The following is a 72,089-nucleotide window of genomic DNA, read 5'->3' as shown; positions in this document are numbered from 1 at the left end:
AATATTGATGATTTATCTGGGTGGGAGCCCCATAAAGTGTGCAGATTTTGTAGTCACAGCACTATTGGGTATTGGATCAACATCAATCTGATATTAAGAGTTTTTCCAAAGGATAGGCTATCAATATGTAAGGGGGCGTTCACACTAGCGTCAGTGTCTGACAGCTAGTGTCCGATGCTAATGTCCGCGCAAAATCCCTAGGGTTTTGCTGTCCACTTGAACGGACACTTAAGGACAGACACGGACTGTAAAAGAACGCACATTATCTCCCATTAAAAATGCAAAATGTACGGACACAGCTAGTGTCCGATGCTAATGTTCGCGCAAGATTTTGCGCGGACATTAGCATCGGACACTAGTTGTCGGACACCGACGCTAGTGTGAACGCTCCCTAAAGTCTTAAAAAAACCCTTTAAAATTATAGACCACATACCAGTTTAGGAAACAAGTGAAGTGGCCAATTGTACTTTAAGATGGATCACTTTCTTTTCTTATCTCTTAGCTTAGTTATTATGTCTGATGGAACTGCAGGCTCCTTTTGCTTTGTAAAACATAAAATATCAGGTAAATAATGCAATTTAAGAACATGCTTGGTCCACATTCAGTGGACTGGATACTGCACACTGCCAAGTCCCAAATTGCAAAGACTGTTCTTTTTAGGGGAGGTCCTGGCAAATATTTGTCTCACAAAATGGGGACAGTACATTTTTCTTTTTTTTTTAAATCTCCCATTATCTACTTGATTAGTTCAATAAGTAATGGCCAATTTTTCTGTTGTGTTCCTTCTCTGCACACCGTACTCTGCACCCTGAGAAGTTGGATCCACCATGGCCAGCCCCAGCAATCCCAATCTATCCACACAGGTAGCAGCCTTAAAAGGGTATTCCCATGTACATAATCAGATCTATATTTGTAGATAATTAAAAGTTAAACATTTTTGCAAATATAAGCAATTAAAAATTCTGCAGAGATTTAAAGATTTTCTCTAACTTTCTTAGTGGTGACAGTCTGTTATCTTGATTGGTTGCCAATGGTTATGACCACAAATGCAGAAACTTTCTATGGTCTGGGACACGTCAAGAACCCAGCTATGATTTTCTTATTGTAGCTGGGTTATCAGGCAGGGACACTACATGTATCAGAAGATATCCCGGCCACAATAAGGAAATCATGGCTGATTTTATGACCTTAGAAAGTTTCTGTATTGGTGGTCGTATCCACTGACAACCGATCAAGACAACAGACTGTGACCACTAAGAAAGTTAGAGAAACTCTTTAAAACTCTGTAGAATTTTTAATTACTTATATTTGCAAAAATGTTTAACTTTTAATTATCTACAAATATAGATCTGATTATGTACATGGGAATACCCCTTTAAGGCTGATACTTATGTAGATGACTGGCGCATGATAGAGCTGTACTCTATAAGGGCACAATTACTTAGTGGATGCAATATGGAAGCACTATTACTAGAGATGAGCGAACAGTGTTCTATCGAACTCATGTTCGATCGGATATTAGGCTGTTCGGCATGTTCGAATCGAATCGAACACCGCGTGGTAAAGTGCGCCATTACTCGATTCCCCTCCCACCTTCCCTGGCGCCTTTTTTGCTCCAATAACAGCGCAGGGTAGGTGGGACAGGAACTACGACACCGGTGACGTTGAAAAAAGTAGGCAAACCCATTGGCTGCCGAAAACATGTGACCTCTAATTTAAAAGAACAGCGCCGCCCAGCTTCGCGTCATTCTGAGCTTGCAATTCACCGGGGACGGAGGTTTCCGTCCAGTTAGCTAGGGGTTAGATTCTGGGTAGGCAGGGACAGGCTAGATAGGAAGGAGAAGACAACCAACAGCTCTTATAAGAGCTAAATTCCAGGGAGAAGCTTGTCAGTGTAACGTGGCACTAACGGGCTCAATCGCCGCAACCCAGCTTTCCCAGGATCCTGAATGGAATACACTGTCAGTGTATTCCCGTATACCCGATATATACCCCGATACCCATTCCAACGGTGTGCCCCCCCACCTTCACCCCAGAAATACCCTGCAAGTCCCCTAGCAATAGAATTGGGGCTATATACACCCACAATTTTTACTACTGGTATACAGTGCCATTGTCTGACTGGGAATTCAAAGAATATATTGGGAATACAAATACCCTCATTTCTTGCTACTGCCATATAGTGCCAGTTTCTGACTGGTAATTCAAAGAATATATTGGGGTTACGTGCACCCACAATTTTTACTACTGGTATACAGTGCCATTGTCTGACTGGGAATTCAAAGAATATATTGGGAATACAAATACCCTCATTTCTTGCTACTGCCATATAGTGCCAGTTTCTGACTGGTAATTCAAAGAATATATTGTGGTTACGTGCACCCACAATTTTTACTACTGGTATACAGTGCCATTGTCTGACTGGGAATTCAAAGAATATATTGGGAATACAAATACCCTCATTTCTTGCTACTGCCATATAGTGCCAGTGTCTGACTGGGAATTCAAAGAATATATTGGGGTTACGTGCACCCACAATTTTTACTACTGGTATACAGTGCCATTGTCTGACTGGGAATTCAAAGAATATATTGGGGTTATAAATACCCTCATTTCTTGCTACTGCCATATAGTGCCAGTTTCTGACTGGGAATTCAAAGAATATATTGGGGTTACGTGCACCCACAATTTTTACTACTGGTATACAGTGCCATTGTCTGACTGGGAATTCAAAGAATATATTGGGGTTATAAATACCCTCATTTCTTGCTACTGCCATATAGTGCCAGTTTCTGACTGGGAATTCAAAGAATATATTGGGGTTACGTGCACCCACAATTTTTACTACTGGTATACAGTGCCATTGTCTGACTGGGAATTCAAAGAATATATTGGGGTTATAAATACCCTCATTTCTTGCTACTGCCATATAGTGCCAGTTTCTGACTGGTAATTCAAAGAATATATTGTGGTTACGTGCACCCACAATTTTTACTACTGGTATACAGTGCCATTGTCTGACTGGGAATTCAAAGAATATATTGGGGTTATAAATACCCTCATTTCTTGCTACTGCCATATAGTGCCAGTTTCTGACTGGGAATTCAAAGAATATATTGGGGTTACGTGCACCCACAATTTTTACTACTGGTATACAGTGCCATTGTCTGACTGGGAATTCAAAGAATATATTGGGGTTATAAATACCCTCATTTCTTGCTACTGCCATATAGTGCCAGTTTCTGACTGGTAATTCAAAGAATATATTGTGGTTACGTGCACCCACAATTTTTACTACTGGTATACAGTGCCATTGTCTGACTGGGAATTCAAAGAATATATTGGGGTTATAAATACCCTCATTTCTTGCTACTGCCATATAGTGCCAGTTTCTGACTGGGAATTCAAAGAATATATTGGGGTTACGTGCACCCACAATTTTTACTACAGGTATACAGTGCCATTGTCTGACTGGGAATTCAAAGAATATATTGGGGTTATAAATACCCTCATTTCTTGCTACTGCCATATAGTGCCAGTTTCTGACTGGTAATTCAAAGAATATATTGTGGTTACGTGCACCCACAATTTTTACTACTGGTATACAGTGCCATTGTCTGACTGGGAATTCAAAGAATATATTGGGGTTATAAATACCCTCATTTCTTGCTACTGCCATATAGTGCCAGTTTCTGACTGGGAATTCAAAGAATATATTGGGGTTACGTGCACCCACAATTTTTACTACTGGTATACAGTGCCATTGTCTGACTGGGAATTCAAAGAATATATTGGGAATACAAATACCCTCATTTCTTGCTACTGCCATATAGTGCCAGTTTCTGACTGGTAATTCAAAGAATATATTGTGGTTACGTGCACCCACAATTTTTACTACTGGTATACAGTGCCATTGTCTGACTGGGAATTCAAAGAATATATTGGGAATACAAATACCCTCATTTCTTGCTACTGCCATATAGTGCCAGTGTCTGACTGGGAATTCAAAGAATATATTGGGGTTACGTGCACCCACAATTTTTACTACTGGTATACAGTGCCATTGTCTGACTGGGAATTCAAAGAATATATTGGGGTTATAAATACCCTCATTTCTTGCTACTGCCATATAGTGCCAGTTTCTGACTGGTAATTCAAAGAATATATTGTGGTTACGTGCACCCACAATTTTTACTACTGGTATACAGTGCCATTGTCTGACTGGGAATTCAAAGAATATATTGGGGTTATAAATACCCTCATTTCTTGCTACTGCCATATAGTGCCAGTTTCTGACTGGGAATTCAAAGAATATATTGGGGTTACGTGCACCCACAATTTTTACTACTGGTATACAGTGCCATTGTCTGACTGGGAATTCAAAGAATATATTGGGGTTATAAATACCCTCATTTCTTGCTACTGCCATATAGTGCCAGTTTCTGACTGGTAATTCAAAGAATATATTGTGGTTACGTGCACCCACAATTTTTACTACTGGTATACAGTGCCATTGTCTGACTGGGAATTCAAAGAATATATTGGGGTTATAAATACCCTCATTTCTTGCTACTGCCATATAGTGCCAGTTTCTGACTGGGAATTCAAAGAATATATTGGGGTTACGTGCACCCACAATTTTTACTACTGGTATACAGTGCCATTGTCTGACTGGGAATTCAAAGAATATATTGGGAATACAAATACCCTCATTTCTTGCTACTGCCATATAGTGCCAGTTTCTGACTGGTAATTCAAAGAATATATTGTGGTTACGTGCACCCACAATTTTTACTACTGGTATACAGTGCCATTGTCTGACTGGGAATTCAAAGAATATATTGGGAATACAAATACCCTCATTTCTTGCTACTGCCATATAGTGCCAGTGTCTGACTGGGAATTCAAAGAATATATTGGGGTTACGTGCACCCACAATTTTTACTACTGGTATACAGTGCCATTGTCTGACTGGGAATTCAAAGAATATATTGGGGTTATAAATACCCTCATTTCTTGCTACTGCCATATAGTGCCAGTTTCTGACTGGTAATTCAAAGAATATATTGTGGTTACGTGCACCCACAATTTTTACTACTGGTATACAGTGCCATTGTCTGACTGGGAATTCAAAGAATATATTGGGAATACAAATACCCTCATTTCTTGCTACTGCCATATAGTGCCAGTGTCTGACTGGGAATTCAAAGAATATATTGGGGTTACGTGCACCCACAATTTTTACTACTGGTATACAGTGCCATTGTCTGACTGGGAATTCAAAGAATATATTGGGGTTATAAATACCCTCATTTCTTGCTACTGCCATATAGTGCCAGTTTCTGACTGGTAATTCAAAGAATATATTGTGGTTACGTGCACCCACAATTTTTACTACTGGTATACAGTGCCATTGTCTGACTGGGAATTCAAAGAATATATTGGGGTTATAAATACCCTCATTTCTTGCTACTGCCATATAGTGCCAGTTTCTGACTGGTAATTCAAAGAATATATTGTGGTTACGTGCACCCACAATTTTTACTACTGGTATACAGTGCCATTGTCTGACTGGGAATTCAAAGAATATATTGGGGTTATAAATACCCTCATTTCTTGCTACTGCCATATAGTGCCAGTTTCTGACTGGTAATTCAAAGAATATATTGTGGTTACGTGCACCCACAATTTTTACTACTGGTATACAGTGCCATTGTCTGACTGGGAATTCAAAGAATATATTGGGGTTATAAATACCCTCATTTCTTGCTACTGCCATATAGTGCCAGTTTCTGACTGGGAATTCAAAGAATATATTGGGGTTACGTGCACCCACAATTTTTACTACTGGTATACAGTGCCATTGTCTGACTGGGAATTCAAAGAATATATTGGGGTTATAAATACCCTCATTTCTTGCTACTGCCATATAGTGCCAGTTTCTGACTGGTAATTCAAAGAATATATTGTGGTTACGTGCACCCACAATTTTTACTACTGGTATACAGTGCCATTGTCTGACTGGGAATTCAAAGAATATATTGGGGTTATAAATACCCTCATTTCTTGCTACTGCCATATAGTGCCAGTTTCTGACTGGGAATTCAAAGAATATATTGGGGTTACGTGCACCCACAATTTTTACTACTGGTATACAGTGCCATTGTCTGACTGGGAATTCAAAGAATATATTGGGGTTATAAATACCCTCATTTCTTGCTACTGCCATATAGTGCCAGTTTCTGACTGGTAATTCAAAGAATATATTGTGGTTACGTGCACCCACAATTTTTACTACTGGTATACAGTGCCATTGTCTGACTGGGAATTCAAAGAATATATTGGGGTTATAAATACCCTCATTTCTTGCTACTGCCATATAGTGCCAGTTTCTGACTGGGAATTCAAAGAATATATTGGGGTTACGTGCACCCACAATTTTTACTACTGGTATACAGTGCCATTGTCTGACTGGGAATTCAAAGAATATATTGGGGTTATAAATACCCTCATTTCTTGCTACTGCCATATAGTGCCAGTTTCTGACTGGTAATTCAAAGAATATATTGTGGTTACGTGCACCCACAATTTTTACTACTGGTATACAGTGCCATTGTCTGACTGGGAATTCAAAGAATATATTGGGGTTATAAATACCCTCATTTCTTGCTACTGCCATATAGTGCCAGTTTCTGACTGGGAATTCAAAGAATATATTGGGGTTACGTGCACCCACAATTTTTACTACTGGTATACAGTGCCATTGTCTGACTGGGAATTCAAAGAATATATTGGGGTTATAAATACCCTCATTTCTTGCTACTGCCATATAGTGCCAGTGTCTGACTGGGAATTCAAAGAATATATTGGGGTTACGTGCACCCACAATTTTTACTACTGGTATACAGTGCCAATTTCTAACTAGGAATTCAAAATGCGCAAGGCTCCCGGAAAGGGACGTGGACGAGGCCGTGGGCGAGGTCGGGGGAATGGTTCTGGGGAGCAAGGTAGCAGTGAAGCCACAGGGCGTCCCGTGCCTACTCCTGTGGGGCAGCAAGCATTGCGCCACTCCACAGTGCCAGGGTTGCTTGCCACATTAACTAAACTGCAGGGTACAAACCTTAGTAGGCCCGAGAACCAGGAACAGGTCTTGCAATGGCTGTCAGAGAACGCTTACAGCACATTGTCCAGCAGCCAGTCAGACTCTGCCTCCTCTCCTCCTATTACCCAACAGTCTTGTCTTCCTTCCTCCCAAAATTCCGAAGCTTTACAGAACAATAACCCAAACTGTCCCTGCTCCCCAGAGCTGTTCTCCGCTCCTTTCATTGTCCCTCAACCTGCCTCTCCACGTCACGATTCCACGAACCTAACAGAGGAGCATCTGTGTCCAGATGCTCAAACACTAGAGTCTCCTCCATCTCCGTTCGATTTGGTGGTGGATGACCAGCAACCCACCCTCATCGACGATGATGTGACGCAGTTGCCGTCAGGGCATCCAGTTGACCGGCGCATTGTGCGGGAGGAGGAGATGAGACAGGAGTTGGAAGAGGAAGTGGTGGATGATGAGGACACTGACCCGACCTGGACAGGGGGGATGTCAAGCGGGGAAAGTAGTGTGGATGTTGAGGCAGGTGCAGCACCAAAAAGGGTAGGTAGAGGCAGAGGCAGAGGTCAGCAGCTTAGGCGAAGCCAGGCCACACCCGGAATCTCCCAAGATGTTCCAGTTCGTACCCAGCCCTGAAAAACTCCCACCTCGAGGGCACGTTTCTCGAAGGTGTGGAGTTTTTTCAAGGAATGCGCCGAGGACAGATATAGTGTTGTCTGCACAATTTGCCTCTCGAAATTGATTAGGGGCTCTGAGAAGAGCAACCTGTCCACCACTTCAATGCGCCGTCATTTGGAATCCAAGCACTGGAATCAGTGACAGGCAGCAACGGCAGGACAAAGGCCGCCTGCCGTTCACGCCACTGCCACTGCCTCTGCCACTGCCTCTGCCTCTGCCACTGCCACTGCTGACTGTGCTGGCGATGCACTCCAGAGGACGAGCCAGGACACCACTTCATCTGCCTCCGCCACTTTGTTGACTTCTACCTCATCCTCCCCTGGTCCTGTCTTATCTCCTTCTCCTGCACCATCAAAGGCACCATCAGGCGTTTCTTTACAACAACCCACCATCTCTCAGACATTGGAGCGGCGGCAGAAATACACTGCTAACCACCCACACGCGCAAGCCTTGAACGCCAACATCGCTAAACTGCTGGCCCAGGAGATGTTGGCGTTCCGGCTTGTTGAAACTCCCGCCTTCCTGGACCTGATGGCAACTGCGGCACCTCGCTATGCCGTCCCTAGCCGTCACTACTTCTCCCGGTGTGCCGTCCCCGCCTTGCACCAGCACGTGTCACTCAACATCAGGCGGGCCCTTAGTTCCGCGCTTTGCACAAAGGTCCACTTGATCACCGACGCGTGGACAAGTGCATGCGGACAGGGACGCTACATTTCACTGACGGCACACTGGGTGAATGTAGTTGAGGCTGGGACTGCTTCCCAAACTGGCCCGGTGTACCTCGTCTCCCCGCCTAACATTCCTGGCAGGGACACGAGAAGAACACCCCCCTCCTCCTCCTCCTCTACCGCCTCCTCCTCCGCCACCGCCTCCTCCTCCGCCACCGCCTCCTCCTCCGCTGTTAGATTGACCCCAGCTACGAGTTGGAAACGTTGCAGCACTGGCGTTGGTAGACGTCAGCAGGCTGTGCTGAAGCTGATCAGCTTGGGGGACAGACAGCACACTGCCTCCGAGGTGAGGGATGCCCTCCTCGATGAGACGGCAATATGGTTTGAGCCGCTGCACCTGGGCCCAGGCATGGTCGTTTGTGATAACGGCCAGAACCTGGTAGCAGCTCTGGAGCTTGCCGGACTCCAACATGTTCCATGCCTGGCCCACGTCTTCAACCTAGTGGTGCAACGTTTCCTAAAGAGCTACCCCAATGTTCCAGAGCTACTGGTGAAAGTGCGGCGCATGTGCGCCCACTTTCGCAAGTCGACAGTAGCCGCTGCTAGCTTAAAATCTCTCCAGCAACGCCTGCATGTGCCACAACACCGGCTTTTGTGCGACGTCCCCACACGCTGGAACTCAACGTTTCAGATGTTGAATAGAGTGGTTGAGCAGCAGAGACCTTTGATGGAATACCAGCTACAAAACCCTAGGGTGCCACAAAGTCAGCTGCCTCAGTTTCACATCCATGAGTGGCCATGGATGAGAGACCTTTGTGACATCCTACGGGTCTTTGAGGAGTCCACAAGGAGGGTGAGCTCTGAGGATGCGATGGTGAGCCTTACAATCCCGCTCTTGTGTGTTCTGAGAGAATCCCTGATTGACATCAGGGATAACTCAGATCACACAGAGGAGTTAGGGATAGCATCCGATCCGTCACAGCTGGAGAGTAGGTCCACACATCTGTCCGCTTCACTGCGTTTAATGGAGGAGGAGGAGGAGGAGGAAGAAGAGTTGTCCGATGATGTGATGGTGATACAGGAGGCTTCCGGGCAACTTCGAATCGTCCCATTGTTGCAGCGCGGATGGGTAGACATGGAGGATGAGGAGGAAATGGAGATTGAACTTTCCGGTGGGGCCAGAGGAGTCATGCCAACTAACACTGTGGCAGACATGGCTGAGTTCATGTTGGGGTGCTTTACAACCGACAAGCGTATTGTCAAAATCATGGAGGACAACCAGTACTGGATCTTTGCTATCCTTGACCCCCGGTATAAAAACAACATCTCGTCTTTTATTCCGGTAGAGGGGAGGGCCAATCGCATCAATGCTTGCCACAGGCAATTGGTGCAGAATATGATGGAGATGTTTCCAGCATGTGACGTTGGCGGCAGGGAGGGCAGTTCCTCCAGTAGGCAACCAAGTTCTCACCGGTCCACACAAACGAGGGGCACACTGTCTAAGGTCTGGGACACCTTGATGGCACCCCCTCGCCAAAGTGCCGCCACGGAGGGTCCTAGTGTCACCAGGCGTGAGAAGTATAGGCGCATGTTGCGGGAATACCTTTCCGACCACAGCCCTGTCCTCTCCGACCCCTCTGCGCCCTACACGTATTGGGTGTCGAAGTTGGACCTGTGGCTTGAACTTGCCCTATATGCCTTGGAGGTGCTGTCCTGTCCTGCCGCCAGCGTCCTATCTGAGAGGGTGTTCAGTGCAGCCGGTGGCATCATCACTGACAAGCGCACCCGTCTGTCAGCTGAGAGTGCCGACCGGCTCACTTTGATAAAAATGAACCACCACTGGGTAGAGCCGTCATTTTTGTGCCCACCTGTGTAAAGCACCCCAACATGAAACTCCATGTCTGTACTCAACCTCTCCAATTCCTCCGCATCCTCATACTCATCCACCATAAGCGTTGCACAATTCTGCTAATACTAGGCTCCCTCCACCCTGATTTCCACCAACTCTGCTGGTTAGAGGCTCCCTCCACCATGAATTTGCCCAAACTGGGCTGTTTAGAGGCTCCCTCCACCATGAATTGGTCCAAACTGGGGTTTTTAGAGGCTCCCTCCACCATGAATTGGTCCAAACTGGGCTGTTTAGCGGCTCCCTCCACCATTAATTGGTCCAAACTGGGCTGGTTAGAGGCTCCCTCCACCATGAATTGGTCCAAACTGGGTTTTTTAGAGGCTCCCTCCACCATGAATTTGCCCAAACTGGGCTGTTTAGAGGCTCCCTCCACCATGAATTGGTCCAAACTGGGGTTTTTAGAGGCTCCCTCCACCATGAATTGGTCCAAACTTGGCTGTTTAGAGGCTCCCTCCACCATTAATTGGTCCAAACTGGGCTGGTTAGAGGCTCCCTCCACCATGAATTGGTCCAAACTGGGTTTTTTAGAGGCTCCCTCCACCATGAATTGGTCCAAACTGGGGTTTTTAGAGGCTCCCTCCACCATGAATTGGTCCAAACTGGGCTGTTTAGCGGCTCCCTCCACCATTAATTGGTCCAAACTGGGCTGGTTAGAGGCTCCCTCCACCATGAATGTGCCCAAACTGGGCTGTTTAGAGGCTCCCTCCACCATGAATTTGCCCAAACTGGGCTGGTTAGAGGCTCCCTCCACCATGAATTGGTCCAAACTGGGGTTTTTAGAGGCTCCCTCCACCATGAATTGGTCCAAACTTGGCTGTTTAGAGGCTCCCTCCACCATTAATTGGTCCAAACTGGGCTGGTTAGAGGCTCCCTCCACCATGAATTGGTCCAAACTTGGCTGCTTAGAGGCTCCCTCCACCATTAATTGGTCCAAACTGGGCTGGTTAGAGGCTCCCTCCACCATGAATTTGCCCAAACTGGGCTGTTTAGAGGCTCCCTCCACCATGAATTGGTCCAAACTGGGTTTTTTAGAGGCTCCCTCCACCATGAATTTGCCCACACTGGGCTGGTTAGAGGCTCCCTCCACCATGAATTGGTCCAAACTGGGGTTTTTAGAGGCTCCCTCCACCATGAATTTGCCCAAACTGGGGTGTTTAGAGGCTCCCTCCACCATGAATTTGCCCAAACTCTGCTGGTTAGAGGCTCAATCCACCCTGATTTTCAAAACAAATGTTGGTGCCAACCTCAACTTACTACAAGGGCCAAATTCACTGCTGGTGACAAGCTCTCCTCACTGCAAGTGCCAAATACACATGTTTCAAGGTGTTTTCCTACTGTCAGAGAGGTGGTATTGAGTGTGTAAAGTGTGTAGTTGTTAGGCAGTGATGTTGGGGTAATAGAGGGTCTTTGGTGTGTTAGATGCCCCCAGACATGCTTCCCCTGCTGTCCCAGTGTCATTCCAGAGGTGTTGGCATCATTTCCTGGGGTGTCATAGTGGACTTGGTGACCCTCCAGACACGGATTTGGGTTTCCCCCTTAACGAGTATCTGTTCCCCATAGACTATAATGGGGTTCGAAACCCGTTCGAACACACGAACATTGAGCGGCTGTTCGTATCGAATTTCGAACCTCGAACATTTTAGTGTTCGCTCATCTCTAACTATTACTGAGTGAATGCTTTAAGGGTCAGTTCACACGTGAACTGCCCGCGCGGGTTTTAACATGGAGAGAGACGCGGTGTGCCGCGTCTCTCTCTTGTCAAAACCCGCCTGCCGCGACCATCGCGGTCGCTGCTTTCCCCTCCGCTGTCGGCTCAAATGAATGAGCCGACATAGGAGGGAGCTGCCGCGGGCGGAAGCCGCGCGGCTGATCCCGCGCGGCTTCCGCCTGAAGAAAGGGCATGTCCTTTCTTTTCTCCGCTAGCGGCACCCCGCCGCTAGCGGAAAAAAAAGCCCGGTGGTCTACATAGACCACCATTGTAAAGGGGCGGATTTTGAAGCAAAATCCGCTGTCAAAATCTGCCCCTTTGTTCACGTGTGAACTAGCCCTAAGAGGGTATTATAATTTGTGCAGCACTGCTATGTAAAAAAGAAGGGTTGCAGCATAGGGAATCAGGGATACTCTACTATATTGTATAGATTATCTCATATGTAAAAAGGGGTGATGGCATGAAAATAGTGCTTGTAATCTGATTTATTTTTTTCTTTGTGCTAAGCACGCATTTGGACCTTTTTTTCCCCCCAGGACATTAAATATTCTGGGAAACTAGACCCACCCTCCATAAAAACAATTTTCAAATGTTGGCAAATATGCATTAAAGGGGTTGTCCCATCATAAGGATCCTATCTATACTGCTTGTTAATGTGAATGTAAGACTTTTCCTAAATACACTGCTTCAGCAAAACTGCTTTGTTTGTCCACTATCTTACTTTATTCAATTCATTGTTGACACATCCCTTGACTTATCTGCTCAAAAGTCAAGTGATGTATCTGCTGCTCTCAGGGGGGAGGGAGGAGGGGCCAGCCTGTGTATCTAGCTACTCCTGTGTCTACACCACGTGACCTAGGTCCTGTACTCAGATAGAGGAGAGGAGCTGCTTTCATTTCTTCTGTTCTCCCAGTTATCAGGCTAGCTAATTCAATTGTGTTCATTATGGCAGAGACAGGTAGCCTCTGTATGTAACACAGAATGGAGTTGCTGCTGCCTGTACTTCATAGTCCAATATGGGTGGGCGGAGCTACACACTAATTAGGGGGTCGGAGCTAAACGGCAGGTTGCATGTGAAACCCCACCCACCAAATGATGCAAGAAACCAAGAAGAAAGAAAATTTTACAGCAGTGAAGACTGGTGAGTATGCGACGTGGTAATACCCCTTTAATGCTACTGCATAGACACAGTGTTCATTGTGTATAGTGCTCTTTTCCTGTCCATAACACTGCCCATAAACATTAGAGTAACATCTGTAGATTCTGCTAATGTAATGAATTCTGCTCCTCCCAATATAATCTCAAAAGCAAATTTTGTTAAAGGAGAGAATCAGGAATAATGAAGTCAAAAGCAGAGCCGCTGTTCGGGGAGGAGGATAATCAGACTGAGAAATTTCCCAGGGTCCCCACATCCATAGGGGGCATATACTTTCTCTACTATGAGGAATAATGATCAGGAGTAGAAGAAACTATCGGCAGATGCAGGACCTGCTAATGGCTGCTTGTAAAGTTTCCCAGCACTTAGGGTCCAGTCACACGGAGTAACGCGAGGCGTTTTTTGTGCTTATTTTGGGCCGTAAAATACAATAATAGTAAAATACAGGCGTTTTTATGGCTGTATTTTCACGTCCGTTATTTTACGTTCGTAAATGGAGGATAAAAAGTAGCCGATATTTTAATTGAGGTTACAATCTATCTATGTGCCGAATTTCATTCAAATCCGTTCAGCCATTTTTGCGTGATTAAGTAACAAACATCCAAACACACAAACTTTTACATTTATATTAGTAGGATAGGATATAAGTGTGCATGTATAACTATATATAGTATATGAATATGTATGTGAGTATATATGGTATATAAATGTATGTGTCAGTATATATGGTATATGAATGTATAAGTGTTACTGTATACAATATATGTATCCCTGAGTATGTATGGTATATGAATTTGTGAGTATATAGTGTATAGTATAAGAATGTGTACGTGTATGAATGGTTATCTATCTGAGTTTTCTTATGTATTATGCATACTACTATTGTATTTTATAGTGTAATGCACAGTATTTTGAGATGTTAAAGGGGCTATCCAAGAATTACAGTTTTCTGCAAGGAGGCCGGGGAAGGTGAAAAATAAGAAAAAGAAAACCTATACTCACCTGTCCCTGATGCTCTGGGGGTTTCTTCTGGCAGAAGTCCTCGTCACACGTGACCGCTGAGGCCAATCAGCTGCCTAAGGAAAGGAATTGAGGCATCACAGGTGATGTATATGAGTGACATCCTAGTTCTTTTACTAAGAGTGCATTCACACAGAAGAAAATGGCGCTGAATTTGGTGTGGATTTTCAGCCCTGAAAAAAAAGCCTACAATTGACTTCAATGGGTTTCTTTTTCTGCTAGCAGTGAATGCACCCTCATAGGCCTCAGCGGTTACACATGGCAAGGCTTCTGCTAGAACAAGCCTGGGGTGCCACTAGACTGGACAAGAGTGGGAGGCACTGGGGGCAAGTGATTATCGATTTTATTTTTATTCCTGGACCGAAACATTATATAACCATACATTATAATGTTCCCCTCCAACTGCCCCACAGTATGAAGCCCCGCTCCTTTTGCGCCAGTTTAAACTAGGGACAACTAGACACAGACATGTCCCTCTCCAGCTACCCCCACAATTTAATGTCCTCCTCCAGTTGCCTTCAGTTTAATGTCACTCTCCATCTGTCCCCAATTTAATATCCCCCTTCATCTGCCACCAGTTTAATTGCCCCATCATCTGCCACCAGTTTAAAATCCCCTCTTCATCGCCCCCAGTTTAATGTCCCCCTTAATATGCACCAGCTTAATGTCCTGCTTCATCTGCCACCAATTTAATGTCCCCTCTTCATCTACCCTAGTTTAATTGCCCCCTACATCTACCAATTTAATGTCCCCGTTCATGTGTCACCAGCTTAATGCCCCCCTTCATCTGCTTCCAGTTTAATTGCCCCCCTTTAATTGTCTACAGTTAAAGTCCCCATCATCTGCCACCAGTTTAATGTCCCCCTCTATCTCTCCCCAGACTGTCACCCCAAAGTTTAACATAATAAAATCACTGGTACTCACCTCTCCTCACTCCCCTGCTGCTCTGCCTCTTCTCCTGGACTATTCCGGGAGCTGCAGGCGTGATGTGAGTAATTTCAGCACATCGCGCCTTCAGTTCCTGGGGCCTGAGCTGTCTGCTCCTGCTTCACCGTTGTATTCAACCCATCTGTGTCCTCTCTGGATATAGATTAGTTGAATCCTTGACATGCCACCAGGACCATGGGACATAACCCAGAATCCAGGACTTTCCTACATAATCTGGGACAGTTGGGAGGTATGGTCAATGGAGCCATGTGGGTCTGTGAATAGGAAAGCTAGGAAGAATAGGTATTGGCTGGACAAGATATTGAAAGTGTAAGGGCACCTTAGCTTTTGCTTGATGTTACATCTGGCACATATACTATGTGAGTCCTGGGCCATTGTTTGTAGGTTGCAATGTTACTTACACCCACTGACTAGTGTTTCCAGTTTCCAGTGTTGGGGGAACACCCCAGGGAGTACTTGCTGTAGGTTCCAAATTAAAACAAAATGGCTGCCGAGCTCGGGGAACACAAAGACACACATACTCAGATGCTGTATATCAAAGTGTTCTAAAATGTATTACATGTTAGTAGCTTATATAGAGGAATAATGGCTGTATGCTAATTCAGGCATAACAAAATACAGCACATAGAAATATGAATTATCATTGGTCCGAGTATAGAATGGGCGTTTACAAATGATAAATATGTGCATACATAATCCATGAGTTAACACATGATTGTCCGTGTCCACCATTTTAGCCTTTAATCAAACTAGCACAGTCTTCCAAAATGGATGCCATGACCTTCAAGGTTTCATGCTAGCGGATGCTACACAAAACAAGAGATTAGAACTAGTTCCATATCTTGTGAACATGGCAGCATAAGTCCCAATATGCATAATTAAAAAATATAAACCCAATACCCATAAATAAAATTTACTTAAAATATGTCTAATATTGAAATAAAAACACAAGACAACTGAAATTTCATTTGTGGATGTTATTTGGCCACGGTGTTTATTTAAGGTTAACAAATAACAATAAATAATTCAATCAATAAATAATTAAATAAATAAATAACTAAATAATTAATAAATAAATAATTTTAAAATAACCAAATCCATAAATTCAACTTCTCAATAAAGACAATAAAACAAAGTCCAACCAGCAAAAGGTGATCGACTAACCGCCTTCAACAAACACCATGACATTTATCTTGAAAAAAAAACTCATTCCTTGGGAGGGAGGGCGGGGGCTTGATTGCAGATTTTCTTCACGAATGACCAGAACAGCTGATATAGCAGGTATTTATATTTAAATTTCCCGCCAGAAAAACGTCAAAATCCAATCAGCTGACGAGACCAGAATCAGCTGATCCACAGCCACGCCCATTTCGAAGCTTCTATAAGGTCTCGTCAGCTGATCAGAGTTCACCTTTACCCTACTTTCTTACTTGAGGTGAATTCAAAATTAGGCGGGAATATTAACCCTTTCTTTCAATACTGTAAAACTTTAACTCACTTCCCTGAGGAGAAATATAAGATTTTATTATAAAAGCATTACACCCAGTGGCGTAACTACCACCATAGCAGCCGTAGCAGCTGCCACAGGGCCCGGGACATTAGGGGCCCGGTGACAGCTGCTACCGCTGCTATCATTATTCTCGGAGGTCTTTTCGGACCCCCGAGTATAATGATAGCATACTTTCCACCAACAGGGGGCCCCGAAGCTGCAGCAACGGCTGAGACACAGGAGCTGCAGCTCTGGCTCCTGTCAGCGCTTCAGGACGCTCCCCCTCTCTCCCCCCTCCCTTTCTCTGCTGTCCTCTGTCCACCAATGAGAGGAGGAGGCGGGGCTTATCCCTGCCGAGCTCCTGCCGTCTGCACTGGAGGAAGAAAGGAAGAAGGAAAGTGAAACTAAAGCTACACAGGTACATACTGGGGTTACTTATTAATGTCAGGCATATGGGGTGATTACTTGTGTTTTAGTAACTCCATGTGCCTCATATTAATAGCAGTTAACCCCATCATCTCCCTCACATTAACCCCTGTGTGCCTCACCATAAGAGTTACTGATATGTGAGACATATGGGGGTAATAATAATGAAGATACTTTATTATTACCTCCATGTCTCTCACATATCAGTAACTCTTATGTGAGGTACACAAGGCTTAATGTGAGGGACATGATAGGGTTAACTGCTATTAATATGAGGCACATGGAGTTACTAAATTGTAATGCACAGGACCAGATTTTTTATCCACAATTTGTCCTGGTATAGCGGTCAGCGGGTGACGTGACAGTATTTAGTCCTGTAGGGGCCACTATTGGGTATAATACTGTGTGCAGGGGCCACTATTGGGTATAATACTGTGTGCAGGGGCCGCTATTGGGTATAATACTGTGTGCAGGGGCCACTATGGAACATAATAGAGCGCGCAGGAATGCGTAGGAGGGACTCGGTCGAGATCTTCGGTGTCGGGGGGGCCCCATGTCAAAAGTTCGCCACGGGGCCCCGCCATTCCTAGTTACGCCACTGATTACACCTTATGCTGGAACCATACTACCATGAGTCCCCCAGAGCTATTCAGCTCCGTGGGGGCCCCCCCATTCTGGGACATGATATACTTATGAACATTCCAACCTTTTCTTCTAAATAAGACAAGAGAGCATAACTGCAAATCTTGAGGTTTAAGCAAGCTACATTAGACACAACTTGTTATATAATGGAGAATATGAGAACAAAATGGAACATGCAGACCAAGATGGAAGAAAACTAATCTGTCTCTCTTTACACAGATATTTTTCCCCTCACACCAGATAAATCTGGAATTTAGAAGTCGGTCTCTTGGACATCACGGTGCCTCTAGGGAACTCCTGCCTTCCCTTTGAGTAACATTTTAAACTTTTCTTTTTCATCCTCTAAATAGGTTCACATTCTGTACTGATTCATTTCTTCTATCTTCCTAGGTTCCTAGTTTCATGTTTCCAGTACAGAGCACCTTATCCCCACATAGACCTAGATTTAAAATATATCATGTTGGTTACTAGAGATGAGCGAACACTGTTCGGAACAGCCGTTCTGAACAGCACGTTCACAGCACGCTCCCATAGAATTGAATGGAAGCTGCCGGCACGCGGGGGGTTAAGAGGCCGGCCGCCGGCAAAGTCTGTGTGCCAGGTGCTTCCATTCATTTCTATGGGAGCGTGCTGTTCGGATCGGCTGATCCGAACAGTGTTCGCTCATCTCTACGGTGGTTACCTCTAGTGGACGCAAAGGGGGAGGGGGGGGGGCTTAGTAGCTTGCTGTATACTGTTACGCAATGAACTAATTGATAAGATAAGATCCAGTAGGTCCCATCCTATGGTCTCTCTAGTGGTGCCAACGCTTTCCAACATGTTCTTTTTGTCATTCTCTGACCTGTGCAGAGGAAAAATCAGAAAACCAATCAAATCCATTAAGAAATGACTCAGCAGATCATTCTGGACATTCTGGTGATAAAATGTGGAGATTCCCTTTAATTATTGGCTTTTTGTCTAGTGTAACCTGTTACGGTAATTTATCTACACAGGCACTGTAGATTCATTCAAGGATCTATTTTCTTATTTCTGTGGCCAATGTAAGTGTAGTCAATAATCTAAATCATCCCGTGTATTAAATGTACTGTGAGTGACATAGGTATTTACCTGTGTTTTTCAGTGTTTAACCATGACCCACTGTCAGGAATAGAGGCCAGGATATTCATGTGCTAACCACTCTCATGCAAACATTAGCTGCCTACAAGGCATGTAATGTCACTGAGAACATTCTTGTTGCATTGGCTCAGTCAACCTGAAATAGATTTCTCTAGACTGTAATCCTTTGCAGGAGGGAATAAATCTAGAGAGTTCTATGATATTATCTTTGAGGCTCTTCTTATGTCATAACTGCTGTATTTTAATCTGTTTTTTCTTCTGCGCACTGGGTTGACATTAGATAAATCACATTTCTATAATTGCACATATGTTCCTATGTGCAATGATGGCTGGGTTTATTGTACAATCCACTTGGGGGTGCACACGCATCAAGCATTTCACATCCAATATGTTTGTTGCCAAGTCTCATAACCAGAAATAGATTATTGAATAAATATTTTGCTTTATAAGAGCTGGCCTTTACTGTTGACAGCAATTTATATCACTGTATGGCTTCTAGGGCAGTAAAAGTCACTGAGGCTCAATGTGCAGAGCTGCTAAGTGCTAGCATAGAGCCCATAAACAGGACTGATCAGGTAACAGCACATGTTATCTACAGACCTTTATGTAATATCATTCTCAGGGTCTATATCGTACACTTCATCGGAAGCCTGGCGGTGTCACACAATGATTAATTAGTACTATCCTTTTCCCTACACGCGCACTGTGGATTATGCTGACAGGCGTTCATGAATGACTTGCAGCCCTGCAAATAATATATTGGAGCTTTCTATTGACTGAGCTTTAGAAAATCAAACTGTGCCAAGGAAAAAAAAGCAGGCTTCAGGATAAAGTAAAAGACCTTGAGCGATCAGATAGCCAATGTTGATTTAATATATCAATTTTATATATAAATTGTGACTTCTGGGATTTATATTGATCTAATATAGCTGAGAGTACTAAGTGTAAATGAAGGCCTGTCTATAATTTCAACCTTCAATAAGCAAAAGCAAAATCAATCAAACAAGATGGAAAAACTTCCCTTGTCCTTGATAACAATTTAACAAAGATAACACATTAAAGCTTTGTTCGTATAGTCCTGCCTCATGGACATGAGGGACATAGTGTCAATCTACAAATGATCCATTGCTTCACAATGTCATGTGTAGTCATGGGACTCGTAATGAAATCCTTGGAACCAGTTCTCCAGACATATCCAATTTGGTTACAAACTTCACCATTTTTATTTTTGAAGCCATAGAAGAGGTGGGTGAACCTCTCAGGATTAGTTTGGTTTTGGGTTTGGTTGGCTTGGATCCAAGATTCTTTTTGGGTTAAACAAGTTTAGAATGATTCACACCTTATATTGCCTTAAAACATGGTGCATAACACTGTCAGGATCCTTAGGAACCTATCTATACAATTTATAGCGCTCTAAGGCAAACACAACTGAATTTGTGCCAAAGTGTAAGTGACATTATTATAGCCTGGGGTCTCTTTAGATCCAAGAGTATAATAGATGGAGGCTCAGAGGATGTCATGACATCATGAGGGTCAGTGTGCCCATATGACCACTGGTGATTCAATCACAGGTCTCAGAGGTGACCCTGGGTGCATGATGTCACTGAGGAGGCGGAGAGAGAACCCCGTATACCATGTGGAGACATAGATTCTCTATCCGGCAGCTACACCTTTGAAGTTGCCATGCCAAGCTGGGAAGCTTTTGCAGTTTCAGAAGCTTCTTGGCTTGGTCCACTTAGAAGCTGAGAAGGCTTATATAAGACCAGGACCTCCTGAGACATGTGCTGACTATTAGTTTGCTACTGCTAGTTTGGCCTTCATTGTGTATGTACTGGTATTTCTTATGATCCCTGACTACTGGCTTGCTCCTCGGATTTCTCTTTTTGCCTCTTATTTTTGTTATGACGTTCCTGGTTTGACTTGTGACCCTTGGCTAGTCTTCGGATATTGAATTTGTCTCCTGTCTTGACTTACTAAGTGCTCTCCTGGTTTTTGATTCTGCTATACGACTTCTCTTCTGTCCTTACCACTTTTAACTTTTAGCGGCCCTTGTGTTGGTTTATGCAGTAGTACATTTACTATTAGTACATTTATCTGTTTGATGACAATTCAGATCCCCAGATCCACCAAAGACCATCTGGTCTTGGAACAAGCTCTAGTGTAGGTGTTTGGGGGTCTGTCTTGGCTCGCAGAGGCGTGTCAGTTGTAGATAGCTGTCTCTACTGCTCTTAGTTATCAGCGAATTGCTTGCTATTGCTTTTTTTGTGGCCTTGCATCTAACCATAACAGAAATGTTTTTTTGTTTTGTTTTTTTTTGTTTACCTTCCTGGTTCTTCACCTATTATATTCTTGGGTACCCAGAGTATAATGCATTGGCCATTATTATTATTATTGTTTATTTAATTCCATTAATTTCATGGTGCTTTACATTTGGGGGTTACATAGAGTACACAAAATATACAGGTAAATATAATACTAACAATGACCGACTGGCACGGTGGGGTAGAGGGCCCTGTCCACGAGGGCTTACAATCTATGGGGGAAGGGGGTAGAGACAGAAGGAGAGGGGGGAGACTGTACAGATGGTGGTGTGGTGATAGTGTTATTGGATGTTGTAGGCCTTCCTGAATAGGTGAGTCTTCAGGACCTTCTTGAAGCCTGTGATTGTGGGGATCAGTCTTATGTGTCGTGGTAAGGAGTTCCAGAGTATGGGGGATACACAGGAGAAATCTTGGAGATGGTTGTGTGAGGAGCGGATGAGGGCAGAGCGGAGTAGGTGGTCATTGGAGGATCTGAGGTTACGTGTGGGCAGGTAGCGGGAGACTAGGTCAGAGATATGTGGAGGGGCCAGGTTGTGGATCGCTTTGAATGTTAATGTTAATAGCTTGAACTCAATTCGCTGGGCTATAGGTAGCCCAGGTGAGGGTGGATTAAGCGAGCAGCACAGTTTAAGGTGGACTGGAGGGGGGTGAGGATGTTAGCTGGGAGTCCATGGAGAAGGGTGTTGCAATAGTCTAGGCTGGAGATTATGAGGGCTTGGACAAGCATCTTGGTATTTTCAGGGGTGAGGAAGGAGCGGATTCGATGGATGTTCTTGAGCTGGAGGTGGCAGGAGGTGTTGAGGGTTTGAACGTGTGACTTGAAGGATAGGTCAGAGTCCAGGGTTACCCCAAGACATCGGGCCTGTGAGACAGGGGTAATTGTGGTTCTGTTAACTTTGATAGATGGGTCAGGTGGAGGGGCCACATGGGGTGGGGTGAAAATGATGAACTCTGTTTTCTCCATGTTCAGTTTGAGAAAGTGGGAGGAGAGGAAGGAGGCTACGGCCACTAAGCAATCTGGAACTCTGGCCAGCAAGGAGGTAATGTAAGGGAGGTAAGGTAAGGTAAGGTAAGGTAAGGTAAGGTAAGGTAAGGGAGGCCATTTTAGTTTGCCTGAAACAAATTTGCATTTGTTTGGTTTTGTTAAAAAAAAAAACACATTTGGAATATTTGGGTCAAATCCAGCTCGGTACGAGTTGGTTCACCCATCTGTACCCATGAGATAGTGGTTGGCAGTCATGCTGCTGATCAGTTGATATTGGGGCTGGTCACACATACAGTCGTAATGTCACGACATACAAATACACTGACCAGTCAGGGGTCAGGTAAAAAAAACACCATAGCATTCGGTTTGCACAAAATGGCAAATGATCTTTCCAAATCAGCCCAACACGCCATACATATTTTTACCTGAGCATGTCCAACACTTTTCAACAAAGTGGATCAATTTTATTGGTTGACAGAAGTCCGAGGTCAAACAATTAGCCAAAATCTCACATTTAAACTATTATGTTATATGTATGGCCAGCTTTTCATATGATATCAATGGCTAATTAGTTACTTAAATCCTGTTGATACTTATGTTCAAATGTTTCTTTTTTTTTTTTCTAAATAATGATCCAATAATAAATTACACAAACATTTAAACATTTTTGGTCTGCAAAAATATTTTTAATGGAGGCCGTCCTCTACTCATGATAAATCTGCAGGTATAGGAACAGCTATAGCAGCTGAAGTTCTACTGTACATCACTGACACTTACAACCAACTGTGTCTATCTTACAGATTAAGGTATAGATGTTACACAGAAGTAGGATTTTAGTTGAACATTTGTTGGGTGAACGGTCATTTTGCTGATCCAGCCATACACATTTTAGTCCTTAGTGATTGTTACAGACTGGACGCACATGCTCAGTTACACCAGGTCAACAAATGTTCATTGAAATTGTCCATTTTCAAAAACTTTAGTCTAAATTGTATGGACAACTTTAGACTTCTTGACTCTTTGATTTCCAAGTCCACAGATAAAATGTAGGTTTGCACCTACAGGGAGACCACCAGGACAATTGATGTCCCTGTATAGCCACAATGTTTATTGTTGCTTAAAGGGGTATTCCCATGTACATACTTATGTTTAAATTTGTAGATAATTAAAAGTTAAACATTTTTGCAAATATAAGTAATTAAATATTTTGCAGGGTTTTAAAGATTTTCTCTAAATATCTTGTGGTCACAGTCTGGTGGTCTTGATCGGTTGCCATTGTATACGACCATGAATGCAGGACCTTTCTAAGGTCTTCACTTCAGAAAGTCAGCTATGATTTCCTTATTGTGGCCGGAATATCTTCTGATACATGTAGTGTCCCTGTCTGATAACCCAGCTACAATAAGAAAGTCATGGCTGGGTTTTTGACCAGTTCCAGACCATAGAAAGTTTCTGCATTTGTGGTCGTATCCATTGGCAACCGATCAAGACAACAGACTGTCACTACTAAGATGGTTAGAGGAAATCTTTAAAACGCTGCAGAATTTTTAATTACTTATATTTGTAAAATTGTTTAACTTTTAATTGTCTACAAATATAAATATGATTATGTTGATGGGAATACCCCTTTAAACTGCCCATAGAACTGTTTGTATCAGTAGAATCTGCTGACAATCTTATCCCTTCACATCAGCAGTTGAACAACAAATGACTTGTACAAGCTGGACTGTGCCTGCCCGATATTACTGTTTCACTTGGAGACATGACACTTCAAAGCTGCTAATCTACTTTGTTCTACTGCTATGACATAGGCATTCATATAATTATCATACTCATGATATCTAGGCCTTATGGGACATAATATTTAATTTGCAAATATAATTGTTACAATATATGGAGTGCATATATAGTGTGTGTGTGTATATATATATATATATATATATATATATATATATATATATATATATATAAAATTTAGGGTCACTTACATTGGGCAAACTGCTTATGGGAGCAGTTGTTAACTTTGTTGTGAACAAAGGCCGTTATTTGATATCAGCCAAGTAGCTGGTGGGAATTGTGTCTGGATTCCCATACAATACACTGGGACTACGGCAAGCTCAGACATAATTGCAGTTATTATACTTGTGCCTGGCACCATATGCCCTTATAAGGAGATGTCGCACTGGTGTAACATTACTAACATCTGGATACCATGAGTGCCTGTAAATGAGAACATTTGCAAGAGGGAGGATAAAGCTGGAGATTGGCAGCGCCTCATTACTTGCCTGTGTTTACCCTGTCACAGACAACTCTCTCTCACAGGTTAATTGTGGAGCAATACAATAGATTTGCAAATCAGAGGGAAGACTGATCTGTTCAACATGTTTTCAGATGCAAATTCGATATTTGAGTTTAAAGGATTTTAAAGAAGAAACTTGAACCTACAAACAAAAAGTCAGTGTTGTTTTAAATTGTACTGATATGAGCTGGTCAGGTGGTGACGTGTATCTGCATGTGTATGTGCATTCCTGCCTGCTGCTTATCCAATACATTATTCTACTTCTCCAATTGACGATATTCTACTTCATATATGTATATGTGTAATAACCTGATGCTCTCAGATTTGCATCAATGGCCTCCCCTGCCACTGAACAAAGTACAAAGAAATGCATTGTAGAGAGATAGAGAGAGATCAATGCATCTAAGGTGGCGTTTTTTGGTGTGTTTTTTTTTTTTTTTTATCAAGAATACCTTATTTAAATATTCCTTTCCCAGAAATATGAACACTTTGTGACTTAATGTCACTTTATCTCTGTAGTCTGTGACTATCCACTGCCTTATAGTCAAACTGCTCACATAGGGTTGAGTACCAAATCACATTATTTTTTTAACCCACAGCATTCACACATGAATCTCATGTTGTGGATGTTGTGGCAGATACTTACCTGCAGGTAGGGCACAGTTACAAGAATATTTAGCATAGCATTCACATGGTATTTTTCCTTTTCTTATATTGAAGTGTCAGGTTGCATTTACCCCCACATTATGCACTTAATTCACTCATAGTAAAATCTATTATATATGCAGTGTCGTAAAATGTCTGGAAAAAAGATAGGGCTGGGGACTGAGTAAAGGAGGAGGAGGAAACACCTATGATGCTGTCACACCATCCACCACTGCAAGTACTAACAATAAGGGTATAGGTTGCAACAGTAACACTACATTTGGTCTTTGCAGTGCCTCCAGTAGCCACAAGTTTGTTTTGATAACTTGGCTCACTCATCTCAGTCACAGCAGTGTATTGTATCTGACAGTGATCCAGTCATATTCAGTAAGGGTTCTGTCTGTGTATTCCTCTTCCTCTGCTGTAACACTGAATTTACCAGGGTGATAATGAAATTACATCAGACACATCGCCGCACCTCCCATGAGGCAACCTGAAGCGACTGCGATGGTGGATTGGGGAGGCCGCTGGAGCAGCGCTTCTCCAGTGGCCTCCCCTCACGCTCAGGCAGAGAGCAGGTTCTCTCCCTGCCTGCTCTCTGCCTGCTAACGTCGCTCCACCACACTCCCTTCGCTCCCCCCGATCCGCCCCCTCCTCCCGTGGGGGGGGGGGGTCTTTCTGTCGTCCGCCTCGGGCGGCGAAATAGGTAGGTTCACCCCTGATCAGACGGTGCTAGTAGTGGTGATAGTAATAGCCCAAGCCACTGCACACGCTCAACATAAAAGAAAAACTTGCCAGGACATGCCTAGGGCGAGCTTGAGTGGTAGTGTTTGTAAATTTAGACATATTTGAAACACTGCTGGTGGTGGTGGAGGCAGCAGGTATATGTGGTCATCTCCTGTATGTGAATTACCAAAAGTCAAAACCAAAGCACTTTATAGGATCTGCAAACGGAAATTAAGATGTGGCCTTGCACAAATTCAGGATCTAAGTTTCTTCATATTCACCTGAAAAGGCTTCACCAGTTAATTTGGCAAAATAAAATTGACTATTGCAGGCTACGTGAGCAAAACGGCTCTACTACTTCTCTCTGTGATCTTCCTTGTAGCTAGACCACATCCACTCCTAGCACATGGTTGTCATTACCACCATCACCATCTGCTTTTCCTCCTCCTCTAACATCAAACATCCATAAAGGAATGTATATTCAGGTAAACAGCTAAGCACCCAGTCATCTGGCAACTGGCAACTTAAAGGGGCTCTATCAGCAAAATTATGCTGTATGTGCCCCACATATGCATGAATTGCCTTTAAAAAGGCTATTCAGGCACTGCTAATCTAATTTTAACCCCCCCGCCTGTTTTAAAATAAAACTATAAAAACATATATGTAAATCATACCTGAATGTGCACGCTGGGCGGTCGTGCACCATCCGACGTCATCTTCGGTCCCTCCTTCCTCTTCTTTCTTCTTCCAGTGACGTCCTCCTGTTCTGGCATTCATCTTCTGTTTTTCCGGCGGGTTGTGTTCAAATCCCGTGCGTGCACAGTAGCACTCCCTCCGGAGCGCTACTGCGCACGCGCCGCCGCCATTTTTGTTGTAGTTCTAAGTATCCTCAGTACGCTCGCAAACGTCTTCATATCCGGAAGAAAAGACATAGACCATAGACAATAGTGGTCTATGTACACTGCTAGCTTTTTTTTCTGCTACGACATGACATGACCTTTCTTCAGGCGTTTTCCGCCCGAAGAAAGCAATAGAAGTGATTGGGAGGTGAAAAAAGCGCTTTTTTTTCCTCGTGGTTTTTTGCAAAAAAAAAAAGCGACACGTTTTTTACGGCCAATGTGCCACAAATGTTTCTTCAAATTCTGTAGTTGCCACTTGCCATTGCAAACTGTTGGCATAACAACAAAAAAAACCCCATTGCTTCTTCCAATACCAAATACATGTTGGTACGGCATTCTGCTTCCATTTTCCAAGCCCCCAAAAGGGGGTAACTTCTTAACAGTATTTAATTCTTTCGATATAACTGCTGTGTGTGTATAAAAAAAACATGGGCAGGGATCTCTCCTCAAAATGGACTTTTAATGATAAATGTGTGAAAAAGTGACAGTACGGTATGGTTAAACAGTTTCCATTTTCCTAAAGACATACATGTTACTGTCACTTTGATATCACTTTGTCTGTGTCTGCTTTAGGCCCCTTACAGACGACTGTGATTTTCACAGTCCCTTGTGTGGGCCGACAGTCCGGCCTGCATCAGATAGGAAAGGTCCTATTCTTGTCCTATTTTGAGGCCTGTGCTTCTGTGGCTCCTATTAATTTAATGAAAGGAGCCCATACATGGACGGCACGCGGGGACATCCCTGTGTCCCCTGTGTGTAGCCCGTGCTTTTAATTCATGACAGGCTGGTTGCAGAATGGTCATCTACACCTTGCCTTAGAGAGCTAGAAATGGGCTAGATGGAATCCTAGGAGCCCTGAGAGTGTTAAACATTATGTTTTAAGCCAATTTAAACTCTGATTTGTAACAAATATATTGCTAATAGAGGTTGCAGAGGGCTGCTGTGGGGCATAATAGAGGTTGCAGGGGGCCACTGTGGGGCATAATAGAGATAGCATGGGCCACTGTGGGGCATAATAGAGGTTGCCAGAGCCACTGTGGGGCGTAATAGAGGTTGCAGGGACCGCTGTGTGGCATAATAGAGGTTGCAGGGGCCACAGTGGAAACCAAAGTGCAACCTCTATTATGCCCCACACTTGCCCACCCAACTCTATTATGCCCCATAGTGGACCACCCATGCTCTATTATTATTCTCTGGGGTCTTTTAAGACCCTGGAGTATAATAAACGGAGCCCCAGGGGAGGTGAGGGAACATAATAAACACTGTTACTCACCTCTCCGGGATCCAATGTTACTCCTAGCACAGGTTTCAGGCCTTTATAGTAATGTCCCACACGTCACATGGTCTGGGACATCACAATACAAGCCCAAATCCTGCTAGGAGTAACACCAGATCGAGGCGAGGTGAGTAATAGTGTTTACTATGTTCCCTCACCTCCCCTGGGGCTTCAATTATTATACTCGGGGGTCTAAAAAGACCCCCTAGTATAATAATAGCAGTAGTTGGGGTTCGCGGCCTGGGCCGGGGCCTGCTCATGGCCGCCCTCAACGTCCAATAGCAGAAGGGGAAGTGGGGGGCGGCCATGAGCAGGCCTGGGGAGGTAGGTAAATATGCTGCTACCTGCTGGGGATACTCCAGCAGGTAGTGGCCTATTAAAAGAAAATACAAATATTTACTCACCTACCTTGCCGTTGCTGCTGCCTCCTCTTCTCCTGTCAGTAAGATGGCTGCCGCCCCCTCCAAAAGCGCTACCTGAGGCAGCCGCCTCACCTCGCCTCATTAGAGGTGTGGCCCTGCTGGCTGTTGGAAGACAACTCATACTAATCATATGTGTTGCTACAGCTATTAGAATTTACAGTAAATCTTTTTAGATAATGAATGAAGAATATAATTTTTAAAGATCCACTCATATTAACACTCAGGCCCATATAATAATGCTCTGCTATCTGGAATTCTAGAGTGTAATTTCTTTCTTCTCCCTGACCTCTACTTTCTCATACTCAACAAGGATAAAACAAAATTAATCTCTCTCATCTTATGCAACCCCTCCGCCTACTCTGTTAATCACAGTTAAAGGGATTTATATGTCAATATCAAGTTGGTGGTGGTCCTGGATGTCAGACAAGTGAATGGGAACTGAACTGCAGTAACTCAGCACAGTTGCTACCCAGAGAATGGAGCTATCTGCTTTCAACACTGTTCTCCATATAGTGACTGTTAAGAACAGCTGATCAGTGGGATCCTGGGTGTCAGAGCTCCGCTGATCTAATATTGATCTAATATCAATATCATTTGCTCAGAAAATCTTTAACGACTGCAGACTTTCGCCATTCTCACAGGTCTGCTCCATTGGAATAACCATTGCAATAGCTTCTATCTTTACCTCCTGCCTACTTCCCTTTACTTTTAGACTGTTATCCCTCATGGGCAGGATTATTTTTTCTCTGTACATGTTCAGTTATTTAGTTAGTTCATGTTTATTGTACTATATATGTAAACCCTCTTAATATTATCAACACTATGGAATTAATTGTGCTCTAAAAGTAAATCATAATACCAGACCATACCCAAAGCGCTTCCAGCAGCATCTAATATCCTGGTAGTACACATGATCAGACATGTTTAAATCCCACATGCCTGATCCTCATACATCTGCTGTTACTGGAAAGTTGGTTAATGACTTCTTGGCAACTGTGATAGCCTGGGGAATTACTTGGAAATGTTTAGTATGTATCGTTATCGAATAGGTTCCTTATGATAGAAGATGAGAGGAAAGGAATAGGTGGCTAATTCTCTTGACAAGCACCTTGCTGTTTGTATTGTTCCATGACATAGCTTTTCAGTTGTTTTTAACGTAGAATATTTGTGTAGTCAATAATGCTTGTATGTTTTTGAATACCATTTTACTATGTAGAGTGTGGAAGTATAATTGAACCTTACATACACACCTTCTGCTACGTGATTAGATTGCTGGTATGTACAAAGTGTGTAGCTTGCAGGATAGTAATCATTAGCTGTGCCAGACAATCTCTTGCTTAGACTAGACATATATCTGATGTGCCAGTATATTTCCTAATACTATAATATGCCTCTGTTTAGACTAGACCCATCTCTGATGTATATTTTTACTATACTATACTATACTATACTATACTATACTATACTATACTATGCTATGCTATGCTATGCTATACTATACTACACTACATCATACCTCTGGATAGATTAGACCTATCTTTGATATATAATTCAATACTTTAACATACCTCTAGTTAGACTAGGCCTAAATCCAATATACATTGTAATATACTATATTTTGCCTCTGGTTAGACTAGATCTATCTCTGATGTGACAGTATATTTTATTTTACTATAATATACCCAGTGGCATAACTAGGAATGGTGGGGCCCCATGGCGAACTTTTGACATGGGGGCCCCCCCGACCGACTCCTACGCATTACTGCGCGTTCTATTATGTCCCATAGTGGCCCCTGCACACAGTATTATCCCCCATAGTGGCCCCTGCACACAGTAATATGTCCCTTAGTGGCCCCTGCACACAGTATTATGTCCCTTAGTGGCCCCTGCACACAGTATTATGTCCCTTAGTGGCCCCTGCACACAGTATTATCCCCCATAGTGGCTCCTGCACACAGTATTATGTCCCTTACTGGATCCTGCACACAGTATTATGTCCCTAAGTGGCCCCTGCACACAGTATTATCCCCAATAGTGGCTCCTGCACACAGTATTATCCCACATAGTGGCCCCTGCACACAGTATTATGTCCCTTAGTGGCCCCTGCACACAGTATTATGTCCCTTAGTGGCCCCTGCACACAGTATTATTTCCCACTGTGGACACCCATAAACAATTATTATACTCTGGGGTCTTTTCAGACCCCAGAGTATAATAATCGGAGACCTGGGGGAATAAAAACATAAAAAACTACTGTTTCTTACCTGTCCCCCGGCTCCTACGCTGTTGGCCTCCGCTGCTGTCTTTGTTCAATGACGTCGGACGTCACATGACCCGGGATGCAGGCCGGGTTCATGTGATGTCAGACAACTAGGAAGGAGGCCTGGCAGGATCGTGGAGAGGTAAGTAACAGTGTTTTTTATCTTTCTTACCTCTCCCGGGCTTTCGATCATTATACTCGGGGGTCCGAAAAGACCCCCGAGTATAATGATAGCAGCGGTAGAGGCTGTCACTGGGCCCCTAATGTCCTGGGCCCTGTGGCAGCTGCCTCTGCTGCTATGGTGGTAGTTACGCTACTGAATATACCTATGTTTAGACCACACTTATCTCTGACGTATATTTTAGACTATTTTGTGCTATACTTCTGGTTAGACTAGACTTAGCACTGAAATACATTTTCTAATGCTATAATATAGGTAATATAGGTCTAATGCAAATATACAATGCGGGAATTTATTAAGACTGGTGTTTCCTATGCCAGTCTTAATTAATTGCCCAACGGGCACAAGATCCACATGAATTATTAAGCGGCTGACACTCTTGGGTGCCAGCATTGAAATCTAGACCAGTCAGGTACCAGTAGAGATTTCTAAAATGTGGCATAAGATATAGTAAACTTGTTGGGTTGAGGTGTCCCTGCCCTGGTCATGCTTTTTCATAAAAAGTGTTGAGTGGGTTGCAGAAAGTGGCACAACTTTGGAGCAAAAAGGAGACATGTGCCAAAGATGTACCACAACTACTCCCATCTTCACCAGTTTTCTACTGTAATTTCCCTCCATTGTATAATAGTGTAGTATGCTTCTGGTTAGCCTAGGCACTTGCATCATACAAATTGTACAATTCTATTTTTAGCAAAATTTGAAAAAGTATATTAAATATACTCATCACACAAACAATATGTAGAATTTAATTCCGCTAAAATTGTTCAAAACATATGTAATATTGTGGGTATAATAATAGCCACCACACAAAGCGATATAATCTACGTATACAAGCAAAGCAATTAGAAGAAGGTCAGTTGGCGAAGCAATTATATTAAGCTATTAAGCGGTTTCTAGACTTATTAGCATCTAATTCCATAATAATATTCTCATTGCTATTTTGTACATATGTTTATCTTGTGATTCTAATAATACTCTCCAATGGGATTCACTGTCGCTAATTGAATGCTCAGAGACTCATCTATAAAGCGCTGCATTTTCCCTGACACTAACACCACAAGGCAGGTTAAAGCACATATAGAAGATTTGTATTTTTGACAGTTTTTAATTTAACTGAAGCAATGTACATGTGTTCACTAAAAGGAAAAAAGAACAAAACTAGATTTTTATTATAATGAACTTTTTTGCCAGCAATGATTAAAATTTTGTTCTACATAGATTTTAGACTGTAAGCCAAACATCAAGAAAAAGGGGCTAGACTGCTCATGTAGAGGTATGTTCTTTTAGGGACCCAAAGTAGAGTCACAAGGTTAGATAGAAAAGTGAGCTAAAAGAGCTTTGTCATATTATAAAATACAGTGTGATCTAAAGCTATCTAAGGGGGCATTCACACGGAGTAACGCCGGGCGTGTATTACAGCCGTACATGCCGGCGTTACGGCAGACTGCCGAACACTTCCCATTCACTTCAATGGGAGCGCTTGTAACAGCGGCGTTTACGAGCGCTCCCATTGAAGTGAATGGGAAGTGTTCGGCAGTTTGCCGTAGCGCCGGCGTGTACGGCTGTAATACACGCCGGCGTTACTCCGTGTGAATGCCCCCTAACTTTTGTTATATTTGTGTTTTCATCATCTTAGGACTGATTTTTTGCCAATGTAAAGGCCCGATCACACAAGCTGACAATGGACCAGTTATTTGGAACACCCGTTGCACATTATTGCCACATGTATCAGTGTCAGTGATCAGCTAACCAACACACAATGGAACTATATGATGAACAGTGTTCGGGAGTATTTAAAATACAAGTAATTAAAATACTTGTCAGGTATTTGTATTTTGTAATTAAAATACTTTTTTATTCAGTATTTTGTATTTGTAATTAAAATACTATTACTGTCTGAATTCAAAACAAATGTTGAAATTTAAATAACCCGCCTCACCGCACTTAAAAACAAAACAACAGCACGAGTCATGTCATCACTCTCATTTCTTGTATTTCGTGCGAGGTGCGACGAGAGGAGGGAAAATTCCAGCGAGTTCCAGTAACGCAAGTCCGCCTTGTAGTGAAGCGTGATTTATTTTAAGTTTTTAATCATCCCGATTGTGTAATCCATTCTTTAAATCTACTTAAAAAATGGAGGAAAATCGTAATACCAGTGAAGGGGACGCAACTGATAATGATTCAGATCTTGAAGACCCACATCTCCCTGCATTTTATGACAGAACTTTTTTCAAAATGAACAAGACTAAATCCGAAGTGGCAGGGGCAGGACAAAAAGTGTCTGCTTACTGCAAGGCCTGTCCAAACAAGTTAATCATGGGTCAAATAAACTCAACGTCCAACTTCCTTAAGCACTTTAGGGTAAGTTATTTAATTACATCATGGTTTGGTTTTTATTTTACAATCCCCAACCCCGAAGCAAATTTTTAAAACCGGACGTACGGGTTAGGGGTGTGTGAGTTGAAAGTGATAAAAGCCTTTTCCTATTTTTTCTGGACGATTTATTTTTTACCACACTATTAAAAATTTAAATAAAAAGCCGATTTCAAATTAAAAATTAAATATAATTATATTAAAATATAAAAAAAAATTATATCCTTTTTTAAAACAAGTAAAGTAAAATACGTTCAAAGAATTTTCTCAGGTGTCCCGAGATTCACGAGAATCTTTTTGTTTAACCGCCGCGACGGCTGACTGTATATAAACATCGACGCGGATTGGGCTTTGTGCCGTGCCGACATTTATCAACTGACCCTTTTAAAATGGGGATCGGGTCTCCCCAAAGTCGGGAGCTCCGTGAACCCAGCGCTAATTGCTGCTGGGGTCCACGGAGACATGATCAGGACCAGATAGATTCAGGTCCCGATCATGTTTCAGTCATATCAGGGAAACCTTCCCTGACATGAGATGCCGCCCGCAGGTAAATGGTCCTGCGGGTGGCATCGGGAGCAGGTGTTAGCTATATGTCATAGCCAACACCGTGATCTATATTCTCCGATCGAAGCTGGCCTAGTTTAACGGTTTAACGGAGTTTAACGGTTCCGCGATGTTATCGGCACCCCCGCGGTGACTCCAGGCTGCCTGAACCCCTCGTCATTTTTAACTTCTCATTATCATCTGCGATTTCATTTCTGTAAACTAAATAAATGCAACACTCAAGGGTTAAAAATGCTTGCTACGCCACTTGATAAATCCCATCAGTGGGGTAGTGTCCAAAATGGGGTGACATGTCTGCGTATTCCACTTTATTGGCAATTCAGGGGCTTTGCAAAAGTGGCATGGTGTCCTAAAACCAAACTGTGCTCCAAAAATTAAAATAGCGCTCCTTCCCTTCTGTGCCCGGCTGTGCACTGTTCTGGTACTTCAGCGGATCTGTAAATGCGACATGGTGCTTGAAACAGATTCCAGCGAAATCTGCCCTCCAAAATCCCAATAGCGCTCCTTCTGTTCTGGACCCTACAGTGTGCCCATACATCATTTAACATTCTCACATGGGATAGTTTCATGCTTAATAGAATGTAGAATGCGTTTTCTCCTTTAACCTGTTGTGAAAGTGTAAATTCTAGGGCTAAATGAATATATTGGTGAAAAAAAATTTTAATTGTAAATTTGACCTCTATTTTGTTTTAATTGCTGTGAAATGCTGAAAGGGTTAAGAAACTTCCTAAATGCAGTTATGAATTCTTCCAGGAGTGAAGTTTTTAGAATGAGGTGATTTATGGAGGTTTCTATTAGAAAGGCCTTTCAAGACCCCTTCAGAACTGAACTAGTCCCTTGAAAAATGTGTGTTGGAAATATTCTTAAAAATTTGGAAAATTACTGCTTGACTTTTAAGCCTTATAACATCTGAAAAAAAATGAAAGGGCAATTAAAGTTTTATCCCAATATTAAGCAGAGATATGGTAAATTAAATTTATGAAGTAGTTTGGGTAGTATGACATGCTACATGAAAAGCATGCAATTTCAAAATTTGAAAACTGCATTTTTTCCAAAATTTTCACTAAATTTCCTATTTTTTTATAATAAAAGACAAAACATATCGACCAAAATGTACCACTGACATGAAGTACAATGTGTCACGAGAAAACAGTCTCAGAATCACCATGATAAGTTAATGCATCTCAAAGTTATTACCATATAAAGTGACAAATGTCAGATTTGAAAAATGAGGCCTGGTCATCTAGGCTTGGTCTTAAAATTTTAAGTGTTGTCACGTTTGGGCAGAGTGGTGTCCCGGTGTATCCCTGATTATCCACAACCCTTCCACTCTTCCATTCACCCAGGTGCGATGTGCAGGATAACAGTCGACCACACAGGGTTAAGGTGAACAGGTTAACTTTACTGAAGAAACCGACAGTCTTACAGTGCTTTGCAGCAGCAGGTTCACAGTGCAATGTGACAAAGTCCAGTACAGGCACTGAAGAGTTAAGTGAGGCACCAATCACCAATCCTTATGTCCCTTAGTAGCAGTTGGTAGGAGGGTTGCTATTAGGACAGTAGAAGGGTAGATGATAGGACAGGCCAGCCCTTGTGGGAGACAACGAGAACTGCGGCTTCGTAACTTGGCTCGTTACGGATAAAGACTCACGTTTGGTGATGTTGGGGTGCAGTGGCTCGGGGACCGATGAAAGGCCACTAGCAAGGCAGGAGGGTCCTTGAAGTAGTTGCCCCTCCTGGCAAACAGTATGCACAATACTTTAGGGAGGTAGGAGACCTTGGAGAGTTTCCGCAGCTCGCGGGGCTCTATCCGGAGAGGTAGAAGGTGCAGGAGTAGATTTCAGGGGTGCAGGCACATCAGCCCAGCTGTACCGGCGGGCTATATCTTCCAGACCCGGATTTCAGCTTGTCAGGGGTCTCAGCTGAGACCTGCAGTGTCACTGCAACTTCAGAGAAAACAAGTAGGCCTAGACCTCAGGCTTGAGGCCTACACAGGAGCTAAGAGCTGGTGGCTGGTGTCTGCCTTCCCTAGACTCTAGGTCTAGACTGCAGGCCTGAGAGGAAGGAAGCTCCTCCCAGGGAGAGGACTGGATAGGGATTGGTGCTCACAACTCACATGTTTAGCAGACACAGGAAACTTAAAGTGACAGTACATAACAATACATTTATAATGCAAAGTACATCAGAACCTATATAAAAGAGAGATACATCTGCCTAAATACTGACAGGGGTGCCACAGAGGTGCTGGGGAGCAGTGCCCAGGAGTAAGCTACTGGCCACAGGTGCACAAGGGCCCTAACTCACTATCAGCTCTGGGTCACTGCACACTTTTGAAGTAGTATTTAGTATTTGTATTTAAAATACTTTCCCAAAGTATTTTCCCGAACACTGATGAAGAAGCATATTAGTAATTAGTAATTGTTTTTCTCATCTATAGTTTGCATATGAGAAATACCCACAAACAGTGATTGACACGTCATATTGTCAACTAGTGCATATCCTCTGCTGCACCATTCCAAGTAATAGGGCTTGAAGTGACTTGAAGGGCTTGAAGGATATATATAGTTGGGTATCATCTGCATAGCAGTGATAGGCCAGTCCATTACTCTGTATTAAAGGGGCTCTATCAGCAAAATGATGCTGATAGAGCCCCACATATGCGTGAATAGCCTTTAAAAAGGCTATTCAGGCACCGCTAAAGTTATATTAAACTATCCCCCCTTTTTTAACACAATACCCTAAAAAAGAATATGATAATCATACTTTATTGTGGATGCTGCGCACGGTCCGAAGTCATCTTTAGCCAAGCCTACATCTTGTTTCTTCTTGCAGCGATGTCCTCGGGTCCCGTCTTCCTCGTCTTCTTCTTCCGGCGTCATTGCTTATAATCCCACGCCAGCGCAGTAGCAGGGGAACTGAGCATGCTCAGTATGCTCAGTTCCCCTGCTACTGCGCTGGCGTGGGATTATAAGCAATGACGCCGGAAGAAGAAGACGAGGAAGACGGTTCCCGTCTTCCTCGTCTTCAATCCCGCACCGGCGCTGTAGCAGGGGAACTGGTGATGACGATGATGTACCAAGAGACACTCTTTGTGGACTGTCAGCCAGGAAGGAACTAAAGCACTGAAGACCTGTGCCATCAATTCCACAAAAATCTATGCAGTAGAATGACGATTCAGTGCTGTTTTTTTTTTCTCCTAAAGCCTGACTGTAAAGGGTCACAAATGTCATAACCAGATAACCGGGTATCTAGTTGGACAGCAACAGCCTTTTCTATAACTTTACCTAGGAATAGTAGGTAAGAGACAGCTCTGTAGCTATTCAAGGCATGTGGGTCCATGGCGGACTTCTTTAGAAGGGGCTTGAAGATGGCTGCCCTCAGTACATCAGCGAAGATCCCACTCTGCATAGAACAGTTCACTATGTTCTTGATTGTCAGAATGAGCAGGTCAGGATATTCCAGAAGGAATGAGGTTGAGCCTGGGTCTAGTTCACATGTTGTTCTGCATAGGCTCTTATAGAGGACTTTTTATGTTCTCATGCATATACGATTTTATACAACATTAGAAAGCAGACTGTTGGCTTTCCCAGTAGGTGCCCCGGTGCCGGTGATATCAGTGCTATTAATTTTGGCACCGATATCTCCTCACTGTCTGAAGGGTGTTCCTCAGAGGTTCGTGTCATCGTTGGGCTGTGAGGAATGCCCCTCTCTCCCTAAAGTACTTGTCCATAGACTTGTACTAGGAGGGAAGGGCATTCCTCACAGCTCAGCGTGATATCCAGGCTGTGAGTAACGTCCTTCCGACAGTGGGGAGATATCAGTGCTAAAATTAATGGTACCGATATCACCGGCATCGGAGCACCTACAGGAAAGCCAAAACCGATATCTCCAGCCCCAGGGCACATAACGGGAAAGCCAACAGTGTGCTGATTTCAGCGCACTGTCTTCTATCCTTACTAATATTATAAATGTGAAAAGTTTGTGTGTTTGGATGTTTGTTACTCAATCACGCCAAAACAGCTGAACGGATTACAGTCAAATTCCACACATACCTACAATGGCACCAGCCATTTTTTCACTGTTTTGATTCTGATAAAAATTTGAATAAAAAGTGATCAAAGCAATAACATTTCCCGAAAATGGTAGAACTACAAAGTACACCCAGCCCCGCAAAAAAAGACGCCCTATACATCCCCGTACACCAGAGGTTCTCAAACTTATTTTGTCTACCGCCCACTTCGAGAATTAATTATTTTCTAGCGCCCCCCCCCCCCCAAATTTTTTTAGCGGCTAAATTCACTTGTTTTCGTAATATCGTCGAATGACATGACTGGCTGTGACATGATGGCGCGTGCGCTTTTATATGAGGCAGCGGGCGGGCCTAGTACTTTCGAGAATGGACTAGAAACTTCTCGCTTCGCATTGGAGCTTACCGCCATCTATGGTACAGTTTGACAACTTTTGGACAGGAAATAGTTACTGTCTAGTCCCCTAGATGGCGTTACACGAGGAAACGCGAGTTAAGCATAAATAAGCGGTAAAGTTTGTGTTAAAAGCAAAAAAACAATTTTAAAGGGGTAGCCTCATGAAGCTTGATCTGCCTTCTAAGCTGCCTAAAAATCTTCTTTCTTCCTGTTTGCTCGTGTCAATTAGCCCCGCCCCCAAATTAACGTGTAGCTCCGCCCACCACATATCCTATGGGATGACTGAAGGGCCTGTGATGTCATCAAAAGGTCCTGTAGACTTGGATTTACCTTGTACGGAGTTTCCTAAAGGACCTGGCTCCTCTGCCCACTAGCAGCCTGCTCTATATAATAAAGCTTTATCCTAGTGAACAGAGAGACCAGGTCCTTTAGCCCAGTAGGATTTAGACTGCTTTATATAAGAAAGCAGCACTTATTCCCCCCCCCCCCCTATCTCACAGCAGGGAGCTAGGTGATGTGTATGTGATGTATATGTGTGGTGCAGACACAGGCTGGCTCCGTACACTCAGCCCCCCCCTCTCTCCCCCCACACAGCAGGGAGCTACGTCATGTGGCTCCCTCAGCAATGAGCATGGGGGCCAGGTGCTAGTGTCCAGAATGAAGTGAATAAAGTAAGATAGTGGACAAACAAAGCAGTTTTGGTGAAGCAGTGTATTTAGGAAAAGTCTTAAATCCACATTAACAAGCAGTATAGATAGGATCATTGTTATGATACCACCCCTTTAAATTAGCCATCGCCCCCCTAAACCGCTTCAACGCCCCCCAATCTTCTCTGTGCCCTTTACTGCCCCCCTATAGGCCTCCAGCGCCCACAAGGGGGCGTTATCGCCCACTTTGAGAAAGACTGCCGTACACGCACGTATAAAAAAGTTACGACCGTCGGAATATGGCGACTTTTCACAAAATAATTTTTTAACACAGTTTTGGATTTTTTTTAAGGGGTCAAAATGTAAATAAAACCATAGAAATTTGGTATCCCCGGAATCGTAACGAAACACAAAATACAGGAGACATGTAATTTTGGTTGCACAGTGAACGCCGTAAAACCAAAGCCCGTAAGAAAGTCGCAGAAATGCATTTTTTCTTCAAATCCACCCCATTCTGAATTTTTTCCCTGCTTCCCAGTACATTATATAGAATAAATAATGGTGGCATCATGAAGAAAAATTTGTCCCAGGAAAAATTAAGACCTCATATGGCTCTGGGAGCGGAGAAATAAAAAAGTTATGGGGTTTAGAAGGAGGGGAGTCAAAAACGAAAATCAAAAAATGCCATCGGCGTGAAAGGGTTAACTTCAAATACTTCTGTCCCAAAGTCACTATGTAAAGTTTCTCACAACACCGTATATATAGCAGCTCAAATACAAAGTAACTTCAACACAAAAGTCTCACGTATTCTCTGAATTACAGCAAAAACAAGATACAAAGTTACATTTCATATCCCATACCTTATACACACTACGAAAACCTTACCCATGCCTGTATATACCCACTGCTACAATCACCGCAGACGAAGTCGCGGGTACCAGCTAGTAGATAAATAAAATTCATTGTTTTTATTGAATTGCAAAGGGTATTGTGCTACACGAGGGTATACAGAGTGTGGAGCAACGTTTCACACACAACCCTCGGGAGGACTCTGACGCCTTCCAGCTGGAAACATACCAGCTAAGAGTTCGATAAAGGCCGACTAGGCAGAAACGTTGCTCGACACTCTGTATACCCATGTGTAGCACAATGCCCTTTGCAATTCAATAAAAACAATGAATTTTATTTATCTATTGGGATCCCTTTATTTACTATACAAGGTGTTTTGGCATCTACATGGCAAATGAGGTTCAATGCGGATAATGTCAAGTTAGTGGCCGGGTGGTATTAATTTGCGTGCACCATATGTCCTATGGGGAGTAAAGCTGGGAGAGCCATAAAGTAGAGAAGGACAAAGATGTACTTGTATATTATGGAAGAAATAACAATGTTTTTTATCAGCTTTTAAAACTAGCAGGATATCGTCATGATCGTCATTAACCCCTTCCCGACATGCGCTGGAATAGTACGGCGCATGTCGGGTCTGTAACTATGGCAACCGCCCGGGAGCCAGGCGGCCGCCATAGCCGCCGGGTGTCTACTGCTTTAAGCAGTAGACAACCGGCTCTAATGCCTCCGATCGGTCCCCGGACCGATCGGAGGCATAAACCCCTCCGGCGCCGTGGTCAAAGGCGCCGGAGGCGCCATTTTCCCAGCGGCGCATGGGCGCCGCCATTTTGGCCGGGATCGCCGGCTCCTGGAGCATGCTCCAGGGCTGACGTCCCATTGCCATGACAGCCGGGAGCCTTGTACAGGCTCCCAGGCTTGTCTGCAAATCCTCTCTTTTGCAGGTTGGTCTAGGCAGCCTGCAAAAGAAAGGATGCTTTTTTGCAATGCATTGCAATGCATTAGCATTGTAATGCATTGCATTAGTGATCAGACCCCCTGGGGTTCAACACCCCTAGGGGGTCTAATAAATGCAAAAAAAAAAATAAAAAAAAAGTTAAAAAAAAAAATATAAAAAGAATTAAAAGTTCAAATCACCCCCCTTTCCCTAGAACACATATAAAAGTAGTTAAAAACTGTGAAACATATACATGTTAGGTATCCCCGCGTCTGAAATCGCCCGCTCTACAAATCTATAAAAATATTTTTCCTGTTCGGTAAACGCCGTAGCGGGAAAAATAGTCGAAAGTGAAAAACCGCAGTTTTTTCACTGTTTTGATTCTGATAAAAATTTGAATAAAAAGTGATCAAAGCAATAACATTTCCCAAAAATGGTAGAACTAAAAAGTACACCCGGCCCCGCAAAAAAAGACGCCCTATGCATCCCCATACACTTACGTATAAAAAAGTTACGGCCGTCGGAATATGGCGACTTTTAGAAAAAAAATTTTTTAACACAGTTTTGGAATTTTTTTTAGGGGTCAAAATGTAAATAAAACCATATAAATTTGGTATCCCTGGAACCGTACCGAAACACAGAATATAGGGGACATGTCATTTTGGCTGCACAGTGAACGCCGTAAAACCAAAGCCCGTAAGAAAGTCGCAGAAATGCATTTTTTCTTCAAATCCACCCCATTCTGAATTTTTTTCCTGCTTCCCAGTACATTATATAGAATAATTAATGGTAGCATCATGAAGAAAAATTTGTCCTGCAAAAATTAAGACATCATATGGCTCTGGGAGCAGAGAAATAAAAAAGTTATGGGGTTTAGAAGGAGGGGAGTCAAAAACGAAAAACGAAAATCAAAAAATGCCATCGGCGGGAAGGGGTTAAAGGGGGTATGGACTCGCAGGACAGGGATGTAAAAGTACCAATTTACAAATCATTGGTGCGGCCCAGTCTGGAATATACAGTTCAGTTCTTGATACCAGATCATACAGAGAATCTCCTAGAGTTAGAAAAGGTGCAAAGAGTGAAAAAAAAATAAAATAAATCAAATCGAAAATATGTTTAACATAAAAACTTGATTTAGAAAACGAGTCAATTTTTACTGTCATATTCCCATTACACCCTCCATATTCTCGGTGCAGGACTTTTCTCCCCACCGATTATGGGCTTTTCTTGTAATGGAGTCTCCGCCGCAGATGTGAACCCAGCCTCATTTCATATATGGACCTACAAGCCATGAGCTGCAGATCAGTTTTAGGTCAGGATCAGTTTTAGGTTATCACCTTTATATTTCCAGTTAGTAATGCCTTTGCTTTGTTATAAATGAATCCTCTCATGTCAACTGTGATCTCATGAGAAATTTTCTTTTCAGTAAGAACACCTGCAAGTCTATACAAAGGAGCTATTTTGCATTTTTCTGCAGCATAGCATGAGTATGTAAACTTTGAACTAATAATAACTATGTCATCTTGTACTAGGTTTACATTACACTGGACATATAAATGCTCTCACTAGCAAAATGTACCCTAATCTTTCATTATACAAATAAAAAATACATGAAATAATTTTAATATCCAACATCACTTTTCCTCTATTGCCATGTGCAGCTAAAAGTCACCAGATTGACTTATAAACTACCATTTATCATCAGTGGCATTGTAAGGGAAGAATGCCTTTTGGGTTAAGGCCCCAAGTAGAGGGCCGCAGCAAAAAAAAAAAAAGCGATGCAGGAAAAAACGTGGCGGCAATGCATTGCGTTTTTTTCTGCAACTATTTTCACAGAAAGTCCACAAAAGTCTCCTCTGTGGTCTTTCTGCTTTCATATTCCTATAGGGAAACCACTGGTGTTTCTGTAGATATAATTGACATCCTGCCATTTCCAAAACTGCATTGGTTTTGGAAATCACAGCGTTACATACATAGTAGATGAGGTTGGATAAAGACATTAGTCCATCAAGTCCAACCTATAACCCTACAATCTCTACAGTGTTGATCCAGGGGAAGGCAAAAAAAAAAACCCCATGAGGCTCATGCCAATTGCCCCATTTTAGGGGAAAGAATTCCTTCCCGACTCCAAATCTGGAAGAATTGGAGTCAATAACCTGTTATATTTTTCTCTTTAGGAAAGGCATCCAGGCCCTCTTTGAACTTGTTTAATGAATCCACCATCACCACTTCCTGGGGCAGAGAGTTCCAGTACCTCGCTGTTCATACTGTGAAGAATCCCCTTCTATGTTTCTGGTGAAACTTTCTCTCCTCCAGACGTAGAGGGTGTCCTCTTGTCACTGTCACTGGCCTAGGAGTGAAAATATCCTTAGAAAGTTCTTTGTATTGTCCGTTCATGTATTTGTACATTGTTAATAGATCTCCCTGTAGACGTCTTTTCTCTAAACTGAATAACCCCAAGTTTGTTAATCTATCGTTGTACTCCAGTCCACCCATTACCCTAATCATTTTGGTTGCCCGTCTTTGCACTTTTTCAAGTTCACTTATGTCTTTCTTGTATATCGGGGCCCAAAATTGCACACAATATTCTAAGTGTGGCCGTACCAGTGATTTGTATAAAGGCATAACTATGTCCTTGTCATGAGAATCTAGACCTCATTTGATTCATCCCATAATTTTATTTGCTTTGGCAGTCTTACCCAGTAATTTACTATTAAGTACATAGTCATACATTTTATTATGTCGACCAAAGTGCATTACCTTACATTTGTCAACATTAAACTTCATTTGCCAAGTCTCCGCCCATGCTTCCAGCTTCTTTAGATCCCCCTGTAATATTCTACTATCCTCCTCATTATTGATTACCTTACAAAGTTTAGTATCATCGGCAAATATGGACACCCTGCTTTGTAAACCCTCTACCAGGTCATTAATAAAGATATTAAACAAGAGAGGATCTAATATTGACCCCTGCGGCACCCCACTGGTGACTGTGGCCCAGTCTGAATATTTACCATTAACAAGTACCCTCTGTTTCCTATCAGTGAGCCAGTTGCTAACCCAATAGCATATGTTTTCCCCCAGTCCCAAGATTCTCATTTTGCATACCAACTTTTTATGTGGAACAGTATCAAAAGCCTTTGAAAAGTCCAGATACACCACGTCTACTGCATTAACCATGTCTAGATACACCACGTCCACTGCATTACCCATGTCCAGCCTTGAACTAACCTCCTCATAGAAGCTGATCAGATTAGTCTGACAGGACCGATTCCTCATAAACCCATGCTGATTTGGTGTTATAAGATTATTTACATTGAGATACTCCAGGATAGCATCTCTTAGAAAGCCCTCAAATATCTTACCCACCACAGAAGTTAAACTTACTGGCCTATAGTTTCCAGGTTCACTTTTACACCCCTTTTTGAAAATTGGCACCACATTTGCTATTCGCCAATCCTGTGGAACAGACCCAGTCATTACTGAATTCTTAAATATTAGATACAAGGGTCTATCTATGACCATGCTTAATTCCCTCAGAATTCGGGGGTGTATTCAATCTGGACCGGGCGATTTCTCTATTTTAGTGTTTTGCAGGTGGCGCTGCACTTCTCCCTGGGTTAAGCAGGTGACATTTAATTGAGAGTTAACATTACCCCTAATCATGTTGCTGGCCAAAGGAATTTCTTGTGCAAACACTGTACTGTAGAGAAGAAAGCATTTAATACTTGTGCTTTTTCCTCATCCTCCTCCACCATTACACCCAGATTATTTTTGAGAGTCCCCACATTGTCAGTTTTTATTCTCTTATTATTTAAGTAATTGAATAATAATTTTGGATTACTTTTACTTTCCTTGGCAATTTTTCTTTCAGCCTCCATCTTCGCCTCTTTTATTTGTCTTTTGCACAATTTATTTTTCTCCTTATAGTTTTTTAATGCTGTGTCGCTACTCTCTTGTTTTAGTACTTTAAATGCTACCTTTTTATCCCTCATTGCATTCTGTACCGTTTTAGTTAGCCATATTGGTTTTCTATGATTTCTGGCCCGCTTATTCCCATAGGGTATGTGTTTTCTAGTGCTCTTATTTAGTATATTTTTGAAGATGTCCCATTTAGTTTGTGTTCCCGGCCTTAACAGGGTTTTCACAGCTCTGGGAAAACCTGTGCAAGGGCTGTTATGAAATGGAGAAGTGGCAATGTGAGAACAGCTTTCTCCATGTACTCCTATGGGAGTTCCAAAAACAATAGTTGTGTGATTTGCATTCTGTGATCATTCCATAAATATCTGAGATGGAAAAAATACCCTTTAAGGGCCCCTTCACACTACGGATACGCTGACTGATTCTGAATGTTAAAACACGTTCAGAATCAGTCAGTGTATCCGTAGTGTGAAGGGGCCCAAAGAGTTCCATACACTGAAGATAGCTGTTAGCCAAATGATCATTTGGCCAACAGTTAGCACTGCCAACCTCTCCATGCACATGAATGCTTGGCTTGGCCAAGTCTATATGTGTTTTGATTGGATAGAGGGGAATAATCTTCTGCCGTACATCTCTGGCAATGGTTAATCCCCTTTGAGAAGAAAAGAATATTGCACACTGAATTTCAATAGCCCTATTCTTCCTTCTCCCAATATCTGCTGTTGGGAGAAAGTCAGAGTACCCCCATATATATTATTAAGCCACCTTTAGGCATCACTACTATCTAAGCAAATGTAGTGGGCAGGTAAGGCCAACAGCACCACCATCTTTGCCTTACGACTCTATTACAAAGTGGCAGACAGGAGTGACAGTCATAAAGACAGTGGCGTAAATACTGGGGTAGCAGCGGTAACAGCAGCCACAGGGTTCAGGATCTTAGGGGGCCTGGCAAGCCCCTGATGTTTTCTTTTTTTTTTTTTTTTTGTAGGCCATTACCTACTGGAGTAACCCCAGCAGGTAATGTGCCATATATACTTTCCATTCCTTGCTCCTGCTCACGGCCGCCTGCGCTTCCCCTTCCGCAGAAGTGGAGGCAGCTGTGATCAAGAGTGGGGATCAGTAAGTGAGGCTGTGGGCTCTCAAACCCCAACATAGACTGCTACCATTATACTCTAGGGCCTTTTCAGACCCCAGAGTATAATGATTGTAGACCAAGGCGAGGAGAGGGAACATAAAAAACACTGTTACTTACCTCTCCTATGCTTCAGCAGTCTTTTGACCTACTTGATGACATCCCAGGCGATACCTGAACCAGGCTAGTGTTCCGACGCATAATGTCACTGGCCTGACTCAAGTGATGTCTGGTCCAACATTCAAAAAGGCCGAAGTCAGCGGGGAGTGTGCTGGAGCCAGGGAGAGTTAAGTAACAGTATTTTTTTTATGTTTGTCACCTCTTCTGGGTCTCTAATCATTATACTCCTGGGTCTGAAAATACCCCCAAATTATAATACTTGTTCATGGTTTGTCCACTATAGGGCATAATAGTGTGTGCAGGGGCCACTATGGGGCAAAATACTGTGTGCAGGAGCCACTGTGGAACATAAAACTGTGTGCAGGGATCACTATGGGGAAAATACTGTGTGCAGGAGCCACTATGGGGCATAATACTGTGTGTAGGGGCCACTACGGGGCTTAATAGTGTGTGTGCAAGGACCACTAAGAGGAGTAATAGTGTGTATGCATGGACCTCCGTGGGACATAATCCTGTGTGAAGGTGCCACTATGGGGCATAATAATGTGTATGCACAAGCCACGGTGTGACATTATACTGTGTACAACGGGCCGCTATAGGACATTATACTGTTTGGAGGAGCCACTATGGGACATTATAATGTGTGTAAATGGTATATTATACTGTGTGGGGTCCAGGAAAGGGGGCGCTATGCCATGGGTGAGGGGGGCCCCCAGTCTTTGCTAGTTACAACACTCCATAGAGAAAAAAGGTTAGATGAGTTTTCATTATGTTAAATACTTGCCAATGTTTTGCAATACAACAAACAATCGTTTAGCTGTTCTGGCCATACATAAGCTGGACAAACCAGGCAATTATTTTAGCAGAATCAACCAACAATGAAGTGCATATTGGAAGCCTGACAGTCCTCAGACATCTGTTTTTGGAAGAGAGAAGGATCAGGCATGCTAGATTTCAACATGCTTAATCCTTTGTTCCACCAGAAGATAAGCACTATGGAGGTGTATGACTTCTTACTAAAATCAATACACACACTAAAGCATGCCTGCTTATAGAGGAGGATAGATTATTTGGCTGATAGTTGCTCTTTCAATAAAGTTGTTATGAATGATCAGTTGTAATGCTGTAAAGCATCTGTATTACCAGAATTGCCACTGAATTTCCCATCTGGGCTGCCAGATGTACTTCAAACATATAGGCTTAAAATGTATAATATAGCAATATACATAAACCCAATAATATAATAATAAACTCTTTAACTAAATCCTTACATCTACAAATCCATTTGATGAGTAAGTAGAGAATAACACGTATTTGTTTTTCTACACTTTCTAGAATACATGCTCCATAACAACAATAACATGTTGGGTTTATTCCTTTCCGAAGTCGGTCTGAGAGTATTTGCGTTTCAGAGATGAGTCTTTGATATGATTGTCAGTTCACCTGAAGGTTTGTGAAATGTGTTTAAGCAAATTCTCCCAGCAAAAATCAGCGCTGTAGGAAAATCTGTTCTGACAGTGTTTAGTTAAAGGATGCCTGTGTAGCGTGTGACTGTTGAAGCAGCCCCAGGGAACTTTGCAAAAAAGGTGTATGCAAATGATTTCCTAAAAAAGCCAACATGTCCAACAATTGGTGACAATGTTTAGTTAGGAAAGCTGAACATAGACGGGGGCAACAACAAGCTACAACAGAGGAAAATTCCAGACACAACCCATCAGTGTCAACAAAAGTAAACTGCAATTGTCTTTGCTTCCTGACACCTTGGAAAAGGATTTAAATGTACAAAGAAATTCACACAGTCAAAGCACAAAAGATATTCTAATATCATACACACTGGCTGAATGCATGAAATATTATAACATTCTCTAGAATACAGGTATAGCAAGATTCAATAATAATAGTATGCATGCATGTAGCAAAAAGTCTATGTGCAAGCCCTGAGATGCCTGTGAGTGACACACAATGCAAATGCAATTCCAGCCTGGGGGCAGGGATCTCATATTCATCCTTGGTAGCACTGGAAAACAGGATTAGTTCTCATACACATATGGTTTTATCCAGTTTTACATGGATAGAAGACATGCATGCTTAGTAGGCAGACATGCAGGCTTGGTAGTACACTCAATGTACTATGCAGACTGTCTTGTGGTAGATTTGTCTGATGCCTAACCATGCAATACATGGTGCTTTTTTTTGGCAGCATCACATTTTTCATAAATCAATAGCATTTGAAGACAAGTGAATGGTTCAATACTTCACAAATCAATAGTCTAATACTTTTCGTTGGATTTACTATTCACGTGTTATTTTTTTTTTCATTTAGCCATAAAGCGTAATGTTTTGACCAACCTTTGATTTTTTTGGGAGTGTGTCATTAATAAATGTTGTAATGTACTTTATTAATAAGTTTGCCTCCTTTGTGTGAAATCCTGATTTTTTTTTATTCATTCCTGTTTATCTATTGCTATTTTTGTGTAAAATATGCAAATCTATTTTCCAGGATGTAATTAGAACGGTGCCTCTGTTTGCTGCCCTCTAGGGGCAGCCCCCTTAACATCATGAATGACTCATTTAATGAGCCTAATAACATAATGCGAGGATTATTGCCAAACTAGTATTTCTATTCCAAAAGGAACAGATTCCCAGCTATGGACAGCGCTGTTTTGATCTGTTGGATCTCCTCAGCATAGCATAGAGATACTAGTATGGCAGAGTGAGAGACTAGACCAGGATCAGATCCCCGCATTATGTTATTAGGCTCATTAAACGATTCATGCATGATGTTAAGGGGGCTGCCCCTAGAGGGCAGCAAACAGAGGTACTATTCTCCTAATTACATCCTGGAGAATAGATTTGCAGATTTTACCCATAATCCCCAGTGGGGCAGAAATGACTTGTAAGTCTCCGTACGCCTGTGTAGGTGCACACTCTCCCTAATGAGTATGATTATCCCCTGATCCTATTTTTGTGTAGTGCAGGGTAGCTGAGGCTGGAGGGGTCCATTTCAAACTGATACATGTCTGGGATTATAAAACCTAAAACAGCACCCAGCTTTCATATGACTTCAAAACCACAGTTATATCTACATCATTGACATAGATCACACCAGTTGAAATTATTGTATCCGCAGGAACCTCAACCTTTCATATAACTCCAAAATCAAAGTTTTAACTATATTATTGCTAGAGATATCACCAGTTGAAGGTCTATTTCACCACAATCTTATTTTTCCAATCCTGCAACCCCAAACAGTTATTTAATACCTATAATTCCCACGACAACTCTACTCAACTATATAGCGCTCTTCCTCGATAACCTGCTTATGCACCATCATCAATGAAAAACTTTCCATCTTTATTTCAAAATCGCACCTTGATTTTGTGCTCTCGACCATAACCAATAAGACCTTATCCCTAACCTAACTGAAGTCTTTACTCATACTCTAATGCATCTCTTCAACCTATCTCTAACCAGTGGTACCTTCCTTTCTGCTTGTAAACACCCTACCATTACATCCACTCTCTGTAGAAGTCCTCAAGGCTCTGTGTCCGGGGACCCCTACTGTTCCTCATCTATACCCTCAACCTAAGCCATCTTAGTGTCCCATGGTTTTCCAAACTGCTTTTACGACAAGATGTTACCACTCTTCTATCCAGATTTTCAGAGTGTCTATGAGCCAAAGCCTTCTATCTCCTCGCTTTTCTCACCCCTGAAGCTACAAAAATTCTAGTCTATGCTCTCATCATCTCCAACTGACTGTAACACCTTCTCTTTTGTCCCTCAGCAAATATTTTTGCTCCTCCTCCAATCTACCCTCCAATCACTTCACTGGCTACCCATTGCCCAGCAAATAGAGTTTAAAATGGTAACGCTGGCATACAAGGTCATCCATAACATATCTCCTCTATACATCTCTGACATAATCTCTTGCTACCTCCCCACATGTAATCTCCATTCCTTTCAAGTCCTCCTTCTTTGTTCTGCTCTTATCCAATTTTCACCTAGCCGCCTCTGAGACTTGCTATTACAATATATAAGACTGACCCCCACAACCACAAACTTCAAAAGCACCCAAAAGAATTTTCTCTTTGGGAAAGCCTTCAAGTTTCAATAACCCAGCTGCCACCACATCACCATATGAACACCTTCTATACTCACTTACTGTCTCCACCCCTCCTCCCTTATAGATTGTAAACCCTTGTTTACACCAGGAATCCTCAATCCGTCTTTTTAATCTGGAAAACCACTTTTCGAAAACTCTTTCACTGGATCTACAAAGTATGCATACAGTTTGAGTATAGGAGTTGTCTGGTGGGTTAAAACATAAAGTAATACTTTCCTTGCATCACTCCTGTTCCAGTATGGCATGGCTCCCCAACTGGTCCCTAATTCCTGGTTCCTCCCAGAAAACAGAAAATCATTGCTCAACCAATTACTGCAGTGTTGATTTGCCATAACTAGTGATTGGCAAAATGAGTTATGGTTTAGCGTCCAATGGTCCGTTCTTCCCTAGCACTAGTCCTACCATTCCACTGCTGGCCAGCTTTCTTCCACCAGTAAATCACCGCAGGGCATCACCTTCAGATTGGAATAGGTCTGACCACTGTGAACCCCACCAAGGAATACAGGCATCACATGAGCATGAATATATGGTAATAGGTATATCACACCCCTTTAATGCTACCTTGGAAAAAGCATCATGCATCTAGTACAGTGAGACTGACAATTCCAATTCTTATAACACTGGAAGAAATAGAATATGTCCTCTAGCAGAAATCGTAAATGGTAGTAACGTCTTAGTGTACGTCAAATTATTTCTTATGATTGTATATTCATACATGCTAAGTAAACCACAGCTTGATGGGTTAATGTAAATGTGCAAGCTTGTTGATTTTTGCTCATCTCTAGGAGAACAGATGTAGAGTATATAAAGTGAGACATGGTTTTTGTGTCTGTAGCGATATCCATGTCCTTGGATTTTAAGCCTCACTGCTTAAGATCCAAAATAGCTTTGCTACGTTCTGTATGTACATTTGGTGAAAATGTAAAAAGTATGTAAATGCTGATATGGCACAAAAGCTCCAGTATTCAAATGACTAAAATGACATTGATTTGTGAAGTGATGTCAATTGATTTTTCATTACTGTCCTTGTGTTCCTCTCTCAGGTCTGATATGTGATTGCCTTTAGCTCTTGTGTGATGGGGGAAGGGCGGGGGGAGAGTGTGTGTGGCACATTCTTTCCTGTGCCCTTCAGTCATATCATTATGTGGATACTTACAAGTAAAACACATCTTTGTTAACCTATTTGTTGCCTTTTAAAGAGCCTGAAAGGCTGCATTAGGAGCCATCTGCTTTAAGAGTTAGCTTGGGTTTCTCACATGCAAATGTACTGTTGTCTACCGAAAGCCAAACCTAAACCGGAAAGAACTATTTTAATAAATTGCATAAACAACAGATTTTGCAGGGTTGAATCCTCACCTGCAGAGCACTTTACAGCTGCGTTCCCTCTGCAGAAATATTTTTAAAGAAATCTTAACCAAACCGTCCGGTTGGGAGTCTGTTTGGTCTCTATCTTCACTTTATACTCACAGATTTATGTTATTAAAATACTGTATTTTATTTTTGAAAATAACTTGAAAATCAAGTGGAAGTTTCTGAAAAATAAAGATTGTCATAAGTGAGTTCCACTGATCATATAAAAGTCATGTGATATTCATTGGAGGATAAATTTCAGAGAATACTTGGTGTTGTTTCTAATGGTTCATGCATATGGTAGAACACTGTATGGTTCCTTCAATATGGCTCTGTTATGGAGATATTCTAACCTAAAGGCATTCTCTAAAGGGGAGAATATCTTTGTACAAAGAGAATCAAATGGAGCATTCCAGGAATGTGCAGGAAATAAGCATTTCCAGAAGGTTCAACACTATTTTGCTGTAAAATGACATCTAAGCCAATTTTAAAGCTGTTTCAAGTTGTTGCTGCTGTAACAGCCCCAGGGTAGGCTATTCTTCAGATTCACAGTCCTTACAGTAAAGAAGCCTTGAAGCCTCTCAAGACTCTCCTTTGAGTCAGTGCTTTGTAAATTGGGATTATTACATCGATGTCGTACAAGTTCACACCCTTTTTATTAGGACAATATCCTGTTGAGTATCCTGACTGATGCTGGATGCTGTTGTTCAATCAAGATACAAGATACAAATGAGCTTTATTAGCATTACCAAAGAATAAAACAATTGGTGTTGCCAAAGCAGAAAGAAGGTTTGGGGTGGTGGAGAGGGATGGGTAAGGGGTCTGTGGGTTGGGGGTTTGAGTGTCTTTAGGGTCTCCTCGTTCTTGTTTGGGGTGTTTGGGTTTCGGTGGGTATGGGGTAGACAGGTGATGGGGGGGCTTAGGGGGGAGTTTAATAGTCCATGGGGGGTGGGGGGTTTGATAGTCCATGCGTCTCATCTTCCTCTTATTTGGTGACAGCTGGACACGTATTGGGCAGCGATCTCCACAGTGGCCTCTTCCTCTCCCAGTAGGATGTAGAGTTTCCTCTTCTCGTCTGCAGATGTGAAGTCTGGGATGTGGGCAGAGAGTCTTTGGTAGTAGACGGCCCTCACAGCTGAGTATTTGGTGCAGTGTAGCAGGAAGTGGGCCTCGTCTTCTAGGGCCCCCTGGTCACAGTGCTGGCACAGTCTGTTCTCCCATGGCTTGTACGTCTGCCTGTGCCGCCCCGTCTCCATCTCTAGGTTGTGGGCGCTCAGTCTGTACCGGCTCAGGTCTTGTCTGTGTTTGGGGTGGGGTATTCTCTCCAGGTACGTGGCCATGGTGTTGTCCATGGTGTAATCTATAATCTACAAGTACACCAAGGTCCTACTCTACCAGTGACTCTCCCAGCTTTAGTGTACCATCATAATAGTAACTTACATAAATTTATGGACTCATACTGCACTTTCATACAGTTTACTCCTTCTCACACTGTTTGTGTATAAATTAGTGAAGAAAATTGTAGCATATTCCAACATATGCCTAATTGTGACACTATTCTCTCCATAATATGTTGAAATACGTATGTACCATCTGACATCGTAAGGAGTATTTATAGCTTCACGAAGTGCTGGCTTCTGTGTGCCATTGTAAAGGTCTCTGAGTTAGAAATACTAGGGCATAGGAACAGCTAAGCAAAGAAACTAGACCATGAAAATATTCTAACCTTGTGAAGAAAAAGAGTGTTATGATCAGAGTGGTTAGTATATAAAACACTACTGTTGCACTAGTTTTTACAAGTACTCACATTGTCTGGTCTCAGAGTTCCTGGCTCCTGCTGTTTCACACTTGTGGATGAACTAGGCCACAGAGAAACCAATAACAATGTAAGCATCCATCATGGAGGGTGTTAGGAATGCAAGATGGTGTTTGTGTGTGAGAGTGGGGAGGGAGTTTTTATGCTATGTATTGGACTCCTGGGTAAATAAGTAAGAGAGAAACTGCATATCAGTAGTGTTTCAAGATTTTCTTCATCAAAGACATTCCTTTCAGAACCAGAATAAAAGTCAACCTGATCATAAGAAGGGAATATTCAGGGAGTAGACCAGCATTCCAGAACGAAAGAAAAAGGGCCTTCTTTTCAAACCTGCCTCTTCTGATTGTAAACCAAGCCAATGACACCAGGCCCCCAGTAGAGGGAAGATTGAAATTCTTCAAGGAGATCTAGCAAAAAATTTCCACTTCTCCTTGGGTCGTCAATACCAACCAGTAAAGTTACAAACAGGAATTCAAAAGTTTCTCACTGTAAAGATTCATGACTATAAGACACCTGCTATTGAAATGCACTTGCTACTCCAAAGGAACATCCTGATTCAAGTAATATCATGTGAAGAGGTGACACACTTCTACTCTCCACTATTTCTAATCAAAAAACTGAATGGAACTCACAAGACCATCATCAACTTAAAGGTCCTAAATCAATTCTTAAAGTACAAAAGGTTCAAGATGGAGACCATGGTCTTCCACAACCCTTCTGACCTGAGATTGCTTCATGGCATCACTAGATATAAGCGTTGCCTATTTCCATGTTCCTATCCATCAGGGTCATAAGAAATTCCTGAGAATTACCCTTCTGTCTGATCAGCAAGTTTGGCATTTTCAGGTTCTCCCATCCAGCCTTTCTGGAGCTCTGAGGATCTTTACAAAGATTATGGCTGAAGTTACCTAATTTCTTTACCTCAAGGGTAATAACACCGCTCAGTCCACCTTAACCAGCCTGGGTTGGATCACTAACTGGGAGAAGGTTCAGCCAACCTCCAGCCATCAGAAGGTTTTCCTGGGCATTTTATTAGACTCATCTGACGACCTCTTTCCTGGCTCAGGAGAAACAAGAATCTATCCAAATATCAGGCTTAGCCCATCTCTACAATCTACAAAGCTACAACCCTTTGACCTCCATCAGGTCGATTATAAGGCTACTAGGCAATTTATCATCCACCTTTCCAGCAGTGCTCTGGGCTGAAGCCCACACAAGACAGCTTCAGAGGTTTCTTCTTGCAATCTGGGGCAAAACGGAAGTTTCTCTAGACAGGAAAATGAAAATCCTGATTGTTGTAAAGAAATTTGTGTTGGTGGATTATAAACCAGAACCTGCAAAGAGGAGTCCCATGGTGACCTCAACATGAAGTAATAATAACAATGGATGCAAGTCAGTGGTGCTGGGGAGTTCAGACAACCACTTCATGTTTACAAGGGGTATGAAGCCAGTCTTTGGCAAAAACAACATTGAATATGTGAAGATTAGCCATGTGGGAAGCTCAGAAAGGATTGGAACCACAGTTAAGAGGAGGTCACATAAAGATACTGTCAGAAAATACAACGGCAGTGGTGTATGTAAATAGATGGATACATACTCGTAGAGTGCCTCTCGTTCCCTGTTAATATCCAAGATATTCAGATGGGCAAATAAGAATGTTGCCTCTATAACAGCTACCCATCAAAATCAGATGGTAGACTTTCTCAGAAGATAGTCCCTGAGAGAGTACGATTGGAGATTAAATCCCTTGGTTTTGTAGGCCTGACTAAACCTTTGGGGCATCCCAATCCTGAATTTGTTTGCAACAAGGAAAAACCTTCAGGTTTTGGACTTCTACACCCTATAAAGAAGGGACAACCCCAAAGGACTGGATGTTTTTAGGCCTATCTTGACCAAAAAGGCTCCTATATGATGGGGTCCTGGCAAAGACACAAGCAAAAGGAGCCCATGTAATTCCGATTGCTCCATCATTGCTAAAGAGGGTCTGGTTTCCCCTCCTGCTCCATTTCTCAGGTTGAGTCTTATGAAAACCACTGGTATTGCCAGAACTTCTGTCACAGGGCCCAGTATTTAAAGCATCAGCTCTATCTCACTGCCTGGAGACTGTGCACACGCCTTCTCACCAGAAACCTATTGCCTCTCATATTTATCTGAGAATGTGGAATTGATTTTTGAGGTTTACTGAAGGAAAATGGGATCCTGGGGTGTCTCCTAATTCTGCATTAACGTGCTTATCCAGTTTTTTTGGGCCACATCACAGGATGCATTAATATATTTCTTGTTTAAATACAGCATCGTTTATCTGATTTATTTTAAGTCATTAACCACAGATGAGATGTTTTGTTTACAAGCCCTGTGAGCAGTTCAGCCAGCAAACGAAACAGCACACCAGCACGTGATCTGCTTGCCCCTTGACACCACTAATGGTAGTGATTAGAGATGAGCGAACAGTGTTCTATCGAACTCATGTTCGATCGGATATTAGGCTGTTCGGCATGTTCGAATCGAATCGAACACCGCGTGGTAAAGTGCGCCATTACTCGATTCCCCTCCCACCTTCCCTGGCGCCTTTTTTGCTCCAATAACAGCGCAGGGTAGGTGGGACAGGAACTACGACACCGGTGACGTTGAAAAAAGTAGGCAAAACCCATTGGCTGCCGAAAACATGTGACCTCTAATTTAAAAGAACAGCGCCGCCCAGCTTCGCGTCATTCTGAGCTTGCAATTCACCGGGGACGGAGGTTTCCGTCCAGCTAGCTAGGGGTTAGATTCTGGGTAGGCAGGGACAGGCTAGATAGGAAGGAGAAGACAACCACAACAGCTCTTGTAAGAGCTAAATTCCAGGGAGAAGCTTGTCAGTGTAACGTGGCACTGACGGGCTCAATCGCCGCAACCCAGCTTTCCCAGGATCCTGAATGGAATACACTGTCAGTGTATTCCCGTATACCCGATATATACCCCCGATACCCGTTCCAACGGTGTGCCCCCCCACCTTCACCCCAGAAATACCCTGCAAGTCCCCTAGCAATAGGATTGGGGCTATATACACCCACTATTTTTGCTACTGCCATATGGTGCCATTGTCTCACTGGGAATTCAAAGAATATATTGGGCTTACATATAACTTCAATTCCAGGGAGAAGCTTGTCAGTGTAACGTGGCACTGACGGGCTCAATCGCCGCAACCCAGCTTTCCCAGGATCCTGAATGGAACACACTGACAGTGTATTCCCGTATACCCCATATATACACCCCAAATCCCCGTTTCAACGGTGTGCCCCCCCACCTTCACCTCAGAAATACCCTGCAAGTCCCCTAGCAATAGAATTGGGGCTATATACACCCACAATTTTTGCTACTGGTATATAGTGCCATTGTCTGACTGGGAATTCAAAGAATATATTGGGGTGACGTGCACCCACAATTTTTGCTACTGCTATACAGTGCCATTGTCTCACTGGGAATTCAAAGAATATATTGGGGTTATGTGCACCCACAATATTTACTACTGGTATACAGTGCCATTGTCTGACTGGGAATTCAAAGAATATATGGGGGTTACGTGCACCCACAATTTTTGCTACTGCTATACAGTTCCATTGTCTCACTGGGAATTCAAAGAATATATTGGGGTTATGTGCACCCACAATTTTTAATACTGGTATACAGTGCCATTGTCTGACTGGGAATTCAAAGAATATATTGGGGTTATGTGCACCCACAATTTTTACTACTGGTATACAGTGCCATTGTCTGACTGGGAATTCAAAGAATATATGGGGGTTATGTGCACCCAGAATTTTTAATACTGGTATATAGTGCCATTGTCTGACTGGGAATTCAAAGAATATATTGGGGTTATGTGCACCCACAATTTTTACTACTGGTATACAGTGCCATTGTCTGACTGGGAATTCAAAGAATATATGGGGGTTATGTGCACCCACAATTTTTAATACTGGTATACAGTGCCATTGTCTGACTGGGAATTCAAAGAATATATTGGGGTTATGTGCACCCACAATTTTTACTACTGGTATATAGTGCCATTGTCTGACTGGGAATTCAAAGAATATATGGGGGTTATGTGCACCCACAATTTTTACTACTGGTATATAGTGCCATTGTCTGACTGGGAATTCAAAGAATATATGGGGGTTATGTGCACCCACAATTTTTAATACTGGTATACAGTGCCATTGTCTGACTGGGAATTCAAAGAATATATTGGGGTTATGTGCACCCACAATTTTTACTACTGGTATACAGTGCCATTGTCTGACTGGGAATTCAAAGAATATATGGGGGTTACGTGCACCCACAATTTTTGCTACTGCTATACAGTTCCATTGTCTCACTGGGAATTCAAAGAATATATTGGGGTTATGTGCACCCACAATTTTTAATACTGGTATACAGTGCCATTGTCTGACTGGGAATTCAAAGAATATATTGGGGTTATGTGCACCCACAATTTTTACTACTGGTATACAGTGCCATTGTCTGACTGGGAATTCAAAGAATATATGGGGGTTACGTGCACCCACAATTTTTGCTACTGCTATACAGTTCCATTGTCTCACTGGGAATTCAAAGAATATATTGGGGTTATGTGCACCCACAATTTTTAATACTGGTATACAGTGCCATTGTCTGACTGGGAATTCAAAGAATATATGGGGGTTATGTGCACCCACAATTTTTAATACTGGTATACAGTGCCATTGTCTCACTGGGAATTCAAAGAATATATTGGGGTTATGTGCACCCACAATTTTTACTACTGGTATACAGTGCCATTGTCTGACTGGGAATTCAAAGAATATATGGGGGTTACGTGCACCCACAATTTTTGCTACTGCTATACAGTTCCATTGTCTCACTGGGAATTCAAAGAATATATGGGGGTTATGTGCACCCACAATTTTTAATACTGGTATACAGTGCCATTGTCTGACTGGGAATTCAAAGAATATATGGGGGTTATGTGCACCCACAATTTTTAATACTGGTATACAGTGCCATTGTCTGACTGGGAATTCAAAGAATATATTGGGGTTATGTGCACCCACAATTTTTACTACTGGTATACAGTGCCATTGTCTGACTGGGAATTCAAAGAATATATGGGGGTTATGTGCACCCAGAATTTTTAATACTGGTATACAGTGCCATTGTCTGACTGGGAATTCAAAGAATATATTGGGGTTATGTGCACCCACAATTTTTACTACTGGTATACAGTGCCATTGTCTGACTGGGAATTCAAAGAATATATGGGGGTTATGTGCACCCACAATTTTTAATACTGGTATACAGTGCCATTGTCTGACTGGGAATTCAAAGAATATATTGGGGTTATGTGCACCCACAATTTTTACTACTGGTATATAGTGCCATTGTCTGACTGGGAATTCAAAGAATATATGGGGGTTATGTGCACCCACAATTTTTACTACTGGTATACAGTGCCATTGTCTGACTGGGAATTCAAAGAATATATGGGGGTTATGTGCACCCACAATTTTTAATACTGGTATACAGTGCCATTGTCTCACTGGGAATTCAAAGAATATATTGGGGTTATGTGCACCCACAATTTTTACTACTGGTATACAGTGCCATTGTCTGACTGGGAATTCAAAGAATATATGGGGGTTATGTGCACCCACAATTTTTAATACTGGTATACAGTGCCATTGTCTGACTGGGAATTCAAAGAATATATTGGGGTTATGTGCACCCACAATTTTTACTACTGGTATACAGTGCCATTGTCTGACTGGGAATTCAAAGAATATATGGGGGTTACGTGCACCCACAATTTTTGCTACTGCTATACAGTTCCATTGTCTCACTGGGAATTCAAAGAATATATTGGGGTTATGTGCACCCACAATTTTTAATACTGGTATACAGTGCCATTGTCTGACTGGGAATTCAAAGAATATATTGGGGTTATGTGCACCCACAATTTTTACTACTGGTATACAGTGCCATTGTCTGACTGGGAATTCAAAGAATATATGGGGGTTACGTGCACCCACAATTTTTGCTACTGCTATACAGTTCCATTGTCTCACTGGGAATTCAAAGAATATATTGGGGTTATGTGCACCCACAATTTTTAATACTGGTATACAGTGCCATTGTCTGACTGGGAATTCAAAGAATATATGGGGGTTATGTGCACCCACAATTTTTAATACTGGTATACAGTGCCATTGTCTCACTGGGAATTCAAAGAATATATTGGGGTTATGTGCACCCACAATTTTTACTACTGGTATACAGTGCCATTGTCTGACTGGGAATTCAAAGAATATATGGGGGTTACGTGCACCCACAATTTTTGCTACTGCTATACAGTTCCATTGTCTCACTGGGAATTCAAAGAATATATGGGGGTTATGTGCACCCACAATTTTTAATACTGGTATACAGTGCCATTGTCTGACTGGGAATTCAAAGAATATATGGGGGTTATGTGCACCCACAATTTTTAATACTGGTATACAGTGCCATTGTCTGACTGGGAATTCAAAGAATATATTGGGGTTATGTGCACCCACAATTTTTACTACTGGTATACAGTGCCATTGTCTGACTGGGAATTCAAAGAATATATGGGGGTTATGTGCACCCAGAATTTTTAATACTGGTATACAGTGCCATTGTCTGACTGGGAATTCAAAGAATATATTGGGGTTATGTGCACCCACAATTTTTACTACTGGTATACAGTGCCATTGTCTGACTGGGAATTCAAAGAATATATGGGGGTTATGTGCACCCACAATTTTTAATACTGGTATACAGTGCCATTGTCTGACTGGGAATTCAAAGAATATATTGGGGTTATGTGCACCCACAATTTTTACTACTGGTATATAGTGCCATTGTCTGACTGGGAATTCAAAGAATATATGGGGGTTATGTGCACCCACAATTTTTACTACTGGTATATAGTGCCATTGTCTGACTGGGAATTCAAAGAATATATGGGGGTTATGTGCACCCACAATTTTTAATACTGGTATACAGTGCCATTGTCTGACTGGGAATTCAAAGAATATATTGGGGTTATGTGCACCCACAATTTTTACTACTGGTATACAGTGCCATTGTCTGACTGGGAATTCAAAGAATATATGGGGGTTATGTGCACCCACAATTTTTAATACTGGTATACAGTGCCATTGTCTCACTGGGAATTCAAAGAATATATTGGGGTTATGTGCACCCACAATTTTTACTACTGGTATACAGTGCCATTGTCTGACTGGGAATTCAAAGAATATATGGGGGTTATGTGCACCCACAATTTTTAATACTGGTATACAGTGCCATTGTCTGACTGGGAATTCAAAGAATATATTGGGGTTATGTGCACCCACAATTTTTACTACTGGTATACAGTGCCATTGTCTGACTGGGAATTCAAAGAATATATGGGGGTTACGTGCACCCACAATTTTTGCTACTGCTATACAGTTCCATTGTCTCACTGGGAATTCAAAGAATATATTGGGGTTATGTGCACCCACAATTTTTAATACTGGTATACAGTGCCATTGTCTGACTGGGAATTCAAAGAATATATTGGGGTTATGTGCACCCACAATTTTTACTACTGGTATACAGTGCCATTGTCTGACTGGGAATTCAAAGAATATATGGGGGTTACGTGCACCCACAATTTTTGCTACTGCTATACAGTTCCATTGTCTCACTGGGAATTCAAAGAATATATTGGGGTTATGTGCACCCACAATTTTTAATACTGGTATACAGTGCCATTGTCTCACTGGGAATTCAAAGAATATATGGGGGTTATGTGCACCCACAATTTTTAATACTGGTATACAGTGCCATTGTCTCACTGGGAATTCAAAGAATATATGGGGGTTACGTGCACCCACAATTTTTGCTACTGCTATACAGTTCCATTGTCTCACTGGGAATTCAAAGAATATATGGGGGTTATGTGCACCCACAATTTTTAATACTGGTATACAGTGCCATTGTCTCACTGGGAATTCCACAAATAATTTGGGGATTCATTCACCCTACATCTCAGGCTCTTGCCATATTCACCCAGGTTGTCAGTGCTGCACCAGCTCGTTCCCAGACAGCTCGTCCCGAAAAACACGTTACCTATATAGAGGATTTGGACAATGAAGACAACATGTTCTAAATCTAATGTCTGCACCTTCTCCAGAATTAAAATAAAGGCAGCGTTTAACTTTCAAATAGCACTGCACAAAGGAAGAGCTTATCAGCTTGTCTCATGACATGCTACTGAAAAGTTTCATTTGTGTATCTTAATGTAAATATAGTTGTATAAGCTTTTTGGGTTTTAGGCACTGCCAAGTTATTTATTACCACCCGCTCCCTTATAATGATGATGACGCCAAAGTCACTGTGGGTGTTCAGAGCTCACAGCTTTGGGTGACATTTGTCTTGCTCTCTGTCGGTACCAGCTGTCTTTTTGGATACCGTAAAGTTATGTTGACTTTATTAACAGCTATAGAAGCTTTAGCCAGGTTGTGACGGTGTGTAACCCTAACAACACTAAGTGGGATACACATTAATAGTCAGTCTATGTACGCTAAACGTATCACTGAAGTAATTTTTTTTCCCTCTCCCCTAATATAAGAAAGGAACAGACATTAGACCTAGACCGGGGTTCAAGGCTTGAAAAAATCCAGTATTATTTGTTCTTCATGATGTGAAATATGTGTTGAAAAGCAACCCAAGATGAAGTCAGCCATGTGTGCCAGTGTGTTACTTGGCATGCCTTTGCTGGCCCCAACTGTAAGGGTCACTCTCCATTTCCTCCATTTTCCACTCCCCTTCACACCATTTGTGGTGAAGCAATGGGATGCACTGAAGTGCACCCTCTAGCCTCGTGTGGGATAGGGACATCAGATGCCACTCCAACCCCCTCGTCTTCCTCCGCCAGCCAACGGTGCGAAGATGAGAGGAGTGTGCTCTGAATGTTTTCTGCCTAGCAGAGGCTAGTTCTCACTTACGAAAATGGCCCCACTTTGACCTGTATATCAGGCACAATGGTGTAGGTTTCAAAGAAACATGGCACCAACAAGTTGGAAAACGTGGGCCATGCGTGGACCGTGTTTGAGTCTGGCAAGCTCCAGATCTGCTACCAGGTTCCAGCCATTATCACAGGCGCAAAAATGCCAGGCCCCAGGTGTAGCAGGGAAAAAAAAATGCCATCTCAGCCAGGATGGCATCCCTGACCTCGGAGGCACTGTGCTGTCTGTCCCCCAAGCTGATCAGTTTCAGCACGGCCTGCTGACATCTCCCCATGCCAGTGTTACAGTGTTTTCCGCTAGTAGCTGGGGTGGAGGTTGCAGCTTCGTAGGGTTTCAGTCTACTCCTGCCATGAATTTTGGCCTGGGAGAGGAGATAGGCCACCCCAGTTTGCACCCGGGGAACAGACTCCACCACATTCACCCTGCCTGTCATTAAAGATAAGCACTGCAGCATCCCTGACCACAGGCGCTTGTCCATGTGTCGGTGGTCAAGTGGACCTTGCAGCAAAGCGCAGAGCTCTGGGCCCGACTGATGTTATGGGACACATGCAGGCGCAAGGCAGAGACAGCACACCAAGAGAAGTAGTAACGGCTAGGCCCAGCATAGGGAGGTGCCCCAGCTGCCATCTGCTGACGGAAGGCCTGGGTCTCCAGAAGCATAAACAAACACCAACATCTCCAGGGCCAGCAGTTTATCGATGAGGCTGTTACAGGCTTGGGCATGGGGGTGGGTTGTATTGTACTTCTGCCTGCAATGAAAAGCTTGGGAAATGTGGAGTGGCTGGGAAGAGGCGCATGATGGTGCAGGCCAAAAGGGTGCATGAGGGTGAACTCCCCAATGTGTCAGAGATAGGTGTGTAGGTGTCCTTGCATCATATACTTGCACCATATTTGGCTTTGGAAGTAAATTTTGTGCCAAAAAGTGGTTAAGACAGCGATCCCTCAGCTACTCCCGTTACACTGTCTATTGAAGTTACCATCTGTGGAAGTGGACCACCATTTCTAAGATCCCAAAGGAAGCAGGCAAGAGATGTGCAGTTCAGAAAAAAAGATGAGAAAATAAGTTTAGGCTGTAGAGCACAGAGGGATCGGAGAGGACAGAGCTGGTGTCGGCCAGGTATTCCCACAACATGCGCCTATACTTGTCCCTCCTGGTGACACTAGGCCCCTGAGTGGCAGTAATTTGTCCAGGGGGGCCATTAACGTGTTCCAGACCTAGGAATAAGTCTTCCAACAGGGTAGAGTTTTGCATGCCTTTGCTTCTACCCACTGTTTTTGCTGCTTAGCTTCCCTCCACATCTACTCTGCTTTCACCCCTAAACATCACCCCAGTTTATGCCTTTGCTTCTACCCAGGTTTTTTGTTGATTTAGCTTCCCTCTACATCTACACTGCTTTAGCCCCTAGACATCACCCCTGTCCATGTGGGGTCGGTGGCCTCGTCATCCACCAACTCCTCTTCCAATTGCGCACTGCCCCCTTACTGCAAACCGCACATGACCACAGCTTGCCTTGATGGCAACTGTGTCTCATGATCCCCACTTAGGTCCAGACAAGTCGGTGGCGGGTCCAAAACCCCAAAATTGGAAGGAAATGGCAGATGCTGCAGTATTTCTAACACCTGTTCCTGGTGCTCGGGCCTGGTCTGTGTTGTACCCTGCACCCTACTTAACGCATCTGCCATATCCGAAGTTGTGCTGAGCGCATGCTAATGTTTCGTGTCCAGTGCAATGGATGGGATGGGATTTCACATAAGTCTGCCACCCATGGCCACTCATGGTTGAGCAACTGAGGGAGTTGACTTTGACGAACCCGAGGGTTTTGGAGTTGGAACTACATCAAAGGTCTGTGCTGCTCACACACTCTGCTCAACACATGATATGTTTAGTGCCAGCAGTGTGGAGACGTCGCACAACAGCCGTTGTTCCAGCAGGTACAGGCGTTGTAGGAGTGCATAGAGGCTAGCAGCGGCAACTATACACTTTAAAAACTATCCGCACAAGCGCCACACTTTCACCAGTAGCTCAGGAACATTGGGGTACCTTTTTCAAAAGATTAGCAGCAATGAGTTAAAAACGTGGCCCAGGCATGGAATATGTTGCAGGCTGCCAAGCTACAGAGCCAATCCCAGGTTACGGCCATTATCACACATGACAACATGCCTGGGCCCAGGTGCAGTGGCAAAAACCACATTGCCGTCTCATCGAGGATGGCATGACTCACTTTGTAGGCAGTGTGCTGTCTGGCCCCCAAGCTGATGAGCTTCAGCACGGCCCGCTGACGTCTCCCCACACCAGTGTTGCAGCGTTTCCAGCTCGTAGCTGGGGTCAATTTAACAGCGGAGGAGGGTGGTGTTTCAGCCCTCCTCCCAGGAATGTTGTGTGGGGAGACAAGTCAGGCCACCACATTTTGTGACCCGGTCCACGCCTCAACTACATTCAACCACTGTGCCCAAATTGAAAGGTAGCGTCCCTGTCCGCATGCACTTGTCCATTCGTAACTGGTCACATGGAACTTTAGGGCTAAGCGCTGAATTTAGGGACCGCCTCATGTTTGGGGGAAAGTGCTGGTGTGGACGGCACAGTGCGGTGGCGCAGTAGACACTCTGCCCAAAAAGGGCAGAGTGTCCCCCAGCCGGGATTCCAACATCTCCTGGGCCAGATTTCTTGAGATGAGGCCGTTGAAGCCTTGGGCATGTGGGTGGGTTGCGCTGTACTTTAGCATGAAATGAAAGGCTTGGGAGATGGGGAGTTGCTGGGAAGAGGCGCATGATGGCGCGGGCAAAAGGAGAAATGGCAGGAAAAGGTGAGGATAAGGGTGAACTCCCCAAAGTGTCAGAGGCAGATGTGGAGGTGTCCTGGCTCCTGGTCTGGACTGCAGCGCCAGCCCTGTCAACAGTGGAAGAGGCAGTGGCCGCCAGGCCAAACGACGATTATCCTGCGCTTGCTCTCACCCACTGAGCCCAGGGCTTGCCTTCCAAATGATGGCACCCGCAAGAGGTGGTGAGATTCCTCTCCGCAGATCTCCAAACCATCTTGGACTTGCAAATTGCACTAAATTTGTCATGTAACTGACATGTATATGATGAGTCTATCCATTGTCTGTTCATTTTGGTGAAAGTCAGCCTGTCAGCTGACAGACAGCTGTGCTTGTCAGTGATGATGTCACCGGCTGCTTGTACCCCCAGTTTTTGCTGCTTAGCTTGCCTCCACATCCACACTGCTTTTGCCCCTACACATCACCCCTATCCATGCCTGTGCCTCTAGCCATAAGTCTGCCACCCATGGAAACTCATGGTGCAGAAAGTGAGGGAGCTGACTCTGAGGAACCCTTGGGTTTTGTAGCTGGTACTCCATCAAAGGTCTCTGCTGCTCACACACCCTGCTGAACATACGGTATCTAGGGTTAGAGCGTGTGGTGACCTCGCACAACAGTAGGTGCTTCAGGCAGATGTAGGCCTTGCTGGAGTGTATTGTGGCTAGCTCCAGGTACTGTAGACTTGGGAAAGTGGGTGTCCAAGTGCCGCACTTTCACCCTTAGCTCAGCTAATTTGGGGTATGTTTTTAAAAATCATTGCACCACTACATTGAACATGTGGGCCAGGCATGGAACGTGTTGGAGGCTGGCAAGCTCCAGAGCCCTCCAACAAGCTAAAAAACCTGGCCCCAGGGGCAGCGGGGATAAACAAATTGCCATCTCATCCAGGATGGCATCCCTGACCTCAGAGGCAGTGTGCTGTCCGTCTCCCAAGCTGATGAGCTTCAGCCCAGCCTGCTGACGTCTCCCCACACCAGTGTTGCAGCGTTTTCAGCTCGTAGCTGGGGTCAATCTAACAGCGGAGGAGGAGGAGGGTGGTGTTTCAGCCCTCCTCCCAGGAATGTTTTGTGGGGAAACAAGTCAGGAAAATTCTTGAAACGGGAGAGTTTTGCATCTTTGCCCTTGCTGCCTATGGACATCCCTTTGCCTCTAGCCACCATTTTCCCTGGTTTGCTTGCCTCCACATCCACACTGCTTTTGCCCCTAGACATCACCCCAGTCCATGCCTTAGCTTGTACCCCCAGTTTTTCCTGCTTAGCTTGCCTCCACATCCACACTGCTTTTGCCCCTAGACATCACCCCAGTCCATGCCTTAGCTTGTACCCCCAGTTTTTCCTGCTTAGCTTGCCTCCACATCCACACTGCTTTTGCCCCTAGACATCACCCCAGTCCATGCCTTAGCTTGTACCCCCAGTTTTTCCTGCTTAGCTTGCCTCCACATCCACACTGCTTTTGCCCCTAGACATCATCCCTATCCATGCCTCTTCCCCTAGCCATAACTCTGCCACCCCTGGAAACTCATGGTGCAGAAACTTTGGTTGCTGACTTTGAGGAACCCTTGGGTTTTGTAGATGGAACTCCATCAAAGGTCTGTGCAGCTCACACACCCTGCTCAAGATATGGTATTGTAGGGTTTCAGCGTGTGTGAATGACGGACAACAGCCTGTGTTTGGACAGATGTAGGCCTTGCTAGAGTGTTTTTAGGCTAGCAGCGACTCCTGTGCACTTGCAAAAGTGGGCGCACAAGCGCCGCATTTTCAACAGTAGCTTCGGTACATTTGGGTATGTTTTTAAAAAACTTTGCACCACTAGGTTAGACGTGGGCCAAACATGGAACGTGTTGGAGGCTGGCAAGCTCCAGAGCCGCTACCAGGTTCAAGCCATTATCACAGGCGTAAAAATGCCAGGCCCCAGGTGTAGCAGGGAAAAAAAAATGCCATCTCAGCCAGGATGGCATCCCTGACCTCGGAGGCACTGTGCTGTCTGTCCCCCAAGCTGATGAGCTTCAGCACCGCCTGCTGACGTCTCCCCACACCAGTGTTTTAGCGTTTGCCGCTAGTAGCTGTGTTGGAGGTTGCAGCGTCGTAGGGTTTCAGTCTACTCCTGCCATGAATTTTGGCCTGGGAGAGGAGATAGGCCACCCCAGTTTGCACCCGGGGAACAGACTCCACCACATTCACCCTGCCTGTCATTAAAGATAAGCACTGCAGCATCCCTGACCACAGGCGCTTGTCCAAGTGTCGGTGGTCAAGTGGACCTTGCAGCAAAGCGCGGAACTAAGGGCCCACCTGATGTTGAGTGACACGTGCTGGTGCAAGGCGGGGACGCCACACCGGGAGAAGTTGAGACGGCTAGGGACGGCATAGTGAGGTGCCACAGTTGTTCTGGGAAGATTGGGAATTTTGGGTGGAAGGAGGACAAGACTGTTGGGTAAGAGGAGGTAGAGGCTGCCTGGCTGGTGGACAATGTGCTTTAAGCGTTATCCGACAGCCATTGCAAGACCTGTTCCTGGTTCTCGGGCCTACTAATCTTTGTACCATTCAGCCTAGTTAATGTGGAACTTTTGTGCAAAGCGCAGAACTTAGGGCCCGCCTGATGTTAAGGGACACACGCTGGTACAAGGCTCAACTCACCCTAAGTGCCAAAAACACTGCTGGTGCAAGGCTCTACTCATGCCAAGGGCCTCAATCTCTGCTGGTAGCTCAGCTTAAGGTCATGTAACTTTGGAAGGGCTCATGTTAAGGGCTAGAAAAGTGAATTTTGGAAGGTCTTACCACATCACACACACACACACACACACACACACTCAAAATGACAGTTAAGGGTGAGGGCTTTTGGAATTCCCATTGCCTATTCCATTTGTGGTTGTCATGGGGAACGTGATTTAAAGGGGTGGTTGTTACTGTTTGTTGAGCTTAAATTGGGGTTTGTGTCCATCCATTTGGGGAGTAAAGAAGGTTTCCAGGTATTTTCCCACTTTGATTGAGGTTTTTTTGAATGTGGAAAGTGTGTAGTTGTTAGGCAGTGATGTTGGGGTAATAGAGGGTCTTTGGTGTGTTAGATGCCCCCAGACATGCTTCCCCTGCTGTCCCAGTGTCATTCCAGAGGTGTTGGCATCATTTCCTGGGGTGTCATAGTGGACTTGGTGACCCTCCAGACACGGATTTGGGTTTCCCCCTTAACGAGTATCTGTTCCCCATAGACTATAATGGGGTTCGAAACCCATTCGAACACACGAACATTGAGCGGCTGTTCGAATCGAATTTCGAACCTCGAACATTTTAGTGTTCGCTCATCTCTAGTAGTGATTTATTGCCTGGTCAGACATGCAGTGGAAAGTGGTGCTGCACGGACTGAAGAAGTGAGGCACATGACAGACACTGACACAAAACAGACCTTGTAGCAGGGAGGACATTTACACACAGTGCAGAGTGGAGAAGGGAGAGGTACACAGAGTGAGAGCAGGCACCTGAATCATGGGAAATGTAATTTATACACTTACTTTATGCGTACAAATAACAGTGATACAAGGAGTAGCAAGTAAAGTCAAGTAAAGGGTGCACAAGGGAACAGTGAATATTTAGCACTGCTGTGGATGTATTTGTAGTTAATTTTTGGAAGTTGTATAGCCATACCTCCCAACTTTCAAAGGACAGGAAGAGGAAAAAAAAGTGTGACGTGCCACATGTGCCACAGCAAATTTAGCTCTGCCTACTTCTACATTGACTCCACCCATTATCACCCATTTTTCTTTGTGCCCCCACACAGTATAATGCTCCTACGGTCACCCTAACATTATAGGACCCCACATTATAATGTTCCCCTCCAATTGCACAACAGTATGTAGTTCCTCTCCTCATGCCCCAGTTTAAACTGGGGCAAGTAGAGGGGGACTTTAAACTAAGGGGCAACTAGAGGCAGATATGTCCCCCTCAAGTTACCCCCCATGGTTTAATGTCCTCCTCCAATTGGCTCCCAGTTTAATGTTCCCTTTCATCTACCACCAATTTAATGTCCCACCTTCATCTGCCCCTGGTTTAATTGGCCCTTCAACTGCCACCAGTTTAATGTCCCTCATCTTCCACTAATTTAATGCTGTCCCCTCCATCTGCCCCCAGTTTAATGTCCCTCTTCATTTGTCCTCAGTTTAATGTCCCCCTTTTTTCTGCCACCATTTTAATGCTGTCCCCATCATCTGCCACCAGTTTAATATCTCCCTTCATCTGCCCCATTTTATTTGCTCACCTACACCTGCCTCCAGTTTAATGCCCTCTTCACCTACCCCCAGTTTAAAGGGGCTCTATCAGCAAAATTTTGCTGTATGAGCCCCAAATATGCGTGAATAGCCTTTAAAAAGGCTATTCAGGCACCGCTAATCTTATTTTAAACCCCCCCCCGTCCCATTTTAAAATAAAACTATAAAAACATATAGGTAAATTATACTTGAACGTGCACGCTGGGCGGTGATGCACAATCCAACGTCATCTTCTGGCATGCCTACCTTTTCTTTCTTCTTCTTTCGGCGACACCCTCCGGTCCTGGCTCTTCCTCGGCTTCATCTTCATCCTCTTCTGGCGGTTCAAATCCGATTGGTTGAAATTCGGAGCGTGCACAGTAGCGCTCCCTCCGGAGCTACTGTGCACACTCCGGGGGCACTGCTATTGAGAAAAATGGTGCCGGATGCTAATGCTAACATTCAATAAAAGAAATAATAGGCCCTTCTGATATGGGAAAATAGGGGAGCAACACAACATAAGCAAAGGGGAAGGGAAATCATAGCTCGGTTTCATGCTGTTCATGCGGTTTCAAGTCCACAGATTTCTCCTCAAGCGGATCTCAGGGACATTGAGCATGCTAGGCATCAAATGGCTCTTCGAGCAGCTGAAACTCTGGAGCAGGAGGATCATCGACACCAACAACACACTCATTATATGGCGTCCCAGCGAGCTGCTGAGATACCGGAGCAATCACAGGCACAGCACGAGGAACAAGTTCAGGGGCAGGCCAGCTTGAGAGCTGCCAAAACATCGGAGCAGGCAGATCAACGACGCCAACAACATACAAATGAAGCCGCGGGCAGAAACTAGTGTTTACTATATGTTCCCCTCTTGTAATGCACTTTTTGCACTGTGTGATTTGCTCCCTTGTTTTTAGATTTACAAAAAAGTATATATTCATTGTTATATTTTGGCATTTATCTCAATTGATTTGGTAGGAGTTTATAATGTCTTCTGATTGTCACAGGATTGTAGGACAATATATTTCTATAGTCAATCACATTGATTAATATGGGTAGTATTGATATAGATTGTGGGTTTAGGTTTTAAGGTTAAATATATTGTTCTTTTCCTGGCTGTGACAACATGGACCTGGGACTAACTGCAGGATTGGGAAAATGCTCTGACTCCGGCAGATTAACCTCTCATATGTTGTAATCAATAGTGGTCACAGCATCTGGATGGTTAGACGGTGGATGTTCCCCTTTTCTTGCCCCATGGGGCTCACTGTGGTGAGATCACAAGGCTTCAAAGGGTTGCCATGACAGGCAGGAGGCCAATTAATGGTCTCCTAGATGCATTACCCTATTACACATAGGCAGTCTACATATGATGCACTGCAATACAGAAATATTGCAGTATATTGTACAAGGGAACATGTAATCTTAGGGTCAAGTCCCCTTATTGGATAATAAAAGGTTAAAAAAGGATTGGTTTATATGGCTCTATTTTGGAGAAGAACTGTGTGCGCTTTTTTTTAAAATTGCAGTCATGAGTAGCACGTTACTACGCATTTCACCTGTTTGGTAACAGCCATTAACGGAAAGCCTTTGGTTTACTTGTTGTTAGCATACAGGTGAAATGCTTGATAACATATGCTACTTGTCACCGATTAAAAAACATGTTGTATACGGAGACGTTTGCGCTTCCACTTACTTCAATGAACGGTAAGCTGCAGTGAGTGCAAGCATCTGCTTGACGGGATGGAGCTTTCTGTGTCTAGACCTGTAATAGGAGGGGTACCAGAAGCAGCTCTTTATAACTGTTTGGTTCAGGAGCTGACTTTCGGACCCCCACCATTGAAGTATATATAGCCTATCCTGAGGATAGGTCAAATAGTTTAAGCCTAGACAACCACTTTAACCATACTATGCTGCACTCTTAGGCTAAGGGCTCATGGAACGTGCAGCAGTAAATAAGTGCATGCGGGAAAAACCACGAAGGCAATGCATCATGGTTCTTCCTGCAGCACTTTACACAAAGTTCACAGAGGTTTCTTCTGCAGACTTTCTGCTTCAATCATATCTATAGTGAAACGGCCAGTGTTTCCGTAGGTATAATTGACTTGTTGCGATCTCCAAAACGGCGCAGCTTATCCACTGCACATATTTTACTGCACAGTAGGGATGGGATTCACTAGAATTCCCCAAATAAACCCAATTCTTAGGAGGTGGTTTGTGGAAGAAAAATCCGCGCTTACCAGGATGTCGCCCGAAGAGTCCTTTATTGATACCACAAGATACAACGCATTTTGGAATGATAACTCACTCTTTTATCAAGTGAATAAATGGTGCACTTGATAAAGGATTAATTTATCATACTGTAATGTATAGTGCCTTGTGGTATCGATAAAGGACTCTTCTGACGACATCCTGGCAAGCGCGGATTTTTCTTCCACAAACCACCTCCTAAGAATTGGGTTTATTTGTGGTATTTGGTCCTTAACATTCGAATGGAGCGTCACATCCACAGAGGTCCAGCAGGTGCCATAACATCTGATCTGTAGTTTCTGCATTCAAAGGAGTTGTGACTAGAGATGAGCGAACACTAAAATGTCTGAGGTTCGAAATCCGATTCGAACAGCCGCACACTGTTCGACTGTTCGAACCCCATTATAGTCTATGGGAGGAAATGCTCGTTTCAGGGGTACGCAACATTCGATAAAATTATACTTACCAAGTCCACGAGTGACGGTCGGGCTGGATTCTCCTTGAAGTCTTCTCCCGGCTGGAATTCACTCTGCCTAGGCATCGGCTCTGCCTAGGCAGAGTGAATTCCAGCCGGAAGATGCCGCGGGGACGCTGCACG

Source organism: Leptodactylus fuscus, chromosome 3 (assembly GCF_031893055.1).
Source record: "Leptodactylus fuscus isolate aLepFus1 chromosome 3, aLepFus1.hap2, whole genome shotgun sequence".
Taxonomy (NCBI): Eukaryota; Metazoa; Chordata; class Amphibia; order Anura; family Leptodactylidae; genus Leptodactylus; species Leptodactylus fuscus.
Note: the sequence above shows the minus strand (reverse complement) of the source record.